The sequence below is a fragment of the Triturus cristatus genome, chromosome 12 (assembly GCF_964204655.1).
Source record: "Triturus cristatus chromosome 12, aTriCri1.1, whole genome shotgun sequence".
NCBI classification, from domain to species: Eukaryota; Metazoa; Chordata; class Amphibia; order Caudata; family Salamandridae; genus Triturus; species Triturus cristatus.
Genome location: NC_140595.1, coordinates 565,742,873 through 565,814,961, shown reverse-complemented (window position 1 = coordinate 565,814,961; position 72,089 = coordinate 565,742,873).

Sequence of the window (72,089 nt, the reverse complement as noted above, 5' to 3'; positions counted from 1 at the left end):
TTTGTAGAACTATGACATAAGTGTTAGAGCAGAATGCAATGAAGACTGCACTTGAATGTTGAGTTCGCAGTTACATGCAGACCAATAAAGACATGTAATACTAAGCTCCATGGGTGGCTTAGTCATTGTCAGGTACCCAGACTGGGGAAGACGGCACATCTGTGAATGAGGATGGAAAAAGTAAGCCAAAGATCGACAGTGCTCGCCCAGAGAGTTTTCTCTGGTCCAAGCAAACTCCTTATGCATGCCATGTGTGATGCAGTCAAAGTACGGCACCGATGCCTAACGCACGTGGAGTCAAAGCGCAACTCCAGCACTGTAAAGAAGTTAAAAACAACAAAGGCATTGCAAAGAAATCTACATATCAGTGACCAAGAACCTGCTGGTCAAACCATACATGAAGGTACCATGCTGTTATGCAATGCACAGGCACACATAATACAGTGTGATACCTCTAAAGGCAGATGCAAGTAGGTTTTGAAAGAGCAGCAAATCGCAACAGGAAATTTTAAGATAGCACTGTGATCAGAAGCACTGTGAGGCAGAGATCAACCAGATGTCAAACAGTACAAAGAGACACCTAAAAACAAAGCAAGTCAAATACAAGAAACAGTCATCTGCTTACCAGAACTGAATAATGAGAGTTGTACGACCGAGCTGGGCAGAGTAACCCCAGAAGAAATGCCCGAGGTTGTGTTTATGGAGCTGTTCATATCTGAAGCAGCACGTCATAAAAGCTGCTGGGTGGTGGCTCAGAACAACTGCAGAGGTTTCCAGAAATGTGCTCCCGTGGAGACCAAGAGGAAGGTCACAGTTCCATCAACTAGCCAAGTTGACACACAGGCCAGAACAACACAGGGCCTAAGAGATGGTATGCATGAAGCAGAAGACAGTGTTAGAAAGGACTCCAGCCTCAATGTCAGCCACTCCCAGAAACGGCTGCAACACTGCCACTTTCCTGAAACCACCACCAAGTTCGATGCAGCTAAAAAGCAAAATATTCGAGATAAATGGACTGCTTGGATAGAGGCATTTGATGATTGTGTTGATGCAGTTGAAAAGACTGATAACAAAAAGATTATCAAGTATCTCAAAAATCTTGCTGGTGATGGTGTAAAAGAAGTCATAAAGAAAATGCAGTGATCTGATGAATAAGTCACTAATCATTGGATTTAAGAAATGTTGAATCTCAAGTTTAATAAATGCCAAATGTCCATTATGAACGATAAATCTTCAACCAAGAATTTCAGAAAGTTGATAAATTTGTGGAGGGACTTGACACACTTATCAAACCTTATAAGTTCAAAAGCTACGCGTCTGAGAGTTTTTGACGGATGTTTGTCAGACTCATTCAGAAGACAAATGCTGAGAGAAACTCTTAGTCTTCAGCGACTGTCAATGGCTGCCAAAGCTGATGAGACCAGCTTTTGAAATGGAGTCCAAAGGTGCCCAGAATGAATCCATCACGAGCGTGAAAAGTAAGCCAAAGCAAAAGACTGAAGGACACAAAGTGGTACTAACACATAAAGAGAATTTGTGTATTTGATATGGATTATCGTTTCCACATGAAGGTAAATTGGCCCTCTCTTGGCCATACATGTAAAGGCTGTGGGAAGGAGAACTATTTTGTGATGGCTCGTTAAGCAATGGAAAAAGTATGTGCATCACAACGTGAAGACAAAATGACCGCCAGAATGTTCCAGAAGCAATGTTCAATGCACCCACACAAGGCCAAGTAGCGACATCAATTAAGATAAATCGACACTGAACGAAGTCTATCGTCATCAAAATCACTGTCAAACAGTTCTTCTGTATCAGTGTCAAATGAAAGTGAAGTAAATTATTGTGCTATTTCGATGCTTACCTCAGTAAAGCGCACAAATGTTTATTTAGCCACAGTGAAGAAAAATGTCAGTCAAAATAAGAACGATATGCCAAAGCATCAAAGTAATTCAAACATTGTCGGAAGATTATACTGAAAGTAAATGGTTGTTCGAAACATTTCATTATCGACAGTGGTGCATCAATAATTATTATGCCAGAGGATATATGTGATGAACTATCGCCATTGCTGCAACTTACACCATCAAAAACCAATGTGTATACATGGGCTGCATCGATGCCCTTATATAGTCAATGTGAAACAAAATACAGGAGTAAACCTGTTAACCCAGTAGAAACCGGGTAAGTAATATATCAGAACAACGATATCTCAACCGGTAATCATTTATAGGAACCATTAAACAGAATCCTTTAATCCGAACAAGGGAAGGAAAAACAAACAAGGGACACTAAAGAAATTAGAAAAAGCTGTTTGTTACTTGCAGGTAGTTAAACAGCACTACATTACAAATATATTGAAGAAACCAAACATAACCGAATGTGCACTGGTCGTGTTAGTGACAGTGAATGGCGCAGTGACACAAGTGATGTGGACAGCGTGAGATGGCGAAAAACAATAAAGTACAAAAAAATACAAAAAAAGTCAAGGCACATTTTTAGCAACAATGACACACAAGAAAATGAAGGTGAAAACACTCATCCATATGCTTCAAGCCACAACATCTAGTGCCTGTCTTCACAACTGATGATATGGGACTGATTTCTGTGAATTACAACATTAATGCTCACCACGAAATAGTAAGTCAGTTCCTTTTGTGATTTCATGGTTTGGGAAAGCTTAAGACTATGAAGGTAAAGTTGCATATAAATTAGGACGTTAGTCCTGTTGCTCAAAGACATAGACAAAATTTGCTTTACCTTTGCAAGAAGCTGTGGAGAAAGAACTTGGGGCCTGATGTACGACCCTACCAATTTGCGGGTTTCAAATTGAGTCGTTTTGTGACTCGCAATTTGCAACTCGCAAATCGTAATGTACGAAAGTGTCTCAGACACTGTTTGCGATTCCTAATGGGTTCGCAAATTGCCTTCCTCATTAATATTCACGAGGCAGGTGCAATTTGCGATCCCATTAGGAATGGCTAGCACGCCCAGGGATGGTGACCTGCTGGGGACAGCAGACCATCATGTCTGTGACAGCTTTTTTTTTTAAAAAGCTGTTTTTTTTAATGCAGCCCGTTTTTCCTTAAAGGATAACAGGATGCATTCAAAAAGAAAAATGAAATGTTACTGTTTCATTTTTTAAGAGTAAGTAAGGGGGCCGCGGGACCACTACCTGCTCTTAACAAATATTTTCACTGCCAGTCACAAAGGTGAAGGTGCCCCTGGGGACCCCTTCCTGTGTGCGAGTGGGTTACCACCTATTTGAAATGGATGGAAGACTGCGAGTGTTTTGCTGTCGCAATCGCGGTCGCAAAACAATCTTACATTGAAGTGTAAGTGGCTATTAGAAAGGGATGCCCATGGCACACCCATCCCTAAATATGAGTCACAAACCCTACTTAGTGAGTCGGTAATAGGTTATCAACTTGCAAAATAGGGTTTGGAAATGGGGCAGACCTATTTTGCGGTCGCAAGTGACCCGATTTCCCATTTGTGAGCGGAAAAAATAGTTGTACATCTGATCATTGAATCACTACTTAAGCATGATATTATTGATAGTTCTACTGGTCCAACACTGTGAGTTCCCCCACAGTAGTAATGTTTAAAGAGGATATTGAAATAGCTGTACGCATATGGGTTGACATGCGTCAGACAAACAAGGCAATTGAACAAGGACGATCCAGGTTGACACATTGCAACATTATAATGCAAATAAATGGCGAAAAGGTCTTTGCTCACCTTGATTTAAGTAAAGGTTATCATCAGTTGGAACTCAAAGAAGATTGCAGGTACATTACAACCTTTTCTACAAATGTTGGTCTGTTTCAGTACAAATGGCTAAGGGCCTGATTATGAGTTTGGCAGTGTGGGAACGGGCTGCCATGCTAGAGCCCACTCCCACACCACCAACTCGACTGCCGGCCACCAGCCAGATTACAAGTTTCCTCATGATCTGGCAGACAGTCCTTTGGCGGTCCCAATGCTGTGTCTTTTAGAAATGCACGCAATGGGAGCCCCAAAGCCCTTTCCTGCAGGGCATGGACTGTGCAGTCCATGCCGTGCAGGAAAGGGGTGCATGCACGCAGGTGGACACACCATGTGCCCCCCTGCATGTATCCCCAGGACCAGAGGCAACGGGGGCTCTGTAGGGCACCCTTAGTTTCCTCACTGCCAGCACTTTCACAGCCATGCGAGCGCTGGTGATGCGAAAACTCATAATATGCTTGGCTATACCACACCGGCACCGGCATGTATATTGCAGCCTCAGACTGCCGCTTTACCACCAGGGATTGTGGTTACTCTGCAGTTCCATGGTGGTCTGAGCCCCAGAGTCATAAATCAGCAGCTGGACTGGCCCCCGGTGAGCCACCATGGGTTTGGATGTCTATGGACTGCCAAGGTCATAATAAGGCCCTTAGTTTTGGTGTGCAATTCACTGCAGAACTCTTTCAAGATGTCATTTGACATATAATACAGCCTGTCAGGAATGCATTTCAGTTACAGCGAGGACATATTCAGGCACATGTATCAAGCTAAAATGTGCTCGCAAAATTAGCGAATAGCAGTTTGCGAGCGCATTTTAGCATTTCCCAATGCATCAACCAAATATCACAAAATCGCAAAAATACCGAATCAATAATACCGGGAAACAAGATATAGCGTATCCTTATTAGCGATAAAAAAAAATGTGGGAGCAATTAAAGATTCGCTAAAAATACTCGCAATGCAATGCATGAAAAATCGCAAATAGCGATTCCCATGAAAATCGCTAAATAGCAAGTGCAGATTAAGGAGAATCAGAAGCAGGTGGTAGAAAAAGAATAAAAAATTCCCTACAGCTGCAAATCAGCAGAGGGCTATTTAAACTGACCAATGAGGCCGTAGAGGCCTTACACAATGGCGGCACTCTACGTGTTTGCGAGGAGGATGAGGATCCATGCAGCAGGCCAGGCCAGAAGGAGAATCCAGGAGAGGGTATTCCGCCTGTGCATCACTCTGTTGGGACAAACTGCTGAGGACATATATGATAAGTACCAGATGAACGCTGCTATGATACAATACTTTACCTCATAGCTGAATTGGAACCACTAATGCAGCGTCAGACACGTAGGACCCATGCAATCCCTACCCATGTCCAGGTGCTATGTTGCCTGCACGTACTTGCATCAGGAAGTTTCCAGGGGGTAGTGGCAGTAGCTGGAGGGGTATCACAAAGCTCTCTCTCACGTTTCTTCAAATCCTTCCTGGCTGCCATGATGACTCTGATCCACAACCACATCACCTTCCCCACAACCCAAAGGGAATTGAACCAAACAAAACTTGAATTCTATTGATTAGCCCAGTTCCCTCATGTGATTGGATGCATAGATTGCACCCACGTAGCTATATGTCCACCAGCAGTTAATGAGTATATCTTCCGTAACCGGAAATCGTATCACTCAATCAATGTCCAAGCAGTGTGCAATGGGAAAAACATCATAACCGACATTGTAGCGCAATATCCTGGGAGCACCCATGATTCATACATCTTCTGACACAGTGGCATTCACACACGCCTGCTCATGGGGTAATTTGGCGAAGGACACCTGCTAGGTAAGACAATATGCTCATGCACACAAATTTATTCAGAAATGGCAATGCATAGCTGACACTAACACCGTGCTTACTACCCTGTAGGAGACAGAGCATTCGCTGTGAGGAACTATATCATGACTCCATACTTGAACCCAGCCTCCCCACAAGAGCAGCGGTACAACGCAGCACACATCAGGACACGTAATGTGATCGAACGGACATTTGGATTGCTCAAAAGTCGCTTCCGCATCCTGCACAAAACTGGTGGAGCGATGCTGTACCAGCCGGAAACCTGCTGTAGGATAGTGGCAACATGTGCAATGTTGCACAATATAGCTACAAGGAGAGCCATACCCATAGAGGCGTCTGACACTGAGGACAACCAGCCCCCTGTACACCCACGACACCCGCATCCTGCAAGCTCAGCGGAAGGGCAGAGGAAACGTGCAGAGATCACCCAACATTACTTCTGAGGTACGTAATAATGAGACAAAACACTCGCATTCTTGAACTGCAAAGTTTTTATTTGCACGTGAGCGGGTAGTGGTGTGTGGCTAAACATAGATGTTGCTTAAGAGCACATTCACTGCATGTACCAAAGCACAAATTAAATAAAGTTTTGGACTTCATTCCCAGTCACTATGAATGTCCTGGACATGGTTACACCACCATGGAAGATAGTCCGGAGGTATGTTTGTGTTCAGTGCTTCCTCCCACGCACGCCGAGACGTCTTTCACCTGCATCTGCATCCCCACTCATGGGTGAAACTGTAGGTGTTGAACGACGTGTACTGCACCTCCTGCCAGTGCTGACTGGCGCTGACATGCTGCTAAGGCTGGATGCCCCCTCACTCCCCTCATCTCCTGTGACATTGCTGAGCCCACCAGTACCAGTCTGGAGCTATTCAACAGCAGTGGTTACTTGGCCAAGGGCCCTGGCCACATCCCCACAACAATGGCCCATGTCAATTTGCAGTGCCACCGATCTCCGTGACAGCAGTGCAGTTGCGTTGCCCAACTTATTGTTCGATCTGGTATAGTCAGCCAAGCACACCATGAATTGGTGATGCCTCCTCCTCTCTGTGTTGTGTCCCTCCTGCATCACACGCGCAAGCTCCTGCATTGTGGCGTTAGTCTGCCTGTTGCCTTCCACAACCACTTGAGTCAGTTCACTGACGCGATCTGCCATGACTGACATTTTCTTGTTCATCTTCGTCGTTTGCAGGTTGATGGCTCCCAAATGTTGTGCTTGCAGGCGCTGCACCCTCATCATCTGCGACTCCACACCTCCACACACATTTGGAGTTGATGCCTCCTGTGCTGCTATGTGGCCCCTTGACCTGCGTCTTCGTGTCATTCGGGCCTGAGGTGTGCTAGTGGTCCTCACACTAGGCTGGCTTGGCGCAGAAGCCCTTTCAGGAGCCTGATCGCTCTCCATTGTCTGAAGAGTAGGGACTGTGGCCCTGCGTCTTGGGGGTGCCTGGGATGTGCTTGGTGGTGTGACAGGTTTCGCAACGGCAGTCTCTGCAGTGGTCTGTGTGCTCTCTCCGCATTCACTGTCATCAGTGTCTACTTCTTCAGCACCTGTGGTGTGAAACAGTGCAATATTAATTTGTGTTGGTGCTAATGCTTTGCCACATTAAATTTTGTTTGCTCTTAAGTTCTCACAGTCTGTAATCACTGACTGCAATGCAGTTTTGGAAATATGGCCTCAAAATGTGGAATTTGACTACCAATTTGGATCAGGAGACTACAACTCCCATGATGCATTAGAATCTCTGTGAAATGTGGACTGGAGTTGATTACAACTGATTGGCTTTTAATTACAGTATGTGCACAATTATGATTTACATGGATGTGTATATTTTTGTGCCTCTTACCTTGTGTACTACAGGCCGCACCGGATGTATCCAGCTGCGTTACTCCCACAGCAGCTTCTGGCAGGATTGTGCCCTCCACCAGGTCCTCCAGGGCTGTGTTGTCTGGGACTGTTGAGGGTCCTCCTCCAGTGCTCTTCGCCTCCTTCAGCCTCTGTGCAATTCTCTCCTTGGCCCGGCTCCGCAGGTCATACCACCTTTCTTTCAGCTCTTCTATACTGCGGTGTGTCACACCCACAGCATTAACTTTGTTCTTGATCCGGTTCCAGATCCTTCTTTTTTCTGCCTCTGAAACTTTTAATGAGAGCTTCCCAAAGAGCTTATCATGGCTCTTTACCACCTCTTCAATGAGGTACTCTAGTTCCCTCTCACTACATTTTAGCTTTCACTTTCTGGCCACTGCCCCCTCTTCTGCTGATGTTTGGGCCATTTTTGGTGTCTGCAGGTGTCTGGAAAACAATGTATTTCTTTTCACAGCTCTCCCCCAGCACTTTGCTTCCTGCTCTCACTTCCTCTGGGCACAGACTGCAGCATGTGCTGACTGACTTCCAGTTTGTGAGGTCATCAGCCTGCTCCCAATGCGACTCGGTAAAATTGCGATCTCGCTATTTGCGATCTCGCAATTTGCGATCTCGCAATTTGCGAGATCGCAAATTGCGAGATCGCAATTTGTGTGTTTCACAGGATTTGCGATTATTTTTTGTTCAATCGCTAATATGTTTAGCGATTATTTGCGATTCGTTATTTAATCGCTAACTGCATCATGCATAGGTAATAGCGATTCCTTATTTGCGAGTCCCTAAAAATCGCAAATAAGGAATCGCTATTTTTATGCTTGATGCATGTGCCTGGTAGTGTCTTGTGCATTAAAAATGACGGAACCCTTTTGGCACCTGACACACTCCATAGAACTGTGACGTAAGTGTTAGAGCAGAATGCAATGAATACTACTTTAGAATGTTGAGTTTGCAGTCACAAGCAGACCAAAAAAGACATGTAATACTAAGCTTCATATGTAGCGTAATCATTGGCGGGGGAGGATGCTACAACCTCCAGTGTCTTACCAAAGGTTGTTGCCACACTAAGTGGATTAATTCATGATAGAGTTCATATACAATGTCAATATAAACATTTAAGCAATAGAATGGATGGGCTTGGGAGGTCTGGAGATCACTTTCCTACTACTACCAGCCTTCTTTGTTGTAAATCTCTAAACGGGAGTAAAAGGTTAGAAAAAATGATAAATTGTTTAGAAGAAGTGCAAACTACATGTGCTAGAAGGACTAAAGGACGTGCTGTTGAAGAAAGAAAGGAGTCCTCAAGCCACAACAGCATATCTGTGCAAGCACAGAGAAATTTAGTGTGCAGCATAAGACAAAGCTCTGAGGTGCACAGCACTTCAACTCTTACATCTCCTGAAAGAGTGAGCGTAATGGAAGGAAAAATCTCAGGAAGACGATATTTACATGCATCTTTGTTAGTATACTTTGAAAGACATGTACAAAAAGTATGTCTAATAAAATTTTCCATTTTCAAAAGGTATATCCGCATTTATTGGTGAAAACATTTCACAGGTTCTCTTACGATCTGTGAATAAACCGAAAAATATTATTTGGTCCCGTTTATTAAATGGCTATTGAAGACTTCAAAAATTGCAGCATTGAACATATAAGCTTCTTATTTCAAAAATAGTGTCTAGTGATTTGTACTTCCAACTATTGCTCTATTCACAACATGATCTGGGTTTTGTTGCTGACGGTATGATATATTTTCATCATCCAGTGATTCTACTGTAACACCGGTTCTGGATGTAATAATAATTAACATAGCGCTGCTTGCAATTATTTTCAACAATATTTTTGGGCTGCAAGTAGTCATGCTTCACAACGCTTATGCAAACATTAGAATCATCCTTTTAGCAATCCCAACGTATTTTCAATCATAGTCCTTGTCTGTTTGTGAGCTATGTTGTACCTTCTCTCCCTTGTTGAGAACGGATTTTGGTATGATGTCATCACTCGGGGTCAGATTGCATATGCACTGGCACCTAAAATATTAATATGTTGTTACATGACTATGCAAAGATAGAGTCTAATTTGGTATAATCTTTTTTAATTGTAATTAGCAAGAAGTTTTCCAGCTTTATTTTGTCTTCGTAGTATTCAGCACTAGATTTAAGGAGATATGATTTTACATCATCTTTAATTAGGGTTTGTTCAAAGCAAATTTAGATTTATTTAACTCTTCTAGACAAGATTTAGAAAGTTGATAAGAGTGCTCTAATTGTTTAATATGATTCATAATTAGCTTTAGTTTGTTAGAGGAGGACTTCTTTTTGTGAGCTACAAAGGAAATGATGAAATCTCTAGAAGCAGATTTAAAAGCATCCCAGATGGATTGAGGGGAAATATCTGGTGTTTAATGCTCAAGAAAAAAGGTGGTAGCACAGTGTTCAAAAGTTTGTGTGAAGGGTCTAGACGAAGGGAAATATTAAATCTCAATCTTTTGGTACCAGAGTTAGGTGGAAAACAATCTAAACCTAAAGTAACAGGGACACGGTCAAAGATTAATAAGGAGGCAATTTCGGAATGAATAATGTTTTGTGCAAGTAACAAATAACCAATAATGTATTGGAAGAATGTGCAGGGGAGAAAAAGGTGTATGGGTTACAAAGTCTCCAATCATCAAATGAGGGATCTCTGATTTATAGTGGCAGATAATTGGAAATGCATGTGTGAAGGAATAAAGTTAGATTCAGAGTACTGGTCAAAAATGGATCAAAAACCATACTACAATCACCACCAACAATTAAATAATTATCCTGAAGAGACATCGATTTAGATCAGTTATCAGGCCAGAAAGAGTTATCGGAGCTAGTGGGTGGATATGCGTTGGACATATTTATAGGAATTTTATTAATAGTCATGTAAGCAGAAATCCATCTTTGCCTTAGAGTCAGTTTCTTGGGAAATTACATGAATGTCAAAGGATTTATGGCATAAAATGGCCACTCCATTATGCTTCCCTAAACCTGGAGAAGCAAAAATGTGACCCACAAACTAATTTTTTATTTAAAAGTGTCTTTGTCCAGAACATGAATTTCTTGCAATAAAACAATATCACCCTTTAGCTTGGAAATATGATTTAAAATTCCCTGATGTTTTATTGGCAAGCCTAAACCTTTAACATTCCAGGAAATAATCCTTATTATAATTTAAAAAAATAAAAATATGACAGGCTTGAATAAGTAATGATAACAAAATCTATTAACAACAAAATCATTACATTAGTCAAAAAACAAGCAATGAGATAACAGCATAAAATGAAAGAATAGGAACGCTGTGGAACGGTTATGAGAAAATAAGTAAAAATAAGTAGAAAAGCAAAGGATGAAAAAGGAGAGGGATAAGAGAAGAGAAAGCAGGGATGCTACAAACTGGAAAAATAAAACGTACATACATTTACGACAAACAAAAGGTTGAGTGTGGTGGGACCAATAAGTGGGATGACACAACCAAACTCCGATCGGCTGACAAAGGAGGGGAGACCAGACCGCATAAAATTTCATCTGTGGAATCTTGATGAAACATGGAACATTCCTAAAAGAGAAAATACAAATATGATTTAAAAAAGCAATTATATCAAATATGAATTAATGAACATGAACTATAATATATACTAGCAAATAGAAAATGCATGACTAAAAAGCCATCAGAAAAATGTAAACACCATAAATCAAGTTGCAGTACTCTTGGAGATGTCCATCAACTCTCCTTTACAGTTTGCAATACATTTTTACAGAAGGTAAGACTTCTCATAAGTAGTAGTCTTATTGCTGTAAGTTACTTTGTGTAAACACAGATGGAATAACCCAAATCTTGCATTGAGCACCCGGAGAGCTGGACGCACATCGAGAAACTTTCCTCCTGTCTGCTGTGGCCTTGGCAAAATCATGCATAAAAACTAGGTTGGATCCAGACTATGAAACACAGCGCTTGGTCTTAGCAGCCCTGATGACTTCAAGAAGATCCAGATACTCCAAAAAGTAAAGGATGACACCTCTAGGTTTCTGTCAAGTTAAGGCAGACTGATGAGAATGACTGAGTCTATGTGTGCTCTGTATGTTCGAAATAGGAGAACTAGAGATCCAACACTCTGAGGAGGAAAGGTGTGGAAAAAAGACGTATGATCATAACCTTCTATTTCCCCTGCCTGTTCCAATTTTGAATGTTCTCAGCAAGTTTTCTTGGAGACAAAGTTTCAGATTGTAATGCCTGAACAGTTAACACAGTGTCTTCGAGCACTTCAGCCCTACGTTTCACCTGAGTAACTCTATCTTGCTCAAAACACCATTTTTCCTCAAGGGTCTGCATCTTCCTGTTACTGTCTTTCATGTAAAGTTTGAGAGCACACATTTCTTCGAGAATGAGCTCCATTGAGACCGTAGAGTTGACTTTTATGGGGAAGGGAGGCTTTTTTTTAGCTCTCTTAAATGTTAAGTCATTTGAAGATGTAAGTAACTTAGAAGTTAGCTTGTGCGCAGACATGGCGTGAGATTCTGACAAATTAAAGGGAGAGTCATAACTCCCCCCACCTCCCCCAGAAGCCTCCATATCCTCTAGAACAGAGGAAGGGTTGTGTGTGGCAATTTTAAATTGTTTTTTTTTATTTATTACTGTTGAGTTGCAAGTTCCTGGTTCTCCCCATATGAAGCTGAAAAAGCCAGTGACTGACAGAAGCACTGTGACTAGCAGACAGAGGGCAAAATAATGCAGTCTTTCTGGACTTTAGAGCATTAAAGTAAAAAGGACAGTGGCACATTGTAACTGTTCAAATGTCCCTTAAAATTGGAGAATGTAGAGGTGACATTCTGAGGAGAATGGGGGTTTGCACAGTATTGTTCATCCCTGAGATGAAAAACAAAATGTCAGGCATGACTCACTCATCAGTGCACCTGCCGCAAACTGCCAACATTCCTCCAAATAGGGGCCTAAACTAGGGAATCCTACACAGCTCTAGCAGCAGGACGGGTTTCCCCGTCATCTTGTGACAGGACAGTGAGCCACGGTGCTCCACGGAAGATGTGTTCCGTCTCCTCACCATAGCCGTGACGAAGTTAAGGGAAAGACGGCCATCCTGCGTCAGTCCCAAGCCACACCTCTCTAATTGTGAATATATAATATATAAAAATTGCAAATTGCTTATTTTTATTTGCAATTAGCCACCAATAGGTATTGTCACAAATTAACAAATCGGTCAAAAAAAATCTATTCACTATGCTTTTTTACCACTTACTTAAAATATAAGCCTTAGTATTGCACCATTTAATCGGTTATAGACAGGTTTTTTGACTGATTTGTGTTACACAATTTTTTGTACCCAAGGCTTTTAGTCCCCTGCACGTCAATGTACCTGGCCTGTCATCACAACTAACTCTCCGGAAAAGCCTTTAAAATCCAAATGTCACACTGTGTTCCTCTGAAGCAGTGATATGGGCCTCCCCATTTCAATGTCCGACAACACCTACTGACCCACACATTGGAAAACCACAGGGGGAATGCTGCAACAACACTGGCACAAGTGACTCCACTGGGTCCTTATATCATCTAAGTTGCAACAAAAAACTATCAGTGAAGACCTGTTAAAGGCAATCACACCAGACCGTAATAGACACAGTGCTAAGAGGCCGCTCCAAGACAACGTGTTAGCGTTCAGCAAGATTGACATACACAAAATAAATATATAGTATGCATTGAAAATGTGTCACACAAACATTTTATTCTCTTTTTAGTATGCCTCTCTTAAAGCTAAAAGTACCATTTTTAGAAAACAGAGACAAACTAGGATGTAAGGAATGCTGAACTGTGCAGAATAAAAAAAACTGAATTGCTGCATTTAAATATTTTTGGATAATTATATAAATTGGTTGTATTTCTCATCTTTACTGCCGGCTTAGGCGTTTTAAATCTTTTTTAAAAAGAAAATGTTGAAGGCGCAGCAAAAGCAACACCTTCCCCGAGAAACTGTTGCATTATGCAGATGCAATTAGTCTTGCTTGTGTAGAAGTCTCATAAAACTCAGTGACTCCCAATGGTGCCTTTAAACAGCCTCTGCTGAATTTCCTTGAGCCATGCTTCATTGTGTGCATGACATACCCTTCCAAACAACATGTACAAAGGGGAACAATCTGTTTTCTTTAAGTAAAAGCAAGATTTAAATGTTAGAAAACAAGCTATGTTGGTGGTTTCTCAGCACATTCTCCAATGCAGGATAAAATGGTGGTCAATGCAAAGTGTATTCATTTCTTCTTTTTTATTATTTTTATGTAGTTTGCCTTCCTGACAACCTTATTTGAAATTCTGTGGTAAGAAGACTTTGAGTCACAAATGTGCATCTGGTCGAATGTCAAACCTTTTATTAATTTCTGTGTGCCTAGATTGATGTGATATTCTACTGGAAATACCTCAAGACATTGTAGAAATATCATTATCGATGTAGGGTACACCTTCAATCCTTAGTGATAAATTCCAAATGAAAATGTGAGTCTATTTAGACTATATAATAAAGTGACGTATTAATTAAAAGTATATTGAATCAGTTTAAAGAGGACAGGCAAACCAATAACCCCTTGGAAACCAGAGTATCTGTGATCTATAGGGTAAATTGCTAGCAAGAGGATGTTTTATGATTTTATTTGAACATAAAGTTACTCATTGTCCAAGAGAGTTAATCCGAAGATAAACACATATGATTATTCAAATAAATTCAATACAAAAACGAGAAACAGGTGTACACAAGGAGATACGAACACATTATGTATATTGTTTGTATTTAAATGAGTCAAAATGTAGGTTACACAATATTCCTCCGGACGTGGAACCCTGCCTGGAGAAGGTAGCCACCTGGATGCAACAATCATGTCTGAAACTTAATAGAGACAAAACCGAAATTATGTATCTAGGTAATACACTCAACAAGGGCCTCAAAGTACCATAGCCAACATGTCTGGGACCCCCTACGGCCCCTAAGTCCAAAATAAAAAGCTTGGGCGTTTGGCTCGTCAAGTCAGCTAAATTCGACCAGCAAGTAGCAGGGGTCTGAAAATCTTCCCCATACTTCCCATGCGGGCAAGGAGAATCATGGTCCAGGCCTTAGTTCTCTTGCACCTGGACAACAGCAACTCACTTTACCTAGGAGCACCTAAGTCCACCTTAAGGAAGCTTTAAGTAGCACACAACTGCGCCGCCCGACTACTGTTGGGTTAGTTCAGAACGCAGTCAGCCATGCCCTGCCTTAAGTCCTTACATTGGCTTCCCATAGAGGAGAGGATCAAATTTAAAGCCCTATGTACTGCACACAAGACCCTCAGGGGTAAAGGCCAACTCAATTACCAGCCTCTTACTGTGGCATGCTGCCCGAGGAAATCCCTCCGCTCTGCAAAGCTAATGCTAGCTACCATCCCTAAAATCCAAGGATGCGAAGAGGGGGACGTTCCTTTTTATACAATACAGCTAGGCTGTGGAACTCCCTTCCCCTGCATTTGCGCTCACAGACTTCCCACCTCACTTTTCGGAAACGTCTCAAAACCTGGCTATTCCAGAATGTCAACAGGTAGCTTTTTCATGTGCCTGCTCTTTCTGCCGCTAGCACTGGGATGCCTTAGGGCAGCCATGCGCTTAAGAAGTGTTAATAACAATAATAATAATAATGAAAATCAAAACCCAGCATGCATTAATCTTGTACATTAAATCAAATATTTGATGATTCCCGAGGATAGTCTCACGTACTCATGATTTGGGAGAGAAAATGTTGACACTGTTCCACTTCTCACACGTTAATGACCGGATCCTTGCATTGAAGGATATGTATAAAAGACTGATTCCAGTTATCGAGAGAGTGGGTTTGGCATACATTCTTTATTTTCATTGTACCCTACATTTTTGGCTCATTTAATTAAAACCATATACATGATTTGTCCGTATCTCCTAGTGTACGCCTGTTTCTCCATTTTGTTATGAATGTATATGATTAATCATACGTGTGTGTCTTGGGAAGAACTCTTTTGGACAACAAGTAACTTTGGGCCAGATGTAGGTAAATGCATGTTAGTGATTCCTTAAGAGCGATTTTTAGGGAATTGCTATAAATGAATCGTAAAATGCTATGTAGGAAGGAATCGCCATATTTTCTGCGATTCCTTAATATTCCTCAATTGTGAATCGCAAATTGGGATTTGCAATTAAGAAATACCTTCCCATTCATTCCTTTGGGCCAAGAGGCCCATAGGAATGAATAGGAATTGCTCCCGCAATTTGCTAGTCACCAAGAGGCACTCGCAAATTGCAGGTGCAATTTCAAGGGTGCCAGGGTTCCAAATGGACACCCTGTTGCACACCTGAAATGTGTATGTGTGCACATGTGGCGCACATACATGCCCTAAGGGCATGAATGTGTGCCACATGGCACTTAAAATAAAACAAAAAGTGCTTTTTTCAAGGAAATCACTAATTACCACCAACTTGAAGTTGGTGGTAATTAGCGATTCCTTAAGGCTAAACTGCACTTTCTTTTGTGCTACTTACATTGCATTTAAGGAATCGCAATTTGCGATTCCTTAAATGCAAGAGCAAAATAAGGAATCACAATTTTGCGATTCCTTATTTTGCTAGTAGGTTTCAACTTACCTACATCGCTCGCTGCCAAATAGCGATCGCAAACGCTGAAATTCTGCGAATTTCAGCGTTAGCGCTCGCTATTTGGCCACCTACATATGGCCCTAAATGTCCAAATAAAATCATAAAGAATCCCCTTGATAGCAATTTACCCTATAGAAGTATTATGAAGCACTAAATGATTTAGTGCAGTGAAGAAGAAACTAGCTGCTGAAAACTGTGGGCCACATCTACTGAAGATTTGTGTGGGCAGTCAGATGACATACGACAAGGCAAAGATAACTTCCATTAACTTTTCATTATTGAAGCCTGTGTGCACAGTGTTTAATGCTCAAACTTTGTTAAGTTGGACATGTGTCTCACCTGCAAGTAAAAACTTGGAACCCCCACTGGGATGACTTCCTTCACCCATCTGAGCTTCACTGCTTGAGCACTATTAGCTTGGGTAGTAATGACACCTGATAAAAACAAGGCTTTGAATGCAAAAACTGCTGCAGTGTTATACAAAAAGCGTATTAAAGTAAATGTTGGTCTAAGCGGTATGTCATGTTAATAATAAAATGAATTATGTTACTGTTTTGCAATATTTTGCATTAAAAAATGTATTAACGTCGCATGAGCATACCTGCTCCATTTGCCCCAAACGATTATCAACATTCATTCCCTTCCTTTAGTTAAATGTTGTGTTTTACAAGCGGTTTGTGGCTTCAATCGGCTTGCTTCATGTAAATGCCTGCACGACAATCCCCTTGGGTGCATTAGCAGCACAAATCACCGCATCTCTGTGCTTAATTCAGGAATGTCACTTCTCAGTCTCATGAGTACGGTCATAAATTGTACTGCTCTTTCGATACAGTGCATAAAACCTGGAATCTAATCGTTATGTCTGCATTGTTTTTCAAGGCAGTCCTTTATATTTATGGAGCATAAATTGCTGGAAGAAACAGTCATTTAGTTAGCACAATAAATTAGGCACACCGGGACATGTATGGAAACAAGGGGGATGCACTGTACACTTAGAGTGCTTTTGACAAGAAACGCCATTTTATTTGCAGCAAATAAAAAGGTCTTATTTCAAGGAATGGTTTGGTTATACACCATGAAAGCTATTAAAGGCATGATTTTTCTGAATTTATTTAAAATTGTTACTTCTGCTTTCCAGGGATAATTCGTATGGCTTCTTATTTCTATGTACAAATCCCCAATAGTGCCCCCTGTATATGACTCCCTACAGAAATATCTATATGTTTAAAGATTTTAATTTGTCATCTACAGAGACATCAAAAATGCTCCCTGTATATCTGGCCGAGAAAACAATCACCTCAAGGTGACAGTCCCAACATGGAGCCAGGACATCACTAGATACATGATAAAATAATACAACAATAAAACATCCAGAAAGAAGTCCTTCTGTCTATACTCTCTTCTATACAGCATCCCTATCAACAGTAGAAATGGTTCCTACGACCTTGCAATTCACGAAGAAACTGAAGACCCATCTCTTCAAACAGCGCTGACCGCCCACACATGCAGAACCTAGGTGGAACTTGCCTCTTATAAATGATCATCGGTTGAGCTTAAGGCCACTGTCTTTGTCCAACACTCACGCCTACTAATTTAAAATTACTACATACGAGTAGTAATTACTGTATCATATTGGACAAGATTCTGTAGAAAATCCATATGCCAACACGTGGATCTAGAAGGAACTATATGTTGACTATTCAGCTAGAATTTACACCAGAGGTATCACTATAACCCAAAAAACCCCATACGGGGCAACCTAGATGGAAGCACAGACCTTTCCAAGGTCAATCTGCAGGCCCTCACTAGGCTCCCACTACAGCTGCCAGTAGGTTTTAATCTCAGCTACAGGGCTGGCCAGACCACGGTAGGAAAATGGCAGCACTAGTGACAATCAGCAGGGCAATGCCAAAACCGTAATGCAGATGTTTCTGATTTCCCTGGTGGCTTGCAGGGTCATCTAGTGAAGCTCGCAGCTGATAGACACTGTAGGAGCTTTGGAAATCCCCTATTTTTTACTCAAGAATGCCCCCATCTAATATCTAGTTTTTATTGGAATCCACAGGGAAATACCAACCTGAATTTTTCCAATAAGTTTTACGACAATGCTCATATATTTGCAATTAAGAGAATTAATACAATCATGCATTCATGTGATTGAATATAATCTAGAATTGTAATGGTAGACAAACGTTAATTTCACTGAACTCTGGCATGCCTATATAAATGTAAATAATTCTACACACATGTAGGCATCCAAGCACATAGATTAATTCTACGTAGGGGGACGGATAGTAAGGTATTCATGCAAAAAGTCCCACTGCCCCGTAGAATTTTTCACATTCTTTAAAACTATTGTATTCATAAAAATGAAAGGTTTGGACTTAAAACTCATGCCGTATCAAATATAGCCAGACTCAATCAAACATTCTGAGAGGAAGATTGAACTAATACAATGCGACAGGGGGCGCCCTTTTCCGCGACCTATCTTTTTTCTGTATGGGACCCTATGTATGCAATGTACAACAGGTTCCCATAGACTTCAATAGGACTCCGATCGACCCAAGTCCGTCAGCACTAATTGCATCGTACTCGGTCACTCAGAGCCTCGGAGCGCAAGTCGTTCAGAAAGCTATACTGGACTAGGTCGGCCGCAGGGCTTTCTGAGCAAGATCATAATCGGCCCCTTAGTGTTACAATCACCTTCACACTAATTCAATACAGCTTCCACGAATTATTAAACCCATAAAAATAGTGTCAAAATATGCACATGGCCTTCTCAGTAAAAAACAGAAATCTCTTCTACAATTTGACAGAAAAATGAGTGACAGATGTCACAGTTATCTATTCCAGCATTGCATTTTTTTGGCCAATGGACCCGTCCAAAATAAAATCATAACTTTATTTACTTTTTCTTTACTCTTCACACTGTACTTTCATTCAGTGACATTACTGGAATAGTAAGTAATGTTTGCTACCTTGAAATTTATTTTTGAGCATTCACATTTGTTTCTTATCTGAACATTTGTGAGGTTTGATCATTAAATGGCTTTTAATTTGACTTTACATCAAGGGATAAAAGAAAACGGCCCTTTGTTCACCTTCCATCTGTCCTGACATTTAGGAGCCTATTCATGAAAGCATTAGGAGTGCAGGAAGTGGTACCACAGGAGTACATTCTGGAGCACGTAAAGTAGTACCCTTGTAGTTCTCTTTTGTGTATTTTTACATGCCTTTGTGAATCGGCCTTGAAACATCCAACTCTTTTCTATGTGTACTGATTGCACATGAATACACTCAGAGTATTTCTATTTTATTCCCATTTGAGATGTTTTGTGGTCAATTCACAGAGGCATGTATGAGCTTTTAAAGAATATTGCAGAAGTGCTATTTTTTGCACTACAAAATGCCTATGTGAATAGGTGTGATAGAATCCATGAGGATACATAAAGGTAGTCTTCTCTATATCTTGCATCAAAGTGTAAAAATTCCAAGTCCTTTGCAGTAAAGTCCATACCTCATAATCTCTTTGACATTAGGTGGAATGTCAACACATACATACAAAAACAACAATTGATGGACAGAATGCCGAACAATGTCATACATTCACCCCAGTACAGAGATCTGGGCCTAAATCCATCGTTTTTTTGCTCACCATGCCATTCCAGTTTGAACCCAGCCATATGCAAATCAGTCTTGACCCTGTGCCCCATGGGAACAGTCCAGCCCGAACTGCCAAGCCAGGTCCTCCCTGGACTGGAAACAAGCATCCTAGGACCGGTTTCGGGCTTTCAGCCCTCGTCAGCCAGGATAGCCTGATTCCAGTGGCATGGAGAGCAAGGGACTCACGTCTGAGCATACCCTTCCCACTCGGGGTTACAAATGCAAAAACAACAATTGATGGACAGAATGCAGAACAATGTCATACATTCACCCCAGTACAGAGATCTGGGCCTAAATCCATCGTTTTTTTGCTCACCATGCCATTCCAGTTTGAACCCAGCCATATGCAAATCAGTCTTGACCCTGTGCCCCATGGGAACAGTCCAGCCCGAACTGCCAAGCCAGGTCCTCCCTGGACTGGAAACAAGCATCCTAGGACCGGTTTCGGGCTTTCAGCCCTCGTCAGCCAGGATAGCCTGATTCCAGTGGCATGGAGAGCAAGGGACTCACGTCTGAGCATACCCTTCCCACTCGGGGTGACAAATGCAAAAACAACAATTGATGGACAGAATGCAGAACAATGTCATACATTCACCCCAGTACAGAGATCTGGGCATAAATCCATCGTTTTTTTGCTCACCATGCCATTCCAGTTTGAACCCAGCCATATGCAAATCAGTCTTGACCCTGTGCCCCATGGGAACAGTCCAGCCCGAACTGCCAAGCCAGGTCCTCCCTGGACTGGAAACAAGCATCCTAGGACCGGTTTCGGGCTTTCAGCCCTCGTCAGCCAGGATAGCCTGATTCCAGTGGCATACATACATGAATAGGGCCCTAGGTATAAATCTCCTCATGGATGGGAACTTCCATTTCTGTGTGCAGACCTATAACTACATGTAGACAAAAGAGCCAGCCCAAACGCTATTATTAGTCATTTTCTGCCTGCTTGTGAAGATCATTGCCTCAGGGATGGAGAAATCCCTATAGAAAGTAATACTAATAGTAAACTTAATATTTAATTTAAAAATAGTGTATTTATTTTTTAATTGAAATTATTAAAACATGGGGGTGTGGCCTAGCGGTCCCTCATGGCGGTCACGCTCTAGGCAAGTTCCGTTAGCCCACAACTAAATCCTGCCTACATCCTGCCCAGATACCCACTTTCTACAGGGATCTTTGCCACACATGAACTGCCGCAGCACTATGGGTCAGACCGAGCGCACCAGGATTGCCTGACTGGTGGCGGGGTGTGTGGTTAGGCAGAGACTGCTGCTGTCCTAATGAGACATGCCCTGCAGGCCTGATTGAGGAGACGACCCAGTGTGGGAGACCATGATGTTGACTGAGGGGCCTTTTGCTGCCATGCTAGGGCCGCTGCCCGGTGCTATGTCAAGCGTGGTGGTCCCCCCTTTGAGACAGACAGGATCTGGTGGGGCTGCGGCAGGTGCCGGTAGAGGACCACGTGACCCCTACAGGGTCAGCACGGTGGCTTCAGGAGGTGGCCGACCGACCAAGGGTCCTCCTCCATGATGACATGCCGCAGGCAGACCCCAGAACCCCACAGTCAGGTAGTAGCGCAACAGGCCCCTGGCTCATCTTTGCCAGCATCGACACTACAGCCGAGACAGCAAGGCTGCTGGTAGGCAGGCCCCCAGCATATGGTTGGTGGTCCCGCTCCGCAGGCTGGGCCATGGCTGCGAGTGTTGGTGCTGCGGCCCTGTGGCGATTGTCGACTGCAGGAAAGGCCAGGGCAAGATGGCTGAGACCCAGAAGGTGAGGTGTATCTATAGGGCAGGGGGGTTCTGTGCTGGACCATGTTCCGATGTGGCTTGTGGGTGGAGGGGTTCCTCCTCGGCCCACTCCTGATGGGATATGACTTTGCTGGCCACTGGTCTAGAGAATCCTTGCCTTTGAGCTGGGGGGGTCAAGCATCTGTATCCTTGCTTGGTGGCTGGGCATGCTGTCCTCGTCAATGCTGTGGGACCCATCTGGAGGGAGATGGCACGAGTAAAGAGCGGTGGACAGCCCTGCTAGACCTTGGCCCGCAGCTATGACAAAAGATAATCCTGCGGGAGGAGTGGCCCGGCAGAGCACAATGGATCGATATACCGGAAACTCAGATGTTGAGGGGGTGCAGGCATCAGTGCCCTGCCAGACAATACTACTTTACTGGCTGCAATCACACAATCAAGGGAGACACTGGAGGCAAGAATTGAAGCAGTGGGCTCGGAGGTGACCTTTCTGTGCCAAGACCTTCACTGCAAGGTCCAGCGCCTTATGGAGGCATAGACCAGGATACCAGGTGCGGAGGACTCAATCTCTACTCTCCAGGCCAAGGTATCTACCCTCAAAAAACTTTCCAAGGGCCCAGCATTATGAGTGGAAGACATGAAAGGACGGGCCCGTAGAAATAATCTCTGCTTTATTGGTTCTCCCAAAAATGACATGGTTAAATTCCTAACCAGCTGGCTAACCTTGTGGATCCCAGCCAACATCCCCTCTTCCTGCTTTATAATAGAGCGTGCTCACAGGGCCTTGCTTCAGTGACTGCCTACGGGGCTGGCCCAATTTTTAAAATATCATGACTGTGATGCCATCCTACAGCAGGCACGGACAAAGGGTGAGATCTTCTATGAATTTCATCAGTTTCTCATTTTTCTGGACTATACAAAGATGGTACAGCAGTAGCGTCAGTCTTTTCAAGTGGCTAAGCCTCACCTCCCAGAACTAAAACTCTTATACATGCTCCAGTTTCTGGTACAACTAGGAGTAATATAAAACTCTTGCACGCTGTTCTTTGATACTCCGGATGAGGTTTTTGCCTGGACGGATTAAATGAGATATTTGAAGCCACACACGCCATCAAGCGGTGATTCGGAATCCTCATTGAGGGAACCTTGCCAAGCGCAAAATATTCAGTAGGGGAAACTTAGTTACTGGTCCAGGTCGAGGTGGTGCTCTAAGGCCAGAGGCGGGGAGCTAGCTGATGCCTTTGACACAGGGACTCCCAACTTCCACAAGTGACTATCTGAGACTGTTCTGGGAGGAACGTTTGAAACTCCTCCGGCGCAATGAACGTTGCTGTATCCTGGTGCTTCCTTGTGGGCCACATGGTTAGGGTAGTGCACATCGTCCCTTCCAGTTGACATTATCATTAGGGGAAGTTTGGGGTTCCATTGGATGGATACTATGTTGGCCTCACATTCGGGTCGGCATGGGTTACCATCCGCAACAGATGCTTCTACGTTTTTAAGGTATTGGGGGGGCGGGGCTGGGGCTTGTTTCAGGTTTTAAGTAGTTGTTGAAACCAGCTTCATGGTCTGCGAGTATCTCAGGGTGGAGTCCCCGCATCTCAACTATATGTATCATATGGCGCTTTAGTACCTTTGCTGAACACGGCTGATGACAAGTCCTCAGGTCAACTGCACGTGGTAAGCTGGAATTTTATAGGCTTGCTTGTCAAAGTTAAACTTGGTGTGATACTCCATCAGGTGAAGCACGTCAAGGCTGATATTTTACTATTGCAAGATACGCATCTAATGGGTATCAAAACACCCTGTCTGGTTAGGTATGGGTATATGCACACATTTCATGCTGGTTTTGCAAGGGGGTCACTGTAATGATACACCACAGAATTCCTTTTCTATTAGTGCAAACATGAGTGGACCCACAGGGTAAATAAGTCCTGGTTCATGGGATCATTTCATGGGAACACTGCATATTAGGAAGTGTCTATGCCCCCCTCCGCTCTGCCACGGCTTTGTTCATCAGTTGGGGACTCCTACCCGAAGGCTTACAGTCGTGGGAGAAGACTGGAATGACATCCCATGCCCGACCTGCGATTGCTGGCGGAAATCTGGGGCAGGTGTGGATACGTGAGAGTCTCGCCTGCAACCATTGGTGAAATTAGTGGGATGGGAAGATACATGGAGGTTTCATCACCCAAGGGACATGCAATACACCCTCTACTCCCCAGTCCACAAATCCCTTTCTAAGATTGACCCCATTTTTGTTCCATGTAGCTACATACACAGTGTGCCAGAAGCCACAATACTGCCCAGTGGGGTGTTTGACCATTCCCCCTTGGCTGAAAGATTTTTAATCCCCGTCAGACGTCACCCATTTCAGTCTAGGCCCTCCCCCTTGGCACATACAGGATCACTCGTATCGATTCTGCATATTCAAAGCAATGAAAGAATACTTTACTTTTAATACTGACACTGCATCGTCCCTAGTTTTACTTTAGAAGACAATAAAACAGACCATTTGCATTGTTGATGTTAGTTAATGTGCAGCAGAGCACAAATGACCCAAACGTGAAGTAGTGCAATAGGAAGCCCACATTATGGCACTAGAAAGACAGGGGCGGGAGGACGGTGGGGGTGTGGCCCGCAGACAACTTTGTTTTACCAGACAGCAGTATCAGGGGGTATTGATGGAAGAAGTGCACTGCGCATGGTTAGCCTCTCAGAGTCGAATTCATCAGTGGGACGACAAGTCTGGGAAACTTCTCTATAGACTCTGTTGACATGTGGTGACCCCAGCCCAACTCTCTGGGCTATGCAATGTTCATGGGACGGTGTTTACTGACCCAGCGGCTTTAGCGAGTACTTTTGCTAATGTCTATGAGAACCTCTATGCTCAGCAGGAGATAATCAATACCCCACAAATTGAGAGTTTCTTCGTGGATATTCCCCCTAGGGCCTTGTGGTGGGAAGAGTGGGAATCGTTGGACCACCCCCTCACATTGGAGGAACTGACAGCTGCATTGTCGGAGATGCAGCCCGAGAAGGCTCCTGGCCCTAATGAATACCTGAGTGAATTATTTAAGGCATACCTCTCCCAACTATGCCCACACTTGCTGAATGCAGTTCAAGAGGCGGTTTGGACAGCCTCTATGCCTCCGGACTGGAGACACATGGAGATTGTTGTCTTTTTAAAACCAAGTTGACCCCCTGAACACCACGAATCATGTTGGCTGTTATCTTTCCTAAATATTGAGACAAAATTAATAGCCAAAATCCTCGCTAACAGACTGATGCCGCATATGTCAGACCTGGTCCATCCGGACCAGGAAGGTTTTATGCCCGGCCAGGCCACCTGTAACAACATCCGACTGGCTCACAACGCAATTGCCACAGTCGATCTCCTGGATAGGTCGGCCGCTCTGTTACTGGAGAATATGGACAAGCTGTTAGATTCGATCAGCTGGACTTATCTGTTCGCGCTTCTGAAGCGGTTGAATATTGGTCCGCTCTTTCTGTCCTATATCAGTCTTATATACTGACTTGATCGCATCTGTGCAGGTTGCTGGTCGCCTTTGCTCCTTTTCTCTGTTCGACGTAGCACAAGACAAGGTTGTCCCTTTCCCCCTATTGTTTGTGTTGGCCATCGAGTCCCTGGCAGTCCGGTTTATTTAATATAAGAAGAATCACTTGAAGAAACGTATTGTTTCAAGTGGCAGTGCACACATCTCGGAAACTGGTCCTCCCAGTCCCACATGGTTTGAAGTTTCGCAAGGCACTGCCAGACAATGGATGTTGTGGCACACCCCTAACGGACTAACTTGTTGAAAATATCAATGTTGAATATAAGTTTACATTGGAGTGCACTGAGATATAAAACAGCTCCCTAGATTTCCCAAATTTACCCTGCTCCATATTACAGATGGGATTGGTGGGAGTAGATATAAGCATCATATTCTATTTCTGGGACTCACACTCACCAAACGAGACATGGTTAGATTATGGAGGTCTAATACAATGCCACAAGTGGGGGTATGGAAGAAGGGGATGGATTTCTGCATGGGGTTGGAGGTGTCTGTTTCTAAAATACGGGGTTGCCCTAGGAAACATATAAGGATTTGGCAGCGATGGGCAAAATATCGAGGCCTCATTCTGGAGCCTCCATCGCCGACTGCCAACACGAGTGATATTGAAGTGCAGTCCTATGGTTGAGACATGTGGACTTTATGTTATATCATCAGGGTATTTCGGGCTCAGCCTGGGAATAAATTGGAGAGAAGCAGACAAATTACATCACAGAGGATTGATATGTTTGGTTTTGTTTTGGGTTTCCCAAATTATTGATGTACAATGCCATGATAATATACGTGATGATCTGTATGTACATGCATGGTCACTGGGTCATATGGTGGCAAGAAACTCAATAAAATCTGTTGTGAAAAAAATATATATATTTAAACACATTTTCCTAACTCCTGTTCACTTAGGACTACCACAGTAACAATGGAAAATACACCTGCACTAAACGTAAAATAATACATTTTATTTAAATTACATTTTTATGTGCATTGTTTTGTAAAGTTAAATATTAAGGGTCCAATTTGGAGTTTGGAGTATGGAAGCACCAACCTACCCAATTTAGAGATGTCCATTGGACCAGTGCAAAACAGCAGCTTTACTGTGTCAGAAAACTAAGGCCCTGCACCTCCGATGGAGTTCCAAATCCATATCATATAAAGTGAGCACTGGGGTTGTTAAACTAACACTGTGTCCGCCAAATATTTGGGCTAACTGATCCCTTAAGGAGGTTAAAATCTGAAGCAGCTCTATCTTAACACCTTAGAAAGCGGTGATAGGTCGCTAGTCATAGAAACTTCAAAGGTGTGTGCGCATTTAGATGGGAATGTAGAATCATTTGTTAGCATGCCTAAGTACTAAACCAAACAAAACACAATAATGTAAACAAAGCAACACTGATACATAACAGATAAAAAATATTAGGTAACAAAACATAATAGGGCACAACACCACAAAACAGTAAAAACTTCAGCACAGTACATCAACCACAGTACAATAAAACAACATTCCATGACAGTAATGCAACATCATAACTCATCACCACTACAACAGAGGGGCACACAACAAATGTGTACAAAGATCCTTGTCACATAACACCAACTTCAGAATCCATTTTCCAAACGAGGTGGCAAAGAGTGTTTGAAGGAATAACAGTCTTTACTTACTGACTAGGACAAGAAATAGGTCAGACTAAAAATGTTTTGTCATCTGACCTACAATGTCATCATTAGGTGACCAGAGACTTCTAACTGAACTTTATGGAATTTTGTTTTCAAGTGCATTGTAACGTTTTATTAGATGCAGTCAGTGTTATTTTTGTGAAATGTAATGCTTTTTGCCAATAGAAAAAATATACTAGCATTTTGTCGAAATATTTAAAATAATCTAATCATGTTTCAAATCAGCACTGAAGCTGTGTATTTATCCAACCTTAAGACTGGGTCTACACTGATCAGTAACCATGTCATTATTGCACAAGATTCTCTGATAAATTCTCAGTCAGGTAATGACAAGAGGATAAAGTATTTTAAAAGCACAATAAAATAAAATAAAAGATCACAATAAGGGATTAAAATATTCAATAGATGAATAATGATCCCAAATATTCAAATATAAATACACCGTTTCTGAATATTTGCTGAATTTCCATGGTTTTGTAGGAGTGAAATCTGAGCCTAACTATAATGTCCCTTTAACCTTTGTTTTTTCAGTGAATATATATATATTCACTGAAACAAACAAAGGTTACAGGGATGTTATAGTTAAGCTCAGATCTCACTCCTACAAAACCATGGAAATTCAGCAGTTATATTTAACTGAGCTAACTATAACTTATGCCCCTGCAATGCACTGCTTATGGCCTTACAAATTGCATCACTCATGACATGGCTAGTGACATAACTGATGACATGTCAAATAACATCACACATGACATCACTGATTACATCATCAAGGGAGTGAAAGTGTTCTTAAGAGTTTACGGGTGTTAAAAATATACACTAACTTACTACAAATGTTAGATTAGTATAGTAGTTGCACTACTACTGAGTGATACTACTAACATATTATGTGAGTGGCTGGGTCACTGTATGTACCATTGTTTGTATGGGTGTGTGAGTGGCTGCATGGGTGTATAAGTGGGTATAAGTAGGTGTGTGAGTGGCTGTGCAGCTGAGGGAGATGCTGGGTGAGTTGATTTGTGTGTGAATGGGTGTGTCGGTAGCTGTATGGGTGAGTGAGTGGTAGTGTGAGTGGTTCTATGGGTGGATAAGTGGGTGTGCAGTGACTGTGTGGGTAAGTGAGTCAGTGTCTGAATGGCTTTATGAGTGAGTGAGTGGGTATATAGGTGGCTGTATGGGTGAGTGAGTAGCTGAGTGGGTGTTAGGTTAAGTGAGTTGGTGTGTGAATGGCTGTATTGGAGAGTTTCTGTGTGAATGGCTGTTTGGGTGAGTGAGTAGATGTGCGAGTGCTTGTACGGATGTGTGAATGGATATCTAAATGGTTGTGTGGATGTGTGAGGGAGTGTGTGAGTGCTTGTGTGGGTGAGTGCCTATGTTCAGAGGCTGTATGGGTGAGTGAGTGGGTGTGTGAGTGACTATGTAGGTAAATACGTGGATGTGTGTGCAGCCATATGGTTGAGTGTATGACTATGTGACAGACTGTATGGGTGAGTGACTGATTGTATGAGTGGCTATATGAGAGAGTGAATGGCTTTATGAGGGACTCTATGGATGAGTCGGTAGGTGTGTGAGTACTGGTATGGGTCTGTGAATGGGTATGTGAGTTGTGTAGATGTCTGAGTGGGTGTACAAGAGATTGTATGGGGTATGAGTGGTTCTGTAGATGATGTCATCAGTGAGGTCATTTGAGATGGCATCAGTGATATCACTGACCATGCCATGAGTGATGTAATATGTGAGGGAAAAAGCAGGGCATTGCGGGGGCGTACATTAAAGTTAGGCCAGGTAACTATAACTGCTGAATATCTATGATTTTGTACAAGTGAAATCTGAGCCTAACAATAACGTTCCTGTTATCTTTCATTTTTTTAAATGAATTTCTAAGTTTTTTCAAATTCTATTTCCTAACTATAATGTCCCTGTAACACATGGTTTTGTAAGTGAGTTTCTCTATTTTTTAAACTAGTGATAGTGTTTTGCAGAGTGGTGGAGAAAGAGGGCGTGGCCTCCGATCAGATTGCAGGAATCCCACTGTGTCAGATTTACTGTAGGTAACAGGAGGGCTTCTTAGCCCTCAAGGACCCTCAGCACCCAAGAGTACTTCATCCCCAAAACCAGTAGTGCACCAGGAGGCACAATTGCGCAGTGGTGGAGAAAGGTGGCAGGGCCTCCGACTAACAGCAATCCCGCTGTGTGAGACCTACTGGAGGTAACAGGAGGGGTCATTCACCCCAAAGGACCCTGAGCATCTAAGGGGACTTCATTCCCTAGCCAGTAGTGTGCCAGGAGGCACATTTGCAGAGTGGTGGAGAAAAGGGGTGGGGCTCCAGTGACCTTTCAGCAATCCCACTGTGTGGAACTTACTGGATGTAACAAGAGGGCTTGTTGGCCACCAAGGGCCCTCATCCTCCAACCAGTAGCACGCCAGGAGATGCATTTGCTTAGCGCTGGAGAAAGGGGCGTGGTCTCTGACCAGCTCACAGTAATCCTGCTGTGTGCAACTTAAGGTATGTAACAGGAGAGCTTGTTGGCCCCCAAGGGCACTCAGCAGTCAAGGAGACTTCATTCCCCAACTAGTAATGTGCCAGGAGGCATGTTTGAAGAGTGGGATTAAAGGGGCGGGACAGTTTTTTCTTATTTTTTTCCTATTATTAGGGGCGGGGGCCACACGGTCCCCCTTCCCTTGGCTTATTTCAGCCCCAGAGACCTCATCCCCTGGGGCACGGTCTACTTCTAGTAGGGGGGATCAGGGGCCACACCCAGGCCGATTTTGGCCCAGGGAACCCTATCCCCCAGGGCCCCTGCCAACACAGTTGCACCCCACATTCTGTCCATACTTGGACCAGCTCTTCTCACAGGCCTCACTGAGATATTTAATTTATCCTTATGTCATTCAATGGTTACCACAAAATGGAAGGCGGCCATGGTTAAGCCTATCTTAAAAAAGCTCACCTTCGACCCCAAGGAACCAAACAACTATTGGTCCATCTCCCTTCCCCCTTTTTTTGGGAAAGTCCTGGAGTCCTTAATCAACAGACATCTCTCAACTTTTCTACAGAGTAATAAACTGCAGGACCTTTCGCAATCTGGGTTTTGGGCTGCTCACAGCACGGAAACTCCACTGTCAAAGGTAGTCAACAACATCAGACTCTCCCTTGATGCTGGTCAGTCAGCCATTGTGGTCCTACTCAATCTATCAGCTGCCTCTGACACCATCTCTAACGGGACATGAACCGCCTGTGGGAGACGGGAGTCAGGGGCACTGCATTAAACTGGCTTAGGAGCTATCTAACTGATCAATCTTCGAAAGTACACAGAGGTACCTTTGTCTCGTAGCCAAATGATAGACAAGCGTGTACCCCAGGGTTCCATTATAAGCCCCACTCTCTTCAATCTATATGTGGCACCTCTAGCTAGAGTGATCAGATCGCATGGCTTCGACACCGTGCCGTATGCTGAAGATACACAATTACTGATTACTCTAGGCCTAGATCCAACGGACACCAAAGTTCGATTTATGAAGTGCATGACTGACATTAATATCTGGATGCAAACTAATCGTTGGCAACTTAACGTTAGCAAGACGGAAATCATCCTTTTTGGGAAAGCTCAAACCCTGTGGTCGAGTGATTAGTGGCATCCCAATCTCGGCCCGTCCATCTTCGGTGGTCCGTAACCTTGGGGTGATGATTGATAACTACCTCTTCATGACAGACAATGTTAATCATGCGAAAGGCATTTGCTATGGACTAATGCGCAGTCTTCGCAAGATCTTCCAATGTGTCCCAATGGCATCTAGGATGCCGCTGGTCCAAGGACTAATCATCAGTCGGCTTGATTATGGAAACGCTCTGAAGGCCTTCATCAATGCAGCATTTCTCACCAAACAGGTGCTTCAAAACTCAGCTGTCAGACTTGTATTAAATTTACCCTCTCGGTCCCCGTCGGCACCAAGTCTTAGAGCTCTCCACTGACTTCTCATAAGGAAACATATACTTTTTAGGATCAACTGCCTGGTCCACAAACCATCTATAGGAGCGGACCACACTATCTTGCATAAAAACGTATCTGGTATAAACCGACCAGAACCCTCAGGTCTTCTAACAAACATTTTTTCATCCCTTTTAAGATCCGTATCACCAGGAATGGCGGGAGATCGTTCTCATACCTTGCCCCTACACTGTAGAACTTGCTCTCTTTGCAACTACGTATGGATACAAACCACAGAAACCCCATCTCCCAAGGCCTGCACACTTGAACTGTGGGAGGAACATGAAGGCCTCCACGGTCTCTGCCTGCTCACCGCCTCCTGTGGGAGACAATATTGCTGTTAGACATAGGGAGCTGATAAACATGCACCACTCTGTCCAAAAGCAATTCTGCTCTGCTTCCTGGAAGCAGAGCATTTTGTGTGACTTTGTGGGAGTGGGAGAGCTCCCCACAAGCCACAGCCAACAGCTATGTCCCAGAGATGGGCCCCCTGGGACATAGCAAGAGCAGGGCCTGAGGGGCGGCAGCCCCTAGGCCATCTATGGCTGCAGGAGTGGGGCCGTGTGGTGCCCTCCATTCTTTCGTTTTAGGACTGTCCCAGTAGGGTGCTGGTCCCTGGGGCCAAGAACGGTTTACTAGGGGTCTGTCTGCCCCCACCTCCCAATAATTTAAAAAGAATATGGCTCCAGGGAGGTGGTGGTCCCTGAGGCCCTCCCAATACATATTCATTTTGACCCCAGGAAGGTGGTGGTCCTCAGGGCACGAGAGTTCCAAATGGCCCCCGATTTCTTTTGGCATGTGGCCCAGGGGAGGTGATGGTCCTCGGGTCCTGGGGGGTTCCGAGAGGCCCCCGTTTCATAAGCCCTGGTGAGGTGGTGGTCCCCAGGCATTAATAAGCCCTAGGAGGGGGCACAGAGAGCTGGGTCCCATGTGCCCCCCTCCTTTAATACCAAAAGGCCCCCAGGAACCAGCCAACCGGAGGGCTGATTACTATAAAGTGTGTTAGCCTGTGCTTTGTTTTTCCAAAACTTTTCAGTGGGATCCGCTGATCCAGTGCAACTCCAGCCATAATTTCTATTTAAATTGTTTTTTTGGCCTTGTGGGGTCCCTGTGAAACCCACCCCAAGAGGCCCACGGGGTCAAAATATTTTTACCCTGCCCCCTGTTCTTTTTTTCATTTTTTAAAGAGTCCCAAGATGGCTGCCAGCATGTCCTGGTTTGAAGGGTTGGCAGGCAATCAAATTTGAGCACAGGACTGTCGGATCCTCGGAGGCTCCATGTCCCTATATATACAAATTGTTGACTAATTGTTCCAAAATTACTGAATGGTTTTATGCCAGTTTACAAGAAAGGGGCTTTCTGGACCAACAGCTATCCTTCTGCCACATATGGTGTAATTCCGTTCAGCAGTTTGGGCTGTACCCTTGTCTAAAGGGCCTATGGGAAATGCACTTTTTTTACCCTTCCCTTTTTCTCAGCCCATGCTTGATAGATCACCCCAAAACGTCCTATGCACAACATGGATCACCAACAAACTTTTTGGGGAAAGGTTTGTGAAGATTCCCCAAATTGTGGCAAAGATATAGGCAAGTTAAAAAACATTTTTCCTATGGAAACATGGTTATTATGACTACAACTACCTGCTGGCGACCTAAAGTAGCCAAATATATTTTTCACTCAGTTTCTTCCTTATGGAATTCACTTATTTCCTCCATTTGCTGGGATAAAAGAACATGTTGGTATGTCTGTATACTGTAAGGGACTGTCCGGGACTATGTCAGGAACAGAGTCAGGGACTTGAGCTAGAACTGGGGACTGGGTAGAAAATGTACTTTGCACAGAAAGAGTAATACAGCGCTGCCCAGGATCACACAAGGAGTCAGAGGAGAAAAAGGGATCCAAATGAGCCGCCTGGTCAAGTGAACAAGATGGCTAAGAGTCAGAAAGGAAGGGCACTCACAAGGCAATTTAGCATTCAGACTACCTACACCCAGGACGGACGTGCAAGACATATATATAATATACCTTTAACAATAAAGGGAATGTGGAGTAAAGCACTCGGGAGCTCCACACGGTAAGACTGAAGCTCAGTAAGTTCCTTACGCACAATTGCTGTTACAGATACTCACTGCAAATACCCACATATAGGATATGCATTAAAGGCAGGGTCTTTGGAGCTGATACCTATGGTGATGTTATAAATGTAACTCAAAGACAATACTCACAGTGAACAAGAAACACCATCTAGGTAGTCAGCTGTGCCCACGGATTCTGGTGATCAAACAGTAACAGCAAGGGGGTAGAACTAAACACAAGCACAATAGACAAGGAACTATCAAGGAGGAGTGCTTAATAGGAAAGGAAGAAAATCACAGGACACACTTGGTATAATGCAAGTAACAAACATACAAGGTAATTAGAAGCAAGACAGCAGGCATAGAAAGACAGCAAACTAGGAACTGGAACCAAGGAAATGGGAAGAAAGGCAGGGACTGGAAAAGGATATACAGAAGGGGGGGCTACAAGGGTATACTGGAAAAGTACAGGTTCAGGAACCAAGAAAACAAGGTATCATTGAAGCCAGTGCTGGGGCAGGAACAAGAATTGAGCAAAAGCTCAGCAGTCAAGGTAGCACTGCAGGAAGTGCTAGTTCAAGTAAACAGGAAATAGCTACAGCTCAGGAAAAGGAGTCAAGAGAGCACAGCAAGCAATGCAAATCAGGAACAAGAAATAGCTGAAGCACAGAAACAAAGAATAACTATAGCTCAGGAACTCAGGAAACAAGGCAATACTGCAGGCAGTGCTAATTCAGGCACAAGGACTAGCTATAGCACAGGAATTCTGAAAACAACGCTATCAAAAGCTCAGGAAACACTGGAAACAAAGATATCAAAGGCTCAGCAAACACTGGAAAAAAAGGGTCGGTCTTACCAGTACACAGCTACTATGACCAACCTTGGCCTGGAGGGAGTTGGGGCTTACAAGAGCTTACAGTAATCCCATGCGCTTACAGTAATCACATGCAGCAGGTGTGAGCAGGCAAGCAGCAGCCAGCCACAGGTGAGCTGAATTCTTCCACCCATCCTTGGCCTACATGGCTGGAGATGAAGCAGTGAGCAGGGAATTCTAGGTAGAGGAGTTCCAAACATAAGCAGGCTGGCTTCAAGTATGAGCAGGCTGGCTTTCACAAAACCCGACATGGATTGGGAATGGATATCAATTCCCAAATACTGTCCAAATTCCTGGAAGTCAGGATATGCATGCAGGGGAGCGTCTGGAAGCTTATTAGAACACTGGAAAGTCCTACTATGTGGCCCCCTGGTTGTTGGTATGAGAGCACAGGGAGCGAATTGTGACAGGTACTCAGTGAGGATAATACTTCCCATAAATGGTGGTATCACAATGGGTAACTCAAAAGTGTGAAACACGCCCACAGTCCTCAGGTAGAAATGCTTTCATTAGAAGATGATATGCTTCCTCATAGAGGCAATGAAGATCTTGCAGAGTGCACTGATTCATTGGTGAACTAGATGCATGTTAGCACCACTGTTGAATTCAAATGTAAATAGCCTGTTTGCAGGAAAAAAGAATCTGTCTAAGTTCTTAATTTGGCAGCACCTACCATGTGGGGAATATTATTGTCATGGCACACCTCGTAGTAATGAATTCAGTTATCAAAGAAGTTTCTGAGCACAGATCAAGTAAGTCATTTCTTCGGCACAGGAATTTTAAAGCACTTTCCGCCAGGTATGTAATAAAGTATATATCTTTGCATAACTTATTTCTGGGTTGTAGACCATCGCTTAAATTTGTTTGTCTTAAGACGTTGGTTGATGTTTTTCTACAAAGATCAAATGTGGGCTTACGTAGTTTATACTCAATTAAAGTTATGTAATAACACTTGAAATCAACTGTATAAAGTCATTGATTTTAAAATTAATACAACAATTCATTTAATTATGACATACAGCTGTGTGACTCAATTGTTTGCATTTGAAGATAACAATTTATACATTAAATATTGTGAATGAAGAAATAAAATTAAATATTATTGTCAAATAATCAATCCCTTCTGGTCCAAAGGAGAGCCGCATTTACCACATTTTTCCAAACTGTAAGAACAATATCTGATGTGGAGGGCATGGGTCCTGCACATAGACTCCAAAGATTTTGACCACAACACCATCATCAAAATATTGTGACTGTCAAAATATTGTTCAGCATATTATCAATGCTAAGCATGTATGTTTTTTTCTTCATGTAAAAAATATTGAACAAAGAAGCATATTAAAATATTTTGGTATTTTATGTATGAACTATACATAAAGCAATATAAATGAAACTATTTTAAATACCATAAGATTTTAACATACGCCTTGCATCACTGTTAAATACAACAAGAAAAAACTATTATGTCCCAAAATATTTATGTATGCTTGTTGTTGTATATATAAACATGAAAAGTTATTTTGATGTTTTAAAAGTATATTATTTATTTTATGCTTATATTTCTTTGGCTTGTTTTGGGGGTTTAGTGAGATCCATTTGTTTTTAAATAATTCTAAATTGTTGTTAAAGATTCGGTATTAAGTAAATATGCTAATGTGTGCTAATTTTGGAAATGATGTCAATTTATTTTGCATATTTTTGTGACGTGTTGTGAAGGTACTTCAGGAATTGGGTAGGTATTTTATTTAAACTAGATTTTGATTAATATATTACTAATTATGTTATAATATTCATTTGAAATTGAGTTTATTCTTAGAGGAAAGTTGTAAATGTTAATGTTGGGGTTCCTAGTTTGTGTTTCATTATTTTTTCAAAAAAGGCTTTGAGTTAGGGGCTTGAATGGGTCTTCTTTTATCATTAGGATGGTTAATTTAGTTAAATATTGGTGTGGTTAAAGTGTCATTAACGTACATGTGAAGTATTTTTTTTGAAAGTCAATAAATATGTTATATATGTTAAAAAAAACCAAACATCTTGGAAATAGAAATAGTACTGTCTCCGATCACCAATCCATTGTCAAGCAGGAATAAATAAGCATAAGCATTTTGTCTGTGCGCACTAGACCTGTTAGGCACTGTACACACATTTATACATATCACAGACCAAAATGGCCCTTAAACATATTATATGTACTGTACGCGCTACACGGAACCAAATATTGAACCCTGCGAACTCTCAGTGTCCAATGGGTATGTTAATATGTGAACGGAGAAATATAAGTTCACAATGATTATGTTTGGGGCTTGAACATTGTTGAAAAGTTTAGTTTGTTGGGTAGCCCCTCTCCTGGTGGATATTGTTTGCACGTGCAACAGTTCACGTTTGCCCTATTGCAGGATGCACAACACCCCTCTATTCAGTGCAATCAATTTATGAAAGTCCCCGCATTGTATTCTGCTGTCCTCATAAAAATGTTCTAATATCAGGAATCACAAAGTGACAGTCACAGGTTATAAACAAACATTCTTGTGTCTGTGCTGTCAGCCTAAAAGAAGAGCGATTTAAATCCCTTCATATGCCGGGAATGGAGACTTCCTCACCACCAAAAATGAAGCCACACATCCTCACCGCATTGCAACAAGTATTCCTCAGATTTTCGAGTGAGGCAGACAACTCCTGGTGGAATGCTGGAACTCCACACTGAAAATCCTCCGGACTTCCTCGCGCACAGTCATGACATCCACTTAAGTCTCCACCTCATATTGCTGGTCCCGATTTGTACCTATGGGCTAGCCAGATATGGTACCCCGTTGAACTCCACAAGTTCGCGGTCAACAAGGCAAGCCCAAATCTCACTGGTGTTGTGTGTAAAGTTGTTGCCGCAAACACCTGTGAAATCGAACCAAAGTCCCAACTTAACCCAGGAAAAAGGCAGCATGCACACGAGGATTCAAACAGTGGCTGATTTAATGTTGGGAGGTCAGACCCGGCAGCAAAACAATGTATATATGTATATATATTTTCTTTTTTTTCCTTATTGTTTATTATGAGCAGAAACATAAATAGAACATAGATACAGTAGTGAATTAGTGCACTCAATTTGATAAATATACATTCCTGTATACATTGGATTAAACTTGACAGGTAACTATAAAGTGCAGCATGCCAATTTTAACAGATCTACATCCCTACATACAAATTTACGTAGATCTCTATAAATAGATTTTTCCATAAAGTGCAGCATGGCAATTTGCCCTCTAAACGTGGTACTAGGGATTAATCTTAACGCAAGCTTGCCAAAGTGTAACCAGTTGCAATTTAATAAAGTGCAGTTCTACCAGGCCTGATAATACTAAAGTGCAGTGTTAAAGCACATTTTAGTTTAATGAGAACTTCTCATTACTAAAGTGCAACCAGTTGCAATCTTATAAAGTGCGGTGCTTAGCAACCCTGATGATACTAAAGTGCCGTGCTAAAGTGCATTTTGTTTTAATGAAAACTTCTCATTGCCTTACAGCCCAACTTTACCGAAAAATCTCTGGCTTCCCTATGTGCATATCAAATTTAGACAGAACAGACATATATAGAGTGCACCATGCAATGTTCAACAATTATATATCATTGCAGCTGAATTGGCATAAACTTCCCATAAAGTCCAATGTGCCTATTTTAACCTCGAATCATAATACCAGTGATCAGTGCAGATTCGCCTAGGTACAGCCAATCCAATTTAATGCAGATCTTTACAGCCCTAGTAGTATTAAAGTGGAATGATGAAGTGCATTTTTTCCTCTGTTTGTTCTGTAGAAAAGCATCAGAATGCATTGTGGCCCTATTTTTCTGAAATAGTCTCTAGCCTCTCCATATATTTCCATACAGCAGTAAATCTTTTAGTAGCACCCACTTTCTTCGCATAAGCTTCTTCAAATTTTCTTGTGCGTATCATTTTATTTAGCCATTGCGAATAAGTAGGTATTTTTAAAGACCTCCAATTCTGGAGTATCAAAGAACGTGCTACAAGGGAGGCAATTACTGTAAATGCCTCCTCCACTCTCGACATTGCAAGGTTTACTCTCTGACTAGTGGTGCCAAAAAGTGCTAAATCTGCCCCAGGGTCTAATCTTTTCTGAACTCCCCAGGTTAGAGCCAAAAAGATCCTTTCCCAAAATTGCCCTAACCTTGGGCAAGTAAAATAAAATGTGAAGACAGCCTCCCTCGCCTACTATCTGACAACGAAAACATCTATTCTCAAGTTCCGGGCATCTCTTATGAAGAACTTTGGGAGCATAGTACACCATCCAGGGTGACAAGAAAGCCATTCTTTTAAAATTGGCCGCTCTTAAGGCCTTACTACCTAGTTGAGATATGGCCTGCCAGTCGCAATTAGAGAACATGCATTGTGTCTCCTGGGGGACTTTTTCTAAAAATGTATTGACTAACATGGATTCCCCTTGGAAACATAAAAGACAATACCAATTTCCTACCCCTCTAAACTTTGCTCTAAATAGGGCACTCACGAGCAAAGTTGGGCCAGAACCGGATGGGAGGCTGTACTGATACAAAAAAATGAAATCTGTATATATTAAAAAAAGAGAAGCTTGCTCCGGTCACCAAACCTAGCTTGGACTGCTTGTCAAGTAATCACTCTGTCTCCCACAAAAAAATGCCCCAGCTCTTTATAACCATTCAACTAGTTTTTAAGTAATAAAACCATATGGAGCAAGCCTGCTTTGAATAAAAAGCCTGATGTCTAGAACAATATTCCTGCAAGGTCATATACCTATTTTGTTTTAGGGAGTTTGGCTTTTTTTTATATGCCGGAATCTGCGAACCAGCCTCCTGCACCATTTTGTCCAAGAAGAAATTATCAACTGACCCCTTGGAGTCAAATAAGCGGGCTGTAAGATCTAGAATGGTTGCTTCATAATACGTACAAGCTTGCGGAAGTGCAAGCCCACCCTGATTAATATCAAGTTTAAGCACCAAGAGTTTTACCCTTGGTGCCTTTTTACTCCAAACAAACTTTCTGAACAGCATTTCTAACTCTTTAAAATATATCATATACATTTTATAGGGATGTTTGTGGAAAATAAAAAAGTAAAGGTAAAATGGACATTTTTTAAGGGCCACATGCCCTATCAATGGAAGGGGTTATAGCGACCACTACTCTAGCACTTTTTAAAATTTTGTTCCACGTAGCTTCCTAGTTCAATTTATGAAGTTCCCTATATTGATTAGTCACTATCGGATTGGGTTAGAATTGAGGGCTTGTTGCTTAAGATTTTGGGGGAGAAAGTCCCTTGCAATATTAATAGTTAAAATCTCAGTCTTGTTATGATTAATTTTATACCCTCCAATCAGTTCGAATCGAACAAATTATGCTAATGTTAGCTCTATATTCTGTCTTTCTGGGCTAAGATAGATGATGATGTGTGAGTGTCTATATATGTGTGTGTATAAATTCATATGATACTTTTGTATGAAGTGACTGTAAGTATGAGTGACTGTACAGGTGAGTGTGTGGAGGTGTATGTAGACCTAAGAGTTAATAATTGGGTATGTAGTTATTGGTATTGCAGTATGTACGGTTTTGAGAATGGAACTCTTACATTTTTAGTCAGTGTATCAAAGGTTATATTAGAGTGTGAGAAGATGTGCTACTCTATCACAAGGATGATGTCATCAGTGATGTCATCAGTGATGTCATTTGAGATGTCATCAGTGATGTCACTGACCATGTCATGAGTGATGTAATATGTGACGTCATCAGCAGTGGATTGCGGGCGCGAGTGTTATAGTTAGCTGAACTAACTATAACGGGGGAATTTCATTGGTTTTTTACGAGTAAAATGTCCAGCTAACTATAACGTGTGTGAAACCTCTGGTTTTTTCAGTGAATTTGCAAGGTTTTTTAAATGCTAATTCCTAACTATAACGTGTGTGAAACCTATGGTTTTTTCAGTGAATTTGCAAGGTTTTTTAAATGCTAATTTCTAACTATAACGTGTGTGAAACCTATGGTTTTTTCAGTGAATTTCAAAAGTTTTTTAAATGCTAATTTTTGTATTTTTTAATTATATTTTTTAAATATTTCTTTTTCAAAAACTTCCCCATGTATACATTTATATATTATCTGTATCCTTTAATTTGGTGTGGCTCATTTTTTTTTAAAGTTTTAATTAAGATAAAGTTGAACAGCATAGTTAATATCTTCTATTAAGTTATGTCCACTTTTTTTATATAAATTCTTGGGGTGCGCTCTCATTTTTCATGAATTCCGGCGTACGTTATTTACGTACGCATACATACGTTTTACTGCGTGCTCGGAGCGCGCACCGAGTACGCATGCTTACGTGCGTCGTACGTACTCCACGCGGTACACTTCCGTATACGCGTTACGTACGCGCGCTGACGTTTACGCATACGCGCGTGCTGCATATGCGCGTTACGTACGCGCATAGTACGTAAGCGCATGCGCGCATACGCGTTCGCACATGCGTAATTGTACCGTGCGTGCAGGGAGCTTGCTCGGTGCGCGCACCTCGGGGTATGTGATGAATAAAACAACACTTCTAATTGGTTTTTATTACTTTCAGTTTCATATTGTTTCAATACCACACCCAATCCCCTCATGGCAAGTCATGTGATGAAGAAACATCACTTTTCATTGGTTCAAAGTACTTTTAGTTCCAGATTCTTCCAAAATCACACCCACCCCCCTCATTGTTAGTTCTGATTCCCTAGGAGAAGGAGCTAATCTGTGTGTTGAGATACAATGGCAGAGCAGCAGCCATCTTCTGAGAGTGAACAGGACACTCTTGAGAGACAGAGGCAGATGAAGCAGAAAGACTCCTTTATATGGCAGTTTTTCACTTTTCCAGAGGGACAAAAGAAGGTGAATGCACCAAAGGTCACCTGCAAACTATGTCAGCGCGTCTTGTCACATGGGAATCCTAACAAGAAGGATTCTTTTAGTATTCATACTATGACGAGGCACGTTGAGGTAATGCATCCAGTGACTTTTCATCGAGCTTCTGGAGCAAACCCTCCACCTGCTCAGCCGACGACATCTGCAGCAGCTCAGCCGAGCACATCTTCGGCAGCTCAGGCAAGCACTTCTTCTGCAGTGGTGCCTTCACCTTCTTCCACACCTCTGGATATTCGTCCTTGTTTTGGGAGGATGAGTACACACTGCATGGATTGTGGTCTTCTTATTTCTTTGGGTGAGAGCAGTATTGATCTCATTCAAAGAAAATTTGAGGAGCATCCTTTCGAGAGGCCATAATTTTCTTATTTTATTTTTCGTTTTTCTCTTCCTCTGTCCCTACATTAACTCAAGGGCTCTTTTTAGAGCCACCTAAAATCAAAACACCACAACTTGTTTTTTAGAATCTATTTCTTTATTTTTTTTTTAGAGTGCGCGCACCCAATGGTTTTTTGGTGTACATTTCACAGATGAAGGGAAGAGAGTCTTCCTATTAAACTTTAAACTCTGCATCAGTATTTATGTATAGGTACCCAAAAAACATAATAGCTCATTTTAGTGCTGCATTTGAATTGGCTGTATTTACAAGGAGAGGAAAAGACACACAGAGAGGCTTATCCTCTCCTTGTAAATATGGAGGAGCACCCTGCGCCACTAGTTCGTCAAGAAAATTGACGTAGTGGTGGCGCAGGTGGCTTGTAAATGTGCCCCAGAGATGTTAAGGAAATTAAGGGTAAAACAGACAAACCAAGAGTGACAGATACAGACACAGAGAGCAAACAACTGAGAAAGAGTAAGGCAGTTAAAAAGACTAAGACATATGGATACAGAAAAAGAAACATGGATGAAAAATTAGTGATGGAGGTAGTAAAGGTAGGGGAGTAGTATAGAAGGAGTGAGGAAGTTACAAAAGAGTAGTAAACCAGGAAGAGAGAGTGAGAAGAGAAATGAGAAAAGTAGAGTAAGGAGAGGTGAAGAAAAGGAAGCATGAAACGAAACCAGTGACACATACAGATATGTTAAACTTACCTGACCATCAAAATAAATTATTTAGAATTAAATGTTTTTATTTAATTGCAAAGATAACTGAATAACATCTTCTAAATTTTCTTTCTAGTTCTGAAAAAAAGTATTAATATTCAACATTACACTTTATTAAACAGTACATGTTTTTTCATATTTACCAAAGCAATTTTTTGCCCTTTTTTTGCTGTTTTCAGAATGTTTTGATTTTCACTGAAAATAGTGAAATCAATTGTATTCATCATTTAACAGCGGGCAAAAAAAAAAAACAATCTGAAAGATTGTTTAAAAAAGCCCCAAATGTATCCTCACTAAAACATAAATTAATAGAAATGTTAAAAATACCTTTTAAGAAGAATAACAATTTCCAAAAAATAACGTCTGTAAACCTTGTTGCAAAAGAACATTTTCCAAAATAATATCTGTCAAAGAAGTCCACAATTGTTTGTTTTACCTTTCCTTACGGCCAAATGGTAAGTTTAAAATCTCTTTTGAGCGAAATATCCAATTTAAATCCTTTTAAATTTTAATAATGCTTTCTTCCAATGATGATGTTAGTATTTAAAATTTGGGTTTCAGAAAAATTAGGTAACAATTGGGCAAATCATAAGGCAAACGTTGCTTGAAAATCAATTGAGAATCATTACACAGTGTCCATCCTTTTTCACATTTAAGATAAACTGTGTAATGACCAGAAGTTATAGAAGGTCCATCATGAAAAATTATTGCAACTGCAACAAAAGTTTTTCCAGATATTGATAATTGTTGTCCTGTAAACTTCTTTATTAAAGTGTCCAATTTTGAACCATCAGCTCTACAACGTTGCATCATTAAAATTACATACTGTCCATATTTGTTTAAAAATAACGTTGACAACATGTCTGATTTACATTGAGAACATTCCATGTTGTGATTAGCATCTTTAACTAATTTACTAAAAGTCACTGTTTTACTCTCTGGTAATGGTAAATATATGAACCTTTCAGAATCAACATTACTACTGCTTGTGTTCATACAGTTATCACAACAATGTTCCCATTTATAAGAGACACCAAATACATTTTCTACTTCTACCCCTTCATCTTCCAGTACCATCAGGATATACATCAAGAATTCCTGTGCATCTTGCTGGACATTTTGTGTAAACTGTGTACGTCCAGAACATACATCTAAAAGATTTCTAACATCAGAAGCACTTTCTATTTTAGTTTTATCATTACTCAGCTTCTCATAGAGGAGACTCAGCAAAGAACAGAATCTTTTTTCATGATTTAGTGTTATCTGCTCTTGCAAAAATTCAAGATAAAATACAACATTCAGCACTACATTTGCGTAGCAGTTGACACCAGAGCTATTTTCAAAATGACAACCAACAACCTCTTCCACACTGTCCTTTTTCTTTTTGCTTGCAGTCACATCACTATATTTTTGTTTTCTCTTCTGTACATCCTCATTACAGATATCCTCAAATCTCCTTTTCCGACAAACAGCACGTTTTTCAAACACTGGATACTGACCTAAATGAGGAGCATAGCTTCTTCTTAATCTATTATACTCCTTTACACAGTTTGCATCAGCACTTACTTTTAAGTCATCAAAGTCTATCATGAATAAACCAGATAATTTTTTCACGCGTGACAAAGCAACATATGCCATACCTTCTTTAAACACACTAGATCCAATGTTTACAAAAGCACTATCTACAGTTAATCCTTGAGACTTGTGAATAGTTACAGCATATGCTAGAGAAAATGGAAACTGCTTCCTACGCACATATAAGTCTTTCAAAGCAAGAAACGAACTGAATAACGACAAATGTCTTTAACCTCTTGTATCTGATCAAATTTTATTTTTAAACATTCAATTCCAACTTTTTTGTGGTAATTAATAAAACCCACAACTCTTCCCATAGCTCCATTCACTAAACCTTTCTCTACATCCAAATTCCGTCTTAAAATTACTCTACAGTTCATACACACATAAAGATTCTTTTCCACACCTGCTATTTTTGAAATGTTTTTCTCCAGAGAATCCAATTTAGTACCCAATTTGCCTGTCAATATAACAGTTATTCGTTCATGTTCTATTTTATCCACAGCTTCCAGTTTTATAATCTCTTCATTTTCCAATTTCAAAAGTTCTTGATTGAATACAGAACATTCATGTAGTGTTGGCATTAAGCAGATTACAGTATTTTTTTCTGCAATTTCCTTGTATATTTTCTCTGGAACTATATGTTCTGTTGGAAACAAATTACTCAGCAATCGACTCTGTAATGCTTGTCTGCCATGTTCTGTGAGTAGTCCAATTCTTATATCTTTCAGAATACTTGCATAGTCCTCATCATTTGCTTGCCTCATATTGGTAATGAGTTCCTTATACTCAAAATATGTCCAAATATTTACATTGCCTATACTTCCTAATGACTTTTTTGTGTCTTCATGTGTAAGTGTATGGAATACCGGTTGTCCTTTAACTGGAGTAAGTTGCAAAAGATCTCCAAAAACTATGACGTGTTTTCCTCCAAATAGGACGTCAAAGTCTGTCTTCAGAATTTGCTGCATTCTTAAATGCACAAAGGCAAGCATTAAGTTTGATACCATGCTTACCTCATCAATAATCAGTACTTTCATTTTCTTCAATACTCTTGAAACTTCCAAGCATGCTTCTCCTGCTAGTTTGTGGTACTGTATTTTGTTCTCATGCTCTAATGGTAACATTAGCAAACGATGTAAGGTAACTCCTTTGATGTTATACGCTGCTAACCCAGTTGGAGAAGTAACAACACAAGACAAAATGGAATCCATTTTCTTCTGTAGGTAGCTTCTAATTACATTAATTAAGAAACTTTTTCCAGTTCCTGCTTGTCCACTTACATACATTCTCATTGGTTCAAAAGATGTGCATGAGCACTCTTTATTTTCATGTAGTAATCCGTGATCAATTTTTTGTCTGACTTCTTCATAAATTTGTTTTTGTTCTTCATTCAGTTGCTCCTCCAAATATGTTGAGTCTACTAAATCTTCCTGAGCTTGATTCATAGCTGTTTCCACTTCGTTCATAGCTATTGCTGCTTCATTTTCGATGATCGGTTGTCCTAGAGGATCTTGACTGAATGTCCCAGAACTTTGACTGTCTTGAGAACTGTCTCTAGCTACTTCAGCTGCAATTGTTGCTTCTTGTTCAATTTCTTCATTTAACATTTGAACATAAGTTGTGAAAGTACTGCATTTGACGCTGTCTTTGCTAGCATTGAAGGAATCTTCATAGCTCTGAAATTCTCCAAGTAGTTTGTCCTCTGAACGCCATGGTTTAAACAGCTGCAAAAGTGCCAAGTATTAAAATTCCTTTTTATCAGGAGTGTCGCAACTCAGCTTCCGGTGATTTATCAAACTTCCTTTTGTTTGCTTCACCAAACATCCTTCCTCACCAATGACTTTATATTTTCCATTGTTGATATCTTCTGTGACATTCCGTTTAAAAATAAAGTTCTGCAGCACGTCATAGAGACACATGTTCTCAAGGTGATGACTTCTTTGTGGATAATATGTGTCCAACATGTTTGTTCTTAAAATGTCTGTACTTTCTGGTTCGAACTCTGCTAAATATTCAATTTCTCGAATAAATTTCAGTACCCGATTTCGCATTCCTGCAAGGCCTAAACTTGCCCAAATTATTCTTCTGGATTTTGAGTACAGACTTGCAGATGATAACCTATCTGAGCATTCGTAGGATCCAATTTCTCGATGCGATAACATCTTTAAACTGAAACTGTATAGCTTCTTACTGACAGTCTTCTCGTGAGAAATCTCTTCCCACATTTCCTTCAATTCCGTTTTCTCAGATTTAGTGATGTAAGATGTGACATAGCGAGCAACAGCAATAGAATTGTCAGCCACATACTGTATATCCATGTTAGCATTCCACATGGATAAAATGACTGGGTTGTAGTCATTTATATATTTTGACTCTTCTTTTCTTCTTAGGTTGTAGGTATTCTTATGCGATTTTCTTGTAATAGTATGTCGCACAGCTGACATAAAACTGTTTACTCTTCCTTTTGAAAGAACAGGTCGTGGAAATCCAAATCGACATTTTGTGTAGAATTTATCTTTACTCTGGTACTTTCGTCGACAGTATTTTCCACACTGATGACTTTGGAAACGTAAAACTTGCTCTTTTAAATTTTTCCCTTCTGTGCTTTTAGGTATAGCACATGTTGCATATCCTTCGATGAAACGTAAAACTGCATGAGGAGCACCTCTGGCTTGGTACTCTTTTCTCCAAAAGAAATCCACAACTTCTCCAAGAGGTGAATTTTTTTTATTGCAGATGAAGGACATCATAGCCTCAAATCTATGATTGAAATATCTACAAACATTAACTGGATCCAATGAGCACAATTCTCCTGCTGTCTTGTATTGGATGTTTTCAATATTTGAATTAGCCTCTCGAAGAAAATCCAGAAGATCATCCCAAGCGTACTCAGCACAGCTTAGGGTAAGGAACCATGTAGGAGTTCTTAAATTCCGTAACATACATTTCAATTCTCCATGGCGTCGGTACCAATATTCATTCGTCCCACGCTGACAAGCCATCAAATTGATCAATTGAGATTCCAAATGATCATCTCGCTGTTGCACTTTGTTCATAAAATCCTTTGCAGTCACATTACGTAGATGTACTCCAGTTTTCAAAATGTGATTTACTGCATAAGATAGTGCTGACAAGTCACTTTCAAATAAAAGATGGAACAAATAAGGAATACTTTGACGAAATCTCGGATCTTCTGCATATAGTCTTGTAGTCCGATACTCAGAAGCAGGAATCTGTACTGGACGTTCATCATATCGTCCTCCTTCTCCTGTAGGAAACAGCTGGGGAAAACAACGAGCTTCCAAGCTCTCCTCCCATACACTCACGGGAGTTCCTTGTGCTTTCTTCATCTGAAACAGATCAATAGCGTTTCCCATAACTTCTTTAGAATGTAGAGGATGTATGCTGAAATGTTCATAAATTTCTTCTTCTTTTGACTTATCCACTTTTTCAAGTTGCCCAGTTGGTATTCCTGTGTCTTCTAGTATTTCTTCTTCATCTTCATCCATATAAATGGCTTCATACCATTTATTATTTTTTTTCAAATACAAATTTGCTCTTTGTACTTTTCGTACATCCACCAGCTCCTGCCAAATTTTCTTATTCTTTGTAGGTACACCATTAACCAGAATAACTAATGGTTCAGTTTCCAAAGTATCTGCATCAATTGTTTCCATATTTTTTTTCAAATCTAATGGCAAATAGACAACTCTTCCTTTTAAACCTCTTTGTAAATCCGAAGGAGGTAATTTACCAGTTTTTGGCTCCATATGCACTATGGTCTGAAACGGATGGACACATTGAATGAGTATAGACTCATACGTATTTAAATCAGAAAGTTCTGGAGGAATATCAACCAATTCTAAATTATTATGTACAGCTCTAGCTGGCATTCTATTTTCTTCTAACTTGTTATAACAGTATTTACAAATATGCTGATCTTCACCCAAATCAAAACAATTTTCCAGAAATATATATGTTGCAAAATCTTTCCACTTATAATTATCTTCATTTTCACTTTTTTTATACAGATCAACATTCCTTGTTTGATTTTTGTAATGGCTTCTCTGGCAACATATACAAGTAATATTTGGTCTTTCATTAGAGATGATAGCAAATTTTGTCATTTCATCATCAAAATTTTTACTAACAGTGAGTTCTACATTCTCTTCCACATTTTCATCAATAACTGTGTCATTTTCTGCACTTTCTTGTTCTGGACCAAAGTAACAAAACTGAATTTCATCAGTAACCTTCACTACATCTGATACAGATTCACGGAAAAGAGCATTATTCAACTCATTTAACTTTAGTGCTGGACTTTTAGCAAAATACAATGTTCTCACAAACTTTCTCATTTCAGTTTGATGAACAGCCAGCATCCTAAAATGGTGAAAAACACTTTGACACACTTTCCTAGATAGACAAGCCAGAGAATGTCCTTGCAAACCAGTATTCTCTCTCACTCTGCATGGATCTAGTCTTTGAAGCACCTTAATTTTCTGTTTAACACTCTTTTTACTATATTCTCTTAGAAAGTCACGTAATTTATCAATAGATTCCTGACGCACAGTACAAATACTACTACAATTCCAAGTGTACACTGGGGCTTTAGGACGTCTTCCCATAACCTCATCAGCCATCACTTGTTCCTCATTTCTTGGAACCATTTTCTCCTTTTCCATTACACAACCATCCTTAACTTCATAAGCTCTACCATTGGTGTCAACTGCATGCAACAAACTATTACTTTGAAGATAACTCTCTTTTCCTTTTGCTTTGTGACTTCATTGCATTCACTAATTTATCTAATCTACGCATCCTGTTCAAAATTAAAATGAATAGTTTTTTTTGTATTTCTAATGCCTTGATAGCAATACTTTCAATAAATTTCTTTTTGTTATAAATTTTCTTATATTTTTTCACATCCTTCAGCAAATTTAACATCACGCTTCTCTGAAACATTTTTCGACGAATGTTTTTAAAATCTATTTTCCGTGTTAAGTCACTCTTCCTAACTTCTGAGTCTATATTAGCATTTTCTTTTTGCTGTCGACTCTGTTGTTGTTTTGTACTTGAAACACTGTTTGAATGTATCTTTCGATCATTTTTTTTTTTTTGAAGATATTTTTTAAAAATTCTTTAGTTTGCTTACCAGAAGACTTTTTCTGTTTTCCAACACATGCTTCGCCTCCTATTTTTTTTTATCAGTCGTCTTCAAATATAGTTGTTGTTTCTTTTCTTTTCTTTTTCTTGACTTTATAGGGATCTTTATATTTTTTCACTGTTGCTCACCAATACCTGCAAAAAACTAAAAAAAATACCTTTATGTAATTTAAATTCATTACATTTTTTTAAAAAAAACTTTTCAAATCCTATCACATGAGCTGATCCTTTCCTACGAGTCAAACTCTTACAAAATAGAAGAAACATGAATTAAATCTCTGACAACAATTCCTGTGTGCACACAGACTCATGGTCTGATTCTAGGCAGAAAGCGATATTTCCTTTGGCAATTTGAAAGCACATTTACTACTGGGGTAGAGCAAGTGATCATTACTGTAACAGCCTGACACATGTTCCTTCTAGTTTAGACAGGCAGAAAAGAGCACATGTCCTAACAGCTCCTTGAGACCATGACCATGTGTTAGAGGGTGACTGATTAGACTAGAGCAAAGGAAATGAGCCTTGGTGATTTTGAATCTGTTTGCGTTACACACTGCTATCTGAAACACCACACTGAGCTGACTATTACACATGAGAGTGTAGCAGAAGCTGCTGTGTGTGTGCATAGAGTGTGTTTATGGAGACTGTGTATTGTCAGCTGCAAGAGAGATCTGCATGGGGACTCCCATAACTGCATGAAGAGTACAGACATGTGTGTAAGAGTACATGTGTGGTAAGGGTTAATTGGAGTTTTCAACATGTAGGAACCACCTCAGCCATTGCAAGAATTGATGAAAAATCTACCATGCTATTTTCAAATGTGTTTGCATTTGCCTCACATTTTTGAGATACTGATTTCTGCTGAGTGCTAACCAACACATTGGAAGAAAACAAGCTGGGCCTTTCCTGAATGTGCAAGTTTTACAGAACAACAGCAACACAAATTAAAACGCTGACAACAATTCCTGTATGCACACAGACTCATGGTCTGATTCTAGGCAGAAAGCGATATTTCCTTTGGCAATTTGAAAGCACATTTACTACTGGGGTAGAGCAAGTGATCATTACTGTAACAGCCTGACACATGTTCCTTCTAGTTTAGACAGGCAGAAAAGAGCACATGTCCTAACAGCTCCTTGAGACCATGACCATGTGTTAGAGGGTGACTGATTAGACTAGAGCAAAGGAAATGAGCCTTGATGATTTTGAATCTGTTTGCGTTACACACTGCTATCTTAAACACCACACTGAGCTGACTATTACACATGGGACTGTAGCAGAAGCTGCTGTGTGTGTGCAAAGAGTGTGTTTCTGGAGACTGTGTATTGTCAGCTGCAAGAGAGATCTGCATGGAGACTCCCACAACTGCATGAAGAGTACAGACATGTGTGTAAGAGTACATGTGTGGTAAGGGTTAATTGGAGTTTTCAACATGTAGGAACCACCTCAGCCATTGCAAGAATTGATGAAAAATCTACCATGCTATTTTCAAATGTGTTTGCATTTGCCTCACATTTTTGAGATACTGATTTCTGCTGAGTGCTAACCAACACATTGGAAGAAAACAAGCTCGGCCTTTCCTGAATGTGCAAGTTTTACAGAACAATAGCAACACAAATTAAAACGCTGACAACAATTCCTGTGTGCACACAGGCTCATGGTCTGATAGTAGGCAGAAAGCGATATTTCCTTTGGCAATTTGAAAGCGCATTTACTACTGGGGTAGAGCAAGTGCTAATTACTGTAACAGCCTGACACATGTTCATTCTAGTTTAGACAAGCAGAAAGGAGCACATATCCTAACAGCTCCTTGAGACCATGACCATGTGTTAGAGGGTGAGTGATTAGACTAGAGCAAAGGAAATAAGCCTTGGTGACTTTGAATCTGTTTGCGTTACACACTGCTATCTGAAACACCACACAGAGCTGACTATTACGCATGGGAGTGTAGCAGAAGCTGCTGCGTGTGTGCAAAGAGTGTGATTCTGGAGACTGTGTATTGTCAGCTGCAAGAGAGATCTGCATGGAGACTCCCACAACTGCATGAAGAGTACAGACATGTGTGTAAGAGTACATGTGTGGTAAGGGTTAATTGGAGTTTTCAACATGTAGGAACCACCTCAGCCATTGCAAGAATTGATGAAAAATCTACCATGCTATTTTCAAATGTGTTTGCATTTGCCTCACATTTTTGAGATACTGATTTCTGCTGAGTGCTAACCAACACATTGGAAGAAAACAAGCTGGGCCTTTCCTGAATGTGCAAGTTTTACAGAACAACAGCAACACAAATTAAAACGCTGACAACAATTCCTGTATGCACACAGACTCATGGTCTCATTCTAGGCAGAAAGCGATATTTCCTTTGGCAATTTGAAAGCACATTTACTACTGGGGTAGAGCAAGTGATAATTACTGTAACAGCCTGACACATGTTCCTTCTAGTTTAGACAGGCAGAAAGGAGCACATGTCCTAACAGCTCCTTGAGACCATGACCATGTGTTAGAGGGTGAGTGATTAGACTAGAGCAAAGGAAATGAGCCTTGGTGACGTTGAATCTGTTTGCGTTACACACTGCTATCTGAAACAGCACACAGAGCTGACTATTACACATGGGAGTGTAGCAGAAGCTGCTGCGTGTGTGCAAAGAGTGTGTTTCTGGACACTGTGTATTGTCAGCTGCAAGAGAGATCTGCATGGAGACTCCCACAACTGCATGAAGAGTACAGACATGTGTGTAAGAGTACATGTGCGGTAAGGGTTAATTGGAGTTTTCAACATGTAGGAACCACCTCAGCCATTGCAAGAATTGATGAAAAATCTACCATGCTATTTTCAAATGTGTTTGCATTTGCCTCACATTTTTGAGATACTGATTTCTTTTGAGTGCTAACCAACACATTGGAAGAAAACAAGCTGGGCCTTTCCTGAATGTGCAAGTTTTACAGAACAACAGCAACACAAATTAAAACGCTGACAAAAATTCCTGTGTGCAAACAGATTCATGGTCTGATTCTAGGCAGAAAGCGATATTTCCTTTGGCAATTTGAAAGCACATTTACTACTGGGGTAGAGCAAGTGATAATTACTGTAACAGCCTGACACATGTTCCTTCTAGTTTAGACAGGCAGAAAGGAGCACATGTCCTAACAGCTCCTTGAGACCATGACCATGTGTTAGAGGGTGACTGATTAGACTAGAGCAAAGGAAATGAGCCTTGGTGACGTTGAATCTGTTTGCGTTACACACTGCTATCTGAAACAGCACACAGAGCTGACTATTACACATGGGAGTGTAGCAGAAGCTGCTGCGTGTGTGCAAAGAGTGTGTTTCTGGAGACTGTGTATTGTCAGCTGCAAGAGAGATCTGCATGGAGACTCCCACAACTGCATGAAGAGTACAGACATGTGTGTAAGAGTACATGTGTGGTAAGGGTTAATTGGAGTTTTCACCATGTAGGAACCACCTCAGCCATTGCAAGAATTGTTGAAAAATCTACCATGCTATTTTCAAATGTGTTTGCATTTGCCTCACATTTTTGAGATAGTGATTTCTGCTGAGTGCTAACGAACACATTGGAAGAAAACAAGCTGGGCCTTTCCTGAATGTGCAAGTATTACAGAACAACAGCAACACAAATTAAAACGCTGACAACAATTCCTGTATGCACACAGACTCATGGTCTCATTCTAGGCAGAAAGCGATATTTCCTTTGGCAATTTGAAAGCACATTTACTACTGGGGTAGAGCAAGTGATAATTACTGTAACAGACTGACACATGTTCCTTCTAGTTTAGACAAGCACAAAGGAGCACATGTCCTAACAGCTCCTTGAGTCCATGACCATGTGTTAGAGGGTGACTGATTAGACTAGAGTTATACAAAAAACAAGCTGCCCCTTTCCTGCGAGTGCAAGGGTAATAGAGCAAGACCAACCAGAATGAGATCTCTGTTTACATTTCCTGTGTGCTCACTGTCTCATGGTATGATTCTAGGTAGAAAACAGTATTCCTGGGTGATACCAGTACACATTAACTTATAATGAAGACATACTCCATAATATATAACATGTTCAAGCCACTTCAATATCTTCCTTAACATAAAATGTAAAACACAACTTTTAAAGTGGTAGGAAAATGTACCATACTATTTTCAAATGTGTTTGCATTTGCCTCTCATTGGTCAGTAAATGATTTCTGCTGAATGCTAACCATCACACTTTAAGATAACAAACTACCCCTTTTCTGCGAGTGCAAGGCTAACAGAACAAAAGCAACACGAATTAAATCTCTGTCAACAAATCCTGTGTGCAGACAGACTCATGATGTAATTCTAGTCACAAAACAATATTCCTCACTGATACCACTACACCTTAACTTACAGTGAAGACATACTCCATAATATCTTACAAGTTCAAGATAGTTAAATATCTTCTAAACCACAAAATGTAAAACACAACTTTAAAACAAGAATGACAATTCTATTATTTATATCAAAATACACCACATACTTCCCCTCTCAAACTCATAACTCACCTTTAAAATTAATTAGTTGAGAAAGAAATGTGGCACTCAAACAGCAGATTATCAGATCCAGAATCGCAGAGCTGTACACCTCTCTCCTCTCTCCACAACCAGTAAATGGCAATTTTTCCCTCTCTTTTTTCCCACATATACATGTTAATGTAAAATCACAGTCCTTCCCACATTTTTTCAAATGGAATCACATATTTCTATTGGTTGCTACTTTCAACCCCTTTGCAAATCATCCCTTCCCCCAACATGACTTCTGCCTGCTACCATAGCAACAGCTCATGGAACACAGGTGTGAGCAGAGAGGTCAGAAGTTCAGCAGACAATGTTTCAAATCCAAAGAGCAAGACTGCTTGACTTTTCAAACCTAACAGCAAATCCAAAGTAATGTTCAGTGGGAACACATTTTTCTGAACCAAGCCAAAAGATGCTTTTAAAAATGTAAACATACAGCCTAGTTTTTAGTGTAGAATGGTTTGAAACAGCCAATGAGTTCTTTTTATTAAAAAAAAGTATGTATGCCTCCATTTTTCAACTGTCTTTCTTTTCATATTGCCATTCTACTGAAAGACACCTCCTGAGTGCATCCTGTTCTCCTTGAAAGATGTTCACAGTGTGGATTGTAGGTCACAGCTATGTCTTCTGGAGTGAAACATTTGCAGAAAAAAGAGGTATGGTGAGAGACCTTGCTTTGCCAAATGTAGACATTAAATGGATTGGTCAGAGAGGGTTAAAGTGGCACCAATTAATGCCTTTGGTGAAAACCTTTCTACATCTCCCACAGCCTAACCTTATTATTGTGCACTGTGGTGGAATTGACCTAGGCACTTTAACTGGGGTAGGTCTGGAAATGCTTATTAAGGACACCTTTGTGCAATTGATGTCACTTTTTCCACAAACTGCCTTTGTATATTCTAATATATGCCAAAGGCAAAAGTGGAACTGGTCCAACCAATTTTGTCCGCAGATTGACAAAGCAAGAAAGCACGTCAATAAGTCTGTTTCTGCTTTCCTCAGAGACTATGGTATGGGTTCTATATACCACAACAACTTGCGTTACAACATGCAAGACATTTATAGAGGAGACGGTGTACATTTCAATGATGAAGGGAACAGAGTCTTCCTCTTGAAATTTAGACTCTGCATCTGTACTTACTTGTAGGTACCAAAAAACACTCAATGAACACAAGGGCCCTTTTTAGAGCCACCTAATATCTAAACACTTAAAAGTGATTTTTTTTTATTTAAAAAAAAAATAATAATTCTGGTGCGCGCTGGGTGCGCACACCTCGTGATGTTTTTAAGGTTTTTTCGGGTATGCGTAGAGTGCGCGCACCTCGCGATGTTTTTTAAAAAACTTTAAATCTTTTTTTTGCCCTTCGTGGTCCTACTGTGCCCCCCTGACAATGACTAGGGTGTCTAGAACTCCCTACCCTGCCCCCTGTTCACGGTCTCCACCTTTCCTTTTTAGTGCGACAGACAAAATGGCGGCCGACACTTCCTGATTTCGACCGATTCGAATGTTTACTGACATCTAACAACCAATCAGAATTACGCTCGCGCACGGCAAGGTGCGCGCACAGGGCTTGCTCAGTGTGCGCACGGTACGCGCGTATAGATATTGATATGCTTTTAAATGCTATTTTCTCAGGAAATACTGAACAGATTTACACCAGACCTGCAAAAGGCACTTCCTTGACCTTATGGCTACCTCTCTGCCAAATTTCAAGTAATTCTGTTCAGCCGTTCGGGCTGTAGCTGTGTCTAAAGGTCCTATTGAAAAATGCATGGGGAAAACGCGTTTTGGGACCCCCTTTTTTTCTCAGCCCCTGCTTGACGAATCACCCCGAGACTTTCAGGGTAGGAGCTGAACGGAGCGCCCCATTAGTTTTGACAATTTCACGAGGATTCGTCAACCGGCGCCAAAGTTATTCAAAATAGAAATTTGAGTTTTCCTATGGAAACACGGTCCTAACTATAACTATCTACTGGCAACCGCCAGTAGATAATATATATATACACACACACACACATATATATATATATATATATATATATATACACATATATAAATATATACACACACACACACATATATATATATATATTTATACACATATATATATATTAGATAACTGGATGGATAAAATAAACATACGCAATGCATGTTTACATTTGTAATTAACAAATTAAATATATATATATATACACACACACACTTACTCCCATCGTCAAAAATAAATATGCACACTAATTAACCTGTGTGAAATATGTTTATTTTTACAACTAGAAAAAAATCAACATAATTAATGAGAGAGGGTGTTAATCACATCACCTAAATTTAACTTACCTGAGTGCGGACGAATGATATTTGAAAAAAGAAATCTTATAATTTTTAGAAAACAGAAATCAAATATTATTCACTGAGCACCACAATCTCTACACCTAGCAGGTTGCCGCACTCTCCCTCAGAGCAACTGAAGCTCCCACAGGGCATAACCCTTGCCGGGCCTGGCGCCTGCTGACAACACGCAGGGGAGGTCGCGCAGTACCCATAAGACAAGTGCAGCCACCTCCGCCTCACAGAAAGTGGGGCGGGGCTGCAGCCATATTCACCGGCCAGGCCCACAGGGGGTTTGAGTGACATTGGCATCCCTGCTGCTTGCTTTTGCCATAGCAGAACAAGGAAGGAACAGGAGAAGGAGGACAGAAAAAAAGGAAAAGAAAAAATAAAACAGACAGAAATGTAAAATACACACACAGAAAGACAGGCTTTGATAAAAAAAATAAGTGAATAACAGGTTGGATTAAGATTGGGGTGATAACATGGGGGAGGATTAGGTAGGATTAGAAGCAGGCCAAGAGGAGAAGCAGAAGCAGGTAAAACAAATGGCCGTGCTCATGCACACCGTATGGTGTGGTTCACACTGATTGTCAGCGTGGAATGCGCTACCGGCATGAATAAAACGGCAAAAATGGCAGGAAGCATTTTTCGGCCCATTTGAAGGAACTCCGTGGATTCTTGCCGAGTTCTAAGGTAACGTCGCTGAATTACGCAGAGTAAAATTTCACCCAGGCCTACTTAATTGATGTGCTCTGAATTAGTCTTCTGTGGGCAGGTCTTGGACAAACTCTAAGATTGTGTGTTTGGGATGAATTTCCTTATCCATAGACAGGCTGGGTTTAGGAATATGGTGAACACAATAGACCAGACTTTCCATTTCTTCTGCACTTATTGGAAGACAGTGTTTTTGCAACTTCAACACTTGTTTGTAGCATTTGTTGACCTCTGCTCCACTTGCGATATGATTCTTAGGTACAAATTATAGGCAGTTTTGGGGAGAAGGGGGTCTGGGACAAAATCTTATTTCTACTCTTTTCGTCTTCATATTGGCAATTATGTCTGGGGGGAGGTACTTACCAGATTGCATTGCAATGGATAGGGTGGCAAGAAAGGGATATGTCCTTGTTCCTACCTTTTTCCCTGTATATCAATAGGGTCACTGACTATCTTAAGTTCAGTAGAAATGACGCCACAAGAATAGCAGGGAGCAAAATTCCAGCATCGCTCTTCTCTGAAGAGAGTTTGCCCATTTAGAAGGCACCTATCAAGCTCCAATTCCTGATGGGAAGGTTTGTGGGTTTTTGTGAGGATCGGGGGATAGAGCTGAAGTAAATAATCTTTATCTCCCACACACCACATGAAACATAAAGGCAGAATTTGATTCTGAGCAATAGTATTATAGAAAAAGGTATGCACTTTGAATATTTAGGTGTCAAATTATCCAGCAAAATGTCGTGGGCACCACAAATTGGTAGGAGTCAATTATGCCTTCAACATAAAGCATCAGCTATTTTAAAATATTTTGATAAAACAGCTTTCAGGCATGTTTCACTAGTATTGCAGGTTTGCAAGGCAAATGTACTGGGTGCCATACTATATGGTGCGGAACTATGGGCCTGCAATGATGTACCAGACCTGACTGGAGTTGACAAAACATTTTTACGGTCACTGGTGAAATTACCCCAAAGCTCTCCCATATTGCCATTATGCCTTGATGTGGCCATAAAAAATGTGGCGCACATATTTGAATTCAGGCCCATCTCATATTAGTGTAGAAAACAGAGGGTGTCTCCAAGAAGTACTAAATTAGGGCTGAGCTTTTATCATCCCTTGGCTTCAAACATTGAAGATATGGCTGCACACCCTAGGGATGAAGGAATTGTGGACAAACACTGGCTCTGTAACCAGAGAGAAGGGGAATCTGATAACAAAATGCTACTTGTTGTATGCTCAGCAGTCTTGGCTTTCACCGGTTCTCCCAGGAGGTAGCATTGATTTCTTCCTGAATTTCAAGATCGAACCAGACCACTACCACGACGTCCCTTTCCAGTGCACTCCTCCTCTGTTCCCTGGGAACTCAGCTCTTGCTAGTGAAGGCTATAGATTGATCCAGACCCTCTTTGTTTAGCTGTGAGAGCATGGCCCTAATGCCATGCTCTGAGGTATCTGTCTGCACAAAGAATTCCCTGAAAAAGTCAGAGGCCTTGAGCACGGGTGTTGTGCACATGGTACATGGCCTTTTTCAGGCTGTCAAACATTCTTGTACATCTCCATCCATCCCACTTGTCTGGGCTGTTTCTTTTGTCAACGGGGCAACAATGGTGCCATACTGCTTGACAGATCTCCTGTAGTAACCTGTTAGGCCCAGGAAGGCTCTAGCCTTCACCTGGGTCTTAGAGGTTCCCAAGCCAGAATGGTTTGGAAGTTTGCTGGGAGGGTCTGCATGTTGCCTTCTTTCACTTCCTGCCCCAAGTTGGCCACTGAACCCTGTCCTATCTGGCACTTAATGGCCTTAATAGTCAGGCTTGCTCTATGCAGAGCTTGAAGCACTTCCCTAAGGTAGCACAAGTGGTCCTTACAGCTAGAAGTAAAGACCACACATTCCTCTAGGTAGGCAGCACCGAAGTTCTACAATCCAGCCAGGCTGGTTGACCAACCTCTAGAAGGTGGCAGGGGCTTTCTTAAACCCAAAGAGCATCACCAAGAAATGCATACCCTTTTTGGCCCCCTCATTTAAGGCAATCTGCCAGTACCCAGATGGTAAGTCAAACCTGCGGAGTAATTTAGTCCCTCTGTGGCTCTGGGGTAAGGAGAGGGGAGAGGCTGACACCCCCCACTGACTCATCCTGCTCCTTGGAAAAAAGGAGGTTGGGGAGAGGTTCATATTCCTACTAAACTCCATCATCCAGGACCAGGAACATGGTTACCTCAAACCTCTCAAAGTGGGGATTGAGGCGATTGACATGGAAAACAATTAAAGGGTTCCTGGGGGTAATTGGGGTGCACAAGGTAGATGATGACACACTGCCCCCTTCACCTCAAAGGGCCCAGACCAGTGATCCTGCACAGCCCTGGCCACCACAGGCTCCATCACCCACACTTTTTGTTCAGGCTGAAACTCGATCAGAGTGGTCTTCTGGTCATATCACCATTTCATGACCTCATTTCTGGCTTCTAGATTCTCTTCAAGAAGCACTTCATCTGGGTTAGAGAGCCGGCATGCAGCTGACTACATCCTGTGGGGCTTTCCTGGAAGCTTGCTTCCAAACCACCTTCACCAGAAAGACAGGTCCTTACAGACACTTCTCATACAGAATCTCAAAGGGGCTGAATCCAATTCCCTTCTGTGGTACCAATTATAGGGAAACAACAGGCATGGCAATAGGACATCCCACCTCTGGGTGCAGTCACTGTCCTCAAAATACATACAAATGATGTCTGGAATGCGCAACAAATCAAACATTGACCCCTAGTTAAGAGATCTGAGTTAAATCCATTGTTCTTTTGCTCACCTTGCCACCCTAGTTTAGACCTAGACATATGCAAATCAGTCTTGACCCTGCTCCTCATGGGTACAGTCCAGACTGAAGAGCCAAGCCAGATCCTCCCTGGACCAGAAACAAGCACCTGGGACCGGTGTCGGGGTATGACCCCTCATCAGCCAAGCTAGCTTGAATCTTGTGGCAAAGTGAGCCTGAGATCCATATCTGGGCAAACCTGGCGCACTTAGGGCACGAAAGCAAAAGACACACAAATGATGAATGGAACGCAGAACAAATCAAATACTGACCCTCCGTCAAGAGATATCGGATAAATCCATAATTCTTTTGCTCACTAAGCCACCCCAGGTTTGATCTAGCCATATGCAAATCAGTCCTGGCACTACTCCTCATGGGAAAAGTCCAGCCCGAACTGCCAAGACAGATGCTACCTCGACCAGAAACAAGCATTCTTGTACCGGTTTCGAAGTTTCACCCCTCATCAGCCAGGCTAGCTTGAATCCACTGGCACAGTGAGCCTGATATCCATATCCGGGCATACCAGGTGCAGTATAGTGAGGAAACAAAAGACACACAAATGATGGACGGAATGCTGAACAAATAAAACATTCAGCCTCAATCAAAAGATCTGGGTAAAAATCCATTGTTCTTTTGCTCACCATGCCACCCCAGTTTAGAACCACCCATATGCAAATTAGTCTTGACCACACTCCTCATGGAAACTTTACAGCCCAAACTGCCAATCCAGGTCCTCCCTGAACCTGAAACAAGCATCCTGGGAACTGTTTCAGGGTATCACTCCTATCATCCAGGCTAGCATGCATTCAGTGTCCCTGCAGCACTGATTATGCCACCCACTGAAGTAGCCTTTCAAACCTGTTTCAGGACTGCCATTGCAGTGCCTGTGTGTGAAGTTTACTGGCACTTTGACTTGCCATTTAAAACTACTTGCCAAGTCTCAAACTCTCCTTTAATTACATATAAGCCAACCCTAAGGTAGGTCCTAAGAAACCCTAAGGGCAGGGTTACATGTAAGTAAAAGGTAGGACATGTACCTTTATGTTTTACATGTGCTGGTAGTGACAAACACAAACCAAAATTGCTTTTCAATTCTGTGAGGCCTATCCCTCTCATAGGCTAGCATTGAGAAGTCCTTAATACACATTTAAGCTGTAATTCCTGATCAGAGAGGAGTAGCTTTCTCGTGTTTCATATCTTTGGAAAGGAAATGATAAACCCTCCTTATTGGTGAAGTAAGATTTAACATTACTATTTTAGAAATGCCACTTTTAGAAAGTCGACATTTCTCTGCTCTTACTGTTCTGTGTGCCCAACAGCCTTTCTCCAAAACACATTTGGGCTGGGTGACAGCTACACTTTGTGCATTCCCTCTAGATAGCCACAATACAGGAAGGATAGGTGTTTCTGAGTACCCATCTACATTCATCTGCATTTGGATGGCCTTGCCTGGGCAGGATGGAAGGGAGGAGCTAACAATTCACTTGAATAAGCAATGTTCCACCCCATACAAAGGCCTGATTACCCCAGACAAATGAGTTCAATGGATATGTGTGCACTTCAGAGAGCTGCTTTGAATTCACCCCTATATCAAGGGCACCTTTGGATATAAATACTGGGTCTCTCAACCTCTTTAAACAGACACTACTTGACTTGTAACTGAAGCTCTTCCAAAAGAACTTCTGTGCTGCTTAAAGGACTCAACTGCACTGCTGGTCTGGAAGGACTGCTTTTCTGTTTGTTGCCCTGCTGCCTGCTGCTCTCTGGCTCTGCTGAAGGAGAGCTGGAGTCTGCCTTTACTCCAAGTGATCTCTTAGGACTTGTTGGCTTCTGTCTTGTCACTTGAAACTCAGGGATATGAAGGTCTCTACCCCTGCTCCTGGCTCATTGGAAGTGACCCAGATACCCTCAACATGGATTTCAATGCATCTCCTGTCTGTGTGTAGCAGAACCGGTGCATCGACCCGGTTGAGGAGTAAAATTGGCATTTTGCATCGGAACTAGTGCTTTGCCGTCAGTGATCAATGCATCAGACAGTGTATTGCCGCTACTGCAGCTTGGTGAGATCAACTCATCTCATCCACTGCGTGGCAGAATCCAGTGCATCACTCTATACCCCTTGACTCTGGCACCCATCGTCGGAGCGGACACATCACCTTCATTGGATGTAGAAGATTGACGCATCCTGCACCTGCAGGCCTCGACATTGATGCATCTCGATGTTTGCGACCAGGAAAGGTACTTTGCTCACCGGGGCCTTCATGGGTCCTGTAGCCAGCCGGTGCTCCTTCACGGTCAGCCTGAACTTTGACTTTGCCCTGCTCCAGCACGAACTAAAGTAACCTTTTTAGTGCTACTTGCGTCTAAGTACTTTACTGTATGTATTCCTTTACAACTCAATATTCCAACTTCTATACATTGGATTTTTGTTGTTCTTATCTTGCTTTGTTCAGAATATAATAATCTATTTTCTGAACCTGTGTGAATTCTTTTTGGTAGTGCTATTCATTATGTGTCTGTGTGTGTGTATTGCACAAATCCATAACACATTGAATTCTTAGATAAGTCTGAGTGCTTCTTATCAAGCTACCAGAGGGTGAGCAAAGTTTGTGTTTCAGTGTGTAACTAGCTTACCCTGACAAGAGTGGTGGTTACTGCCTAGGCTGGGTGCATACCTCAGCCAACCAAATAAACATCATGAGCCGTCTCCAGAAGGAAGGCCCTGTAGCACTGGGGTACCACCAGCAAACGGGCTGCACCAGGCTCAAGGTCCTTGGGCTTGATATACAGTAGAACATTCTCCCAATAGATCAAGTGATCACTAGAGGTGTCATTAGCTGCCTAGGCCTTGGCCTGCCACCATGGGTGCTAAGACTAGGCCACTCCTTCTGTGCTCCTCATAACTCCAAGGGAATCAATGTCTTCCCCTGTAGATTCCAGGGCGTTGCTCTCAGCCTCTTTCCTGGCCCAGGGAGTTTCAGGAGCAAGTTTCCTGTTCCCTTTGCCCTTTATCTTTTTGGCAGACACCTTGGACATTCTTTCAGACTCCAGGTTAACCTGACTACCTTCGTGGTTTGCAGTTCTTTTGGGGGGCATGTGTGCTGGACCTTTATTTAGCCCTCCCTCCCTCCATGTGATGTTGATACCTTCTTGGGTGACCATGGACCATGTGGTCAGGCAACCCTGACATCTCCAGGTGGAACCTGAGCGCTACCTCCTTTTAGATGGTGTGATCCAGCTCATTGCCAAGCAGACAATCTACAAGCATGCATGGACTCACAGCTACCCTTAAGGAACCTGATACCCCCCACTCAAAGGGAACCAGAGCCACAGGTTAGTGGCTCTCATGGTTGTCAGCTACAATATCCTGGTGCAATGCATTAGGGAACTACTTGCTCGGAGGTCACCGGATGACATCTGACAGTTGCCATACTGACTCCAGAGCCTCTGCACATTGATGGTGACCAACTGCCAATACTTCTTAGAATTACTAGGCATGTAACCCCTTGGTACCATATCTCCATCACCCAGAGACACCAGGGTAACCACTGCATTACTCCCCACACTATCTGTGGCAATCTCAAAACAAGGGTTACACTAGCTAGCCATGGTGTCTACCCATCAATGAGGGCTGTGCCAGCTTGGGACACTTGGCATCCCCCTTGTTGTGCTCAACTATAAAGTCCATGTCCTGCAGGAAAGAGGGTGACTGCACACAGGGGGGCACAACATGTGCCGCCCTGCAGGCACACCATGGCCATGTAGGGCCCCCTTTGTTTTCTCACTACCACAGTTGTCATAGCGGCCTCACCGCCATGAAAACTGTGGCAGTGAGGAAACTCCTAATATGCTCGGCTGTGCTGTAGGAGCACCACCAGCATATTAGAGCCTCCTACCGCTGCATCACCACCATGTAATCCATGATCCCCAGCGGTTGCTGCAGGCCTGTGGTGGTCCCACCGCTATATTGGTAATACAGCGAGTAAACCTCCAGTCTGGCGGTCCAGGGTCCGCCACCACAGGTGCGGCAGTCTGATGGACCACCAAACTCGTAATCAGGCCCTTAAACTCCTGCATGGTTAAAAAGGAAATAATACCCTTGTATTTGGTTTTCAAGAGTGTTTTTTATGTTGATCATGGAATTTTTGAAACTCCATTATTAATGTGGTTGGGGCAAATTGTTTTTTTTGGTATGCTACAGAAATAATTTTGTAGCAGATGTTTGATTGTTAGGGAGGAGGCTAAATAGTAAACGGTTGTTATTATTGTGGTACTGTCCATGGATTGCTTAAATTTAGCTAGAGTAAAGGAAGGAATGATTCAAATGTTTACTCCATAAGCCAAAAGTTGCTTTGGGTCAAGGTTACTAGATTTTTTATAGTGCAAAGTATAATAATTATTTTATTGTCAGGTTTACTGTCATAGAGTATAAATTCTTCCTTGAGATGTGTCAAAATGTTTCGGGTGCTGATGCAGCTTGTGTCTCTGCTTGCATTTTCCTGCTTATTCTCAAAAGGTTAGGAAAAAAGAAAAAGCAGCATTTTTCTAATCATTTAAGGCGGTATACTTGAATATAGTTACATAGTTCCGCTAATTAGCGTTTTTCTGTTGTTGTTTAGGTTAGTTTGGCATTTTCGGCTATGTGAATGATATATGCATCGATTTCAGCTTAAATTGTTTGGAAAATATAAATGTTCATTTAAGAATACATATCGTTTTGTTTTTAAGTCATCAACTAAGTCTTGAATGGAAATTTCAGGATATTTTCAATTTCCGTTTAAGCAGTCTGAAGCTAATATCTTGATGGAATTTACTGGGGAGAAAATGAGCTAATAGTTTGTATATTTGTAGCTTTGACATTGATAATGTTGCATCACAATGTTTTCAGTCGATGACGTTGTGATCTAAAACCAGTGTGGTGATCCTGGTCAGAAATATAGCTTTTTATGAAAATGTGGACTGAGATTCCTGCTGGGAGAAACCAGAAAATAGATCAGCAAACCAGGATCACTAAGAAAAACTGCGAATAAAGGAAGGATTCTCGGACTTCTAATGGCCACCCCTCCTACATTACCATATAGCAATTGCAGGAAAGTATCAGGAAACATTGGGCTATACGGATTTATGACCTTAATCTGGAGAGGAAGCCAAAACCACCGATTATTTTCCCTACAGAGTGGCAGACATTTGAAAGACCTTCTGGTAAGGAGAGACCAGCAAGATAAAAATAACAGACACCTTTTTTGCAATGTTATGTTATAATATTTTTAAAGCGCAAACTGCTACCCGAAGGTGTCCTGGCGCTATCTACAAAACCTCCCAAAGAGACTCACATATGAGGCCACGGATTAAACGCCAAAAAGCCAGGTTTTTAAGGCTTTCCTGAATGCCAGTAGATCTGTACTATTTCTGAATGTCAAAGATAAGAGGGTTCTGTAAATGGAGTACCTGTCCAGTGTCTAATAATATAATTGTATCCTACCGATTGCCACTGTACAATAAATATACATCTAATAAACCAGACTCTAATTTGGAAAAGCAAGGATGTGGCATTTATGATCTGTCTAGGTCTGACTTTGGGGGCGGGTTCAGTGATTATTTAAAATTAAAAAATGTTCACTTGTTAATAAAATTGCAACAATGTCAGTTTAAAATACCAAGAGCCTGAGAGATCACAGAGCAACAAAAGACAGGAATCACCTTTGACATGACCTTCAGGCTGTTATTATCAGCCTTGATTGTACTGCACCAGGCAAAGAACCATGATTAGTATGGATAAACAACTGTGGTGACCAATGTTGGCTGAAGCATAGGACACGGCTTCAGATGGGATCTTGCCATGGTGACCGGTGTGGTGCTTGGCAAATCCATCACAGTTTGTTAGAAGGGGAAGTATCTGACTTAGTATTCAGAAAAATAAAGGAGGAGTAAGTGTAACCAGAGTCAAGAATTGTGTTTAGGTTTGCGATGAGATTAGTCAGGAGAAGCACTCTAATTCTAGTTTACTCCTGAACTATTATGTGTTCCCCTCTTATTCACTCACTCTGTATAAATGGCATTAAGGGATGATGAAAATAAACAAACTGTGTATGCATATTTGGAGAAAAATGAAGATTTCTGATGATGACTAGTAGATAATTTTCCTTGGATTTCATCAAGGGCACATGAAATGACATCTATTTCAAAGCCATTAGAATGTCCCACTCAATTGTGTTCAGTCTAGACAGAACTCACTGACGGATGTCTGATAGCCCATTGCTAAGTCCATGCTTCAAAATTATTAGAGGGTACGGAAACCTGTCTAATAAAATACAAGGGCTTCACCCCCGAATCTTGAGGTCTTCCCCTGGGTCAATCTTTTGGATAATGAAGGGGCCTGCAAGCAAAATACCCAAGCTATTTTTACTTCGAAATTTCTCTGCAACTCATTGCTCTAGATATAAGTCGTTTGATTAGGGACAAACATAAGATAGGGATTGTTTATCAACATTTAAAAACATAAAACGCATAACAAAGTAACATAGGATGCATCAAGGAATAATGTACTCCTAATTAAATGTGAGATGGTGAGAATTTTGGTGTAGTGGGCCTCTTGGCTATAGAGTTGTGTTACTCATCCAACAAGGATTATTACAAGCCCATTGCGCCACCAGTGCATCATTTTTTTTACGCCCCGGTGGCGCAATGGGTGGCGCAATGGGCCCATATTTACAAAGTCACCTTGCATGACTTTTCATGGCCTTGTAAACATGGGCCCCTTTCATGCATTCCTTTGCATGAAAGGGGCGCTCCATGGGTGTTGCTGTGGCTTTTCCTACACAACATCCATGGAACTTGACGCATACTCAGATTTACAATATTTAGTAAAACTTGGAACGCGCCAGAATCCTATGCCTCCCCAGGGGAGGTGTAGGATGGGCACAACGAAGAGAAATACTTTTATTTCTCCTCGTTTTTTCCTCTTTCTATGCGTGCTGCATTGTTTATTTGTGTGCTGGATTCTGCAGCATGCATAGAAAGAGGAAAATTCCATTAATGATTGCTCTTGTGCAGGAAAGTGTACCTTCCTGCACAAAAACAATCATTCCTGCAGTGCAGGCACCCTTGCAAAAGGACACAAGAGTGCCTGAACTGGCGCACGGCAGCCAATTATGCACCAGCGCTGGGGAAATCACAGGGATGCGTCACATTGTTGTTAACACAACACATCCCTGTGCTTTGAAAATGACACGGCTCAATAACTAGTGGAGCAGCGTCATTTTCTTGTAGATGAAGCTGATTGTATTTATTTTACTCATGCATGTATTCTCTTCATGTTACTTCTCATGCTCATATATGAATAGTGATGTGCTTCACCAGTTACAACCAGAACAACCACACACTCAAACATATTATGAACGTGTTAAGACTCCACTGTATAAATAAACTCAGATGTGTGCTAAAGGCAAATTAATCTTTGTCATCTAGATATGTATCTATCGTACAGTGAATCTTTGCCACATTTGCTATTGACAGAACTTTAGGCTAAGCAATTCATTCCAATAATTTAAAAACTCTCTATAATATAGTCTTATAGCCTACTGTCAAGGGCTATATAGGCTGCTAAAGTCCCTGAACCTGAGTTATAGGCCCGAACCACAGGCGAGGTATAACGAGGGCCTTTAACAATTGGTATAGCTTAAGGCTGAAGGGCTATAAGGGTATTAGAACTTTCAACCCACTAAGGGTAGAAGGTTCTAAATTAAAAAGGGAGAAACAGAAAGATAAGCATTGGAATGTTTAGGCATTATAAGCCCTGAGCCACTTCATTGTCTTCAGTGGAACTCCCAACATTTCAAAGTCCTAATTAATTTTACAAATCACGGATTCCATATTTACCCGATTTAAAATATATCCTAAGTCTGCAGGTTTACAGCAATGGCATAAAACACCACACATGTAAGCTATGGGACACAGTACTAGCACTAACTAGAAATGGGACAGTTGCTGAGAGTTCAGCTCCAAATACAACACAAAGGAACTGATTCTTGGAACCGCGTCAGCCCATTCGCTCCTAGGTTATGTATAGAATACTCCAGACAACAGTAGCTGAGCCAAAAGAACAATTCCTTTAAGTCACTCCTAGACAGATTGGATGAAAACCGCACTAGTGAGGTGTCTGGGTCATTGGCAGCTCCTCTGGGACCCCGAAAACAAGACGAAATATAACTGTTGCTGAATTTGGTTAAATGAGTCTAAACCCCTGAGACATTCTGCCAAACACCCCACAGAGACAACGCTTGATAATATATACTTCACCCACGCAAGTTTTGTAAGTAGATGGCAAGATTGTCCCCCTCCCCGTTTCCTGTGTGATGCACCACAGAGAGGAAACCATAACTCTCCAAACCACACTCATTTGTGTAGGGCGGAAAGACTCTGCTCACAATCAACATGGAAAAATCGCAGGCCAAGGGCTGCCTACACAGAGACAATTAATAGGTGCTTGTTCAGCTATTTAAACACATGGACTATAGCAGAAAGAAAGTATTAGCACTGACAATAAAGAGAGAAGATAGTCCTCATATGGACCTCGACTGTGTCTCAGTGAGTCATCACCCACTCGGTGACAGACATGCCACTGCCACAGCCTTAGCACTCAAGTGAAAAGGCCTTCCAGTCCATCCCAAGCTGCCAATGCACCGAAGCAGAACATGTGTAACTAGAGAAGTAGCCTCACATCTTTCAAAAAGCACGATGCCCATTCTCAAAATGTTGTAGAAGGAATTAATTAGATGCCAGCAGCAATAGACAAAGCATCGAGCAATCACCTGCAATGGCACATGGGCACATGGAAGATTTTCAATCTCTTTGCATCATCACTAAGGGCCAGTCATGTGTGATTTTTTTTACCTTCAGATAGTAGCATAAGAAAATGGCAAAGTTGAGTAGACTGCATATTAAATTAGACTCCGCATTTCAGAATTCACTACTATACACAGAAGTAGATGCCAAGGGTCCGATTTAGAAATAAACTGTTTGCCACACACCTACCACGGACTGCAACCGAATTCTGAGTTCCCCGTTTTGAGGAGGGCTTTTATCCTCTCATTGGCTCCTGGCTGAATGGCTACAGCGACTTAGGGCGAGAAAAAGTCCATGGTAAGAGATCTGCTATGGCCAAACAGTGGCACTGACGTCACAACTGTAGGAACTCGACGTACAGCCACATCACTGACATTTTGCTGGTTTCCTGTGAATTTCCAGCTGTATGACAGTTGCAACCATCTAGAAAACATCCTTCCCATATTCTAAATCATGCCTTGTGGTCTCGCCTGCGTTAGCATGCGCTTATTCATGCACTTTCAGCTACCAGCCTTTGGTGTTTTATAATGGGCTTGGAACATGCTCGTTGCTTACCATTCGTTTGCAACACTGCCACTCTTCTTTCGGCAGGGCTTGCCATGCGTCACTTCCTTTCCTTTCGGTGGTGCATGCACCTCGCACAGATTAATTCACTTCAATTAGTGCCCCTCCGCTGACCATCCACTGTTCAGGCTGTGATTCAGGTACTATTTTTTTTTTAATCAAAAGCTTTGACGTGGTCAACGCTGGCCGTGTCTTAGCATTGTTTTAGTCTTCTCCCAACCACCCTATACTGTACCTCTCCCAACCCTCCGAGTAGAATGACATCTAAAGTTTGTAGTAAATTTCTGACTTTTTGGCATCCTTTTAGAATTCCAGGACTGCATGATGACGCCTATAACTGCAACAATTTACAAGCATGCTCAGGTGTAGTAAGTAACATTTGACTTTTATTTTTTCCCACATGCTAAAAGTTATTTCACTTATAGAGATATCCACTACAGTCACATATGTTCTTACTCCCTGCCTTAGCTAAAGTAAATTGGCTAGCGGTTTCAGTGTAAAACGCTACTTTGAAGGTTACTTTAAAATCTACAATTTTGTGAACTCAGAATTGGATCTTGCAAATGAAGTCGTGTGTGTACCTAAGTTGCAGCTTTTAAATTGGGTCTTTACTGATTAAATATACAATTCCAGGCTTCTCCCACTTACAATTAAAGGGGCATGAAATGTTTAATGAATTCTTCAAAGTCAGATACTTTGTCCATCAAGAAGACTGGTAACGATCCAGAAGTGAATTTGACCTTGACTGGCTAGTCTGATGTCCTTTTACTGTCAAGTAGCTCATAATTCCTGGAGCCTGATGTCCCGCCATGGAGGGTGTTTACTTTGAGATGAAGAGAATCACTCAGTACACAGGTATATTCATTTCATCATTTCTGCTGATTGGTTGAGAGTTGAGCTTAGCATAAGGTGGCAAACAGCCTTTTTCATTTGGCTTACACTGATGATCTTTGCTTGTGGCAATTTAGCCTTTGCCCCTCGCGGCCATGAAATGGTGCTGGCAGGAAAGGCAAAGCCGGACCCTATAGGGGCCCGCGTGGAATGCATAACGGCAGCGGGAGCACCCTAGGTAAACAAGGAGGACCACAATAAAGGATGCGCCAGGATTGGGCACGTCCTTTAAAACCACCATTTGGATAAGGAGGGCGGAGCGGGCGATGGGGTCAAAAGGCGGCACAGGCTCCCCCTTTGACCTCTGCATTGGTACCCACCCACCCACACCGAACATGAGCAGTTGTCGCAGCTGTGTGAAACTGGGACCGGTGGGGCAGAGGCAGACCAGAAAGTTACCCAGGAGAGAGAGTAACATAGGTAGAAGAGCTGCTCAAACCGTGTCCATAGGATGCCTCAAAGCAGAGATATGGCGGGGGGGGGGCAGATGACAGCATACAATGACATCCAGAGTAAAGAGATGCTCAAGCCGTGTCCTTAGGATGCCTCAAGGCAGGGACCTGGGGGGGGGGGGGCAGATGACAGCATACAATGACATCCAGAGTAAAGAGATGCTCAAGCCGTGTCCTTAGGATGCCTCACGGCAGGGACCTGGAGGGGGCAGATGACAGCATACAATGACATCCAGAGTAAAGAAGTGCTCAGACAGTGTCCTTGGGATGCCACACGGCAGGGGCACTCGGAGCAGGTGGGCGGCAAGGATCCAGGGTGAGCGGAACAGCACTTGCAGCCCGGGCCGCGTCTGATGGCCGCCAACAGTGTCGGTAGCAAGTGAAGCCTAGAATCCGTGGTACACTAAGACATCGGCAAAAAAGGGCCCTCACACAGGGCCAGTGCAGTCAAATCAGAAAGAAAAACAAATCAGTGGATATAAATTGCAATGATAAATGTGTAGAGAATGACCAACCAAAACTTGTGAACTGTATCATACATGATTGTTAAAAATAAACTGCGGCCTTTGATGCACCATAGCACATTGTCCTTGAGTAATTCACGGGGAGAGGATGCTGCTTGGGAAGGGCAGCAATGAGGGTTTGAACTCACATGCATGAGAGGTGCTTGGAAGCTACGATGTTTTCGAGCTACCACACGTGGCTTGGTAGAAGTTAAATACATATATATATGTGCAAATTTTTACTCCTTTGCTCAGAATGATTAATTCGTGCAAAACAGTTAGGCGTCAGACCCAATGCAAAGGAGATGCACAGGGCATTTAACAACTACAAAGGAGCAGGTCCTTTATCTGAAATCTCCCATCTAGACAAAGAGAACTCTTTTGTTTGTGCATCTATATCCCATGTGGTTCTGCTGTTCCTTCAACACGAGGCTGTGTTTGGGAGGGCTTTGTTTTTCTTTGAACCACAGTTCATGGTCAGGCAGCAGATGGGCTCTGAATAAATTGTAACACACAGAACAATAGTAATTTCCTTGCCACAGCTCTAGTTCATAACCCACGCTATGAAATTAAGAAGCGATCAAGGTGATTAGTCTGCACATTGTCGGCATTACTGTAATTATTAATCTTGGTGTTTGCTTTTTTGTGTTGTGTCAGTACAACAGCAGCTAAGGGATTCAATCTGTTTGGGGTGCCTGGAAAACAGCTGTGTCTGCAAACCCTGCATGTGCATTGCAGTTATTAGCGTCAGGTATTTATTTAACAACACGTGTCTTGTAATTAAGAAGTTAACTCTATGCTTGCTGCATTGACTATTAAACTGGTAAGTATTTTATTCAATGCTGTTTTACAGTGAGGTTTTCCTTTTTTCTCTTAATAACAAACCTTTGGTATCATTGAATTGCAGAAGGTATCTTTGAATTGCAGTAGGTCACTTGTTATTGTTTTGGTAAAACAAACGCATTATAAAACAAGGCCCAGGGCAATGATGAAGCAAAATAAACACTAGTACTCTAAGGACCTTCTCAATTACCAGGTACTTCTTTGGTCCTTTGGTTGCTGTATCTTCACATGAAAAGGTACAGGTTTAAACAGAAAATGAATACATTTGCTGTTGTATGTCTATTTGGCATCAGACCATGGTCTATCTTTGATGCAGACCCAACACTGTCTCTAGCATTAACCTCTTCTGTGCCCATGACGAGATAGTCTCGTCGTGGAGCACGGTCGCGCCGTGCCCATGACGAGACTATCTCGTCATGAACCCCACCCACTAATAAAACGCCCGGCACAGGAGGGGGAAAGGGCGTGGCACAGAAGGGGTTAAACCTGTTTGCTTATTATTATATTAACATGATCCTGTACTTTGTCTTGATTTACTATTTTAAAGGCACCATCTGTTGGGATCTCTACTTTTACTTTGTTTTCCATTAAAACATTTTCTAGTATCACTCCTGAATAAACTCCACCCATGGTCGCCGGGTACCAGGGACTACAATAATGCATCATGACCACTTTGATTTCCTGTATCTTGGTGACAATCACTGGCCTGACTCTCAATTGCCTCATCCGAGTACATAACACCATGTCCTGAAAAATGCTCAGTTGATTCATTCTCAGGGGCGGAGCTTCAGGGGAGGTGTTTGGGGAGTTACACCCGACCCTAACAAATGTATTCTGTGTAAATAGTTGGGTACAGGTGCTTTCAGTCGGGCATGTTGAGGTGTCTGTCGGATTTCAATCTATTTGAACAAAAAGAAAGGGGTTTGGGGTACAGCACAATTGCACTTATCCTTAGTAGGGTTTTATAAAAATATGGTGCTAGTGACCGGAGATTCAAAGCCCCTAAATCTCCTGAAGCAGATCGCCTCAAATAACTATAGACACAATCCAATGGTCCAGCACCCAAATACAG